Source organism: Ascidia mentula, chromosome 9 (assembly GCF_947561715.1).
Source record: "Ascidia mentula chromosome 9, kaAscMent1.1, whole genome shotgun sequence".
NCBI classification, from domain to species: domain Eukaryota; kingdom Metazoa; phylum Chordata; class Ascidiacea; order Phlebobranchia; family Ascidiidae; genus Ascidia; species Ascidia mentula.
The window spans coordinates 3,207,659-3,270,115 of record NC_138574.1 but is presented as its reverse complement, the minus strand read 5'-3'; the positions used below and the strand labels follow the sequence as shown (position 1 = coordinate 3,270,115).

General features: G+C 37.5%; 8 protein-coding genes and 1 long non-coding RNA gene across 12 annotated transcripts; 6 read left to right on the top strand and 3 right to left on the bottom strand.

The window, feature by feature from the left end:
- Positions 1 to 10,629: 10,629 nt before the first annotated feature.
- On the bottom strand, positions 10,630 to 15,152 carry LOC145913366 (procollagen galactosyltransferase 1-like). The gene is made up of 13 exons (XM_083000992.1): positions 14,798 to 15,152; positions 14,343 to 14,453; positions 14,142 to 14,259; positions 13,586 to 13,720; positions 13,116 to 13,320; positions 12,595 to 12,714; positions 12,385 to 12,473; positions 12,216 to 12,322; positions 11,987 to 12,119; positions 11,806 to 11,933; positions 11,337 to 11,543; positions 11,066 to 11,151; positions 10,630 to 10,856 (listed from the first exon to the last, which is right to left on the bottom strand). Exons 1-13 carry the CDS (start codon positions 15,076 to 15,078, stop codon positions 10,762 to 10,764), a joined length of 1,815 nt encoding a protein of 604 aa, XP_082857118.1. The 5' UTR covers positions 15,079 to 15,152; the 3' UTR covers positions 10,630 to 10,761.
- A 2,164-nt stretch (positions 15,153 to 17,316) lies between these two features.
- LOC145913822 (somatostatin receptor type 2-like) lies at positions 17,317 to 21,171 on the top strand. Its single transcript, XM_083001581.1, has 9 exons — positions 17,317 to 17,432; positions 18,104 to 18,232; positions 18,526 to 18,658; positions 18,819 to 18,947; positions 19,585 to 19,724; positions 19,870 to 20,012; positions 20,072 to 20,200; positions 20,307 to 20,445; positions 20,913 to 21,171. Exons 1-9 carry the CDS (start codon positions 17,356 to 17,358, stop codon positions 21,049 to 21,051), a joined length of 1,158 nt encoding a protein of 385 aa, XP_082857707.1. The 5' UTR covers positions 17,317 to 17,355; the 3' UTR covers positions 21,052 to 21,171.
- Positions 21,172 to 21,499: 328 nt separating this feature from the next.
- Positions 21,500 to 22,613, bottom strand: LOC145914253 (neuronal calcium sensor 1-like). The gene is made up of 5 exons (XM_083002055.1): positions 22,550 to 22,613; positions 21,993 to 22,235; positions 21,846 to 21,934; positions 21,704 to 21,781; positions 21,500 to 21,607 (listed from the first exon to the last, which is right to left on the bottom strand). The coding sequence occupies exons 1-5, from the start codon at positions 22,611 to 22,613 to the stop codon at positions 21,500 to 21,502; spliced, it is 582 nt and encodes a 193-aa protein (XP_082858181.1).
- Positions 22,614 to 24,925: 2,312 nt separating this feature from the next.
- Positions 24,926 to 29,000, bottom strand: LOC145914241 (neuronal calcium sensor 1-like). Its single transcript, XM_083002043.1, has 6 exons — positions 28,889 to 29,000; positions 28,569 to 28,678; positions 28,137 to 28,269; positions 27,911 to 27,999; positions 27,688 to 27,765; positions 24,926 to 27,106 (listed from the first exon to the last, which is right to left on the bottom strand). Exons 1-6 carry the CDS (start codon positions 28,950 to 28,952, stop codon positions 27,008 to 27,010), a joined length of 573 nt encoding a protein of 190 aa, XP_082858169.1. The 5' UTR covers positions 28,953 to 29,000; the 3' UTR covers positions 24,926 to 27,007.
- A 1,485-nt stretch (positions 29,001 to 30,485) lies between these two features.
- Positions 30,486 to 31,880, top strand: LOC145914034 (uncharacterized). 3 transcript variants are annotated; one of them, XM_083001813.1, is made up of 5 exons: positions 30,486 to 30,564; positions 30,639 to 30,720; positions 30,910 to 31,156; positions 31,211 to 31,346; positions 31,403 to 31,877. In XM_083001813.1, the coding sequence occupies exons 3-5, from the start codon at positions 30,944 to 30,946 to the stop codon at positions 31,498 to 31,500; spliced, it is 447 nt and encodes a 148-aa protein (XP_082857939.1). In that variant the 5' UTR covers positions 30,486 to 30,564; positions 30,639 to 30,720; positions 30,910 to 30,943; the 3' UTR covers positions 31,501 to 31,877. The 3 variants fall into 3 exon arrangements, with proteins under 3 accessions (XP_082857939.1, XP_082857937.1, XP_082857938.1); XM_083001811.1 differs by lacking the exon at positions 30,639 to 30,720 and having other exon boundaries at positions 30,491 to 30,564; positions 31,403 to 31,880; XM_083001812.1 differs by having other exon boundaries at positions 30,492 to 30,720; positions 31,403 to 31,876.
- Positions 31,881 to 36,091: 4,211 nt separating this feature from the next.
- On the top strand, positions 36,092 to 36,916 carry LOC145914185 (uncharacterized). Of its 2 annotated transcripts, none has more exons than XM_083001975.1 (3): positions 36,092 to 36,350; positions 36,498 to 36,636; positions 36,693 to 36,916. In XM_083001975.1, the coding sequence occupies exons 1-3, from the start codon at positions 36,231 to 36,233 to the stop codon at positions 36,785 to 36,787; spliced, it is 354 nt and encodes a 117-aa protein (XP_082858101.1). In that variant the 5' UTR covers positions 36,092 to 36,230; the 3' UTR covers positions 36,788 to 36,916. The 2 variants fall into 2 exon arrangements, with proteins under 2 accessions (XP_082858101.1, XP_082858100.1); XM_083001974.1 differs by having other exon boundaries at positions 36,107 to 36,443.
- Positions 36,917 to 41,786: 4,870 nt separating this feature from the next.
- LOC145913839 (zinc metalloproteinase nas-39-like) lies at positions 41,787 to 45,553 on the top strand. The gene is made up of 11 exons (XM_083001599.1): positions 41,787 to 41,852; positions 42,131 to 42,318; positions 42,384 to 42,531; positions 43,415 to 43,480; positions 43,767 to 43,832; positions 43,898 to 44,091; positions 44,172 to 44,319; positions 44,407 to 44,451; positions 44,747 to 44,791; positions 45,033 to 45,217; positions 45,548 to 45,553. Exons 1-11 carry the CDS (start codon positions 41,792 to 41,794, stop codon positions 45,551 to 45,553), a joined length of 1,152 nt encoding a protein of 383 aa, XP_082857725.1. The 5' UTR covers positions 41,787 to 41,791.
- A 1,280-nt stretch (positions 45,554 to 46,833) lies between these two features.
- LOC145914403 (uncharacterized) lies at positions 46,834 to 47,762 on the top strand. The gene is made up of 3 exons (XR_014403379.1): positions 46,834 to 46,960; positions 47,247 to 47,300; positions 47,586 to 47,762. It is a non-coding gene; the product is annotated as an uncharacterized LOC145914403 (long non-coding RNA).
- Positions 47,763 to 48,276: 514 nt separating this feature from the next.
- On the top strand, positions 48,277 to 61,877 carry LOC145913838 (CUB and sushi domain-containing protein 3-like). Its single transcript, XM_083001598.1, has 37 exons — positions 48,277 to 48,427; positions 49,469 to 49,534; positions 49,782 to 49,847; positions 49,913 to 50,106; positions 50,186 to 50,333; positions 50,420 to 50,464; positions 51,503 to 51,568; positions 51,855 to 51,920; positions 51,985 to 52,178; positions 52,258 to 52,405; positions 52,492 to 52,536; positions 52,919 to 52,963; positions 53,397 to 53,462; positions 53,751 to 53,816; positions 53,882 to 54,075; positions 54,155 to 54,302; positions 54,388 to 54,432; positions 54,815 to 54,859; positions 55,292 to 55,357; positions 55,644 to 55,709; positions 55,775 to 55,968; positions 56,048 to 56,195; positions 56,282 to 56,326; positions 56,709 to 56,753; positions 57,186 to 57,251; positions 57,664 to 57,857; positions 57,938 to 58,085; positions 58,174 to 58,218; positions 58,679 to 58,744; positions 59,032 to 59,097; positions 59,407 to 59,445; positions 60,225 to 60,366; positions 60,422 to 60,507; positions 60,577 to 60,666; positions 61,041 to 61,182; positions 61,238 to 61,323; positions 61,657 to 61,877. Coding segments are annotated over exons 1-37 (3,534 nt in total). The 3' UTR covers positions 61,659 to 61,877.
- Positions 61,878 to 62,457: the final 580 nt, after the last annotated feature.

Here is a 62,457-nt window from a genome sequence, read left to right as displayed (position 1 = left end):
GTGGTTGGAAATGTTCTGCGCAGGACTAATGTTGATTTGTGACAACTGGTGGGAATTCGCACCATCAGTCGTCAAGGATATTCGCATATTTCAGAATATTTCAGAAAAACAAAATATAGCAAAGGAAAAAAAAGAGGAGCTGAAACGGGAAATTGGTGGTTTTACGGCCTTTGAGGAGAATTACTTGAAACGCAACTATTATGCACTCATATTGGCTTTTATTCAATGCATAGCGTCTGCAATAATCTTCATGAAATATTACTACATCGAAAGCAATATTGTTTGCGTGCATAATAGTTTCAGGTTTAGCTGCATATCCGAACTGGGACTTTGTCAGCTGAAAATTGTAATCAATGTAGTTGTTTCAATTCTTCGATTGGTTTTATTCATTATTATTTATAATCAATTGAAAAACACGCCACCTGCTGGCATGTTGGACAAGATGCACAAACATTCTGGCGAAGCGTTCAACTGCAAAGTACCAGATCCAGAAGAAAATAGGAATATTTTTCACGATGATGAGGAAAGCAGGCTTGTGATTACTTAACTGCATTAAGCTGGTTCTATATTGCTTCCACACCAACATGTATTGTTTTGAATCAAATACTTTTCATCGTTATTTTATGAAACGTTAGTGTTGTTGTGATCATTTTGCATACTAACACAAACGACAAAAAACTTAAGGCATAAAAACAACTTCATATTACAACTTACTAGGTTGGACAACTTGATTTTGTAGTTGTGCGCCAAAGAATTAAGCCTATGTACAAGAAATAGAAATATTATACAATTATTGGAAGGTGCGTACCCCCTCAGTTGTGGATTTTTGCTCTTTAGTTTGATTAATATACCTTGTGTTATTTCCACTATGAGTACGGTTTGCAGCGGACATAAGTGTTGTTAGGGCCATTCACGTATAGACATCAATCGCCAGGCAGGGGTACTATTCCTCCAAGCTGCTACAGCTCCGCAAGCTGCAAATTCAATTCAATTAAATATTATATCCTGTAGTTAAGTTATCTAACATGACAATCGCAAGTATAGTTTTCAACATATTATGTCTATCAATAAGCACAGTAATAGTTTGTTTCATATTTTTTAACACGTTCGGCGAGTAAGCCAGTTATAACCGAACACAAACGCACATAAAAGTACACTTAGAACTACGCAGGACCACCGATGGGATCTATAGCAAAGGAAAGCACATGAAGATAAAGACGCACACAATTTTGTAGCTTTTAAATCGCTACACCACTTCTGTCACCTACTATGTTTTCCTCATAAACAAGATTACAAAGACAGAGACGTTGCCTATTGTGTTTATGTACAGCGTTGTCTTGATGTGTACATGACAACAGTTTTGCTTGAACAAAGGTTTATATTTCGGCATCATATCATCCTAGCATAAACTTTACCGACTGGAAACTATAATCAATTTTGCCGCTTCAACCTTTCATTTCAGTCCTTTTGTTGCTGAACTATTGTTTCGTTGTTCAAAATAATTGTTGCGCTACATAGGTCTACACATTTTAAGCGTAGCCAACCGCAAGTCATTAGGAACATGTCGTTTTTTCGCATGATAAAAACGCATGGTTCTGACCTTCAACAACACCAACAAAAAGTGAAATTCGGTAAACTATTAAGATTAATTCCAATGCATTTGAATTGGTGCTGGCCTATATGTCTTCAATGGTAACATATATTGACATGAAATAATTTTGAAAATGAATTCAAAATGATCATCGCTATTACATCAAGCGTTTCGTGGTTTAGGAAAAAAAAGAAAAAAAAATGAAAATAAAAAAACGCAAGGCATATCTTCCGCAATGCATGGTAATGAAACTGTAACACGGATTCTGCTGTTGCATTTTGATGTTAGTGACATGTAGCACTTTGATGTTAGTGGCAGGTAGCATTTTGATGTTAGTGGCATGTAGCATTTTGATGTTAGTGACATGAAACATTCTGATGTTTGTGGCATGAAGCATTTTTCAGTTAGTGACATGTAGCATTTTGATGTTAGTCACATGTAGCACTTTGATGTTAGTGACACGTAGCATTTTGATGTTAGTGACATGCAGCATTTTGATGTTAGTGGCATGTAGCATTTTGATGTTAGTGGCATGTAGCACTTTGATGTTAGTGACATGTAGCATTCTGATGTTTGTGGCATAAAGCATTTTTATGTTAGTGACATGTAGCATTTTGATGTTGGTGACATGTAGCATTTTGATGTTAGTGACATGCAGAATTTTGATGTTAGTCACATGTAGCACTTTGATGTTAGTGACATGTAGCATTTTGATGTTAGTGACATGCAGCACTTTCGTGTTAGTGACATGTAGCACTTTAATGTTAGTGACATGTAGCATTTTGATGTTAGTGACATGTAGCATTTTGATGTTAGTGGCATGTAGCATTTTGATGTTAGTCACATGTAACATTTTGATGTTAGTGACATGTAGCATTTTGATGTTAGTGAAATGTAGCATTTTGATGTTAGTGACATGTAGCATTTTGATGTTAGTCACATGTAACATTTTGATGTTAGTGACATGTAGCATTTTGATGTTAGTGACATGTCGCATTTTCTTCAAATGGCGCAACAATTGAAAAAACACGCAAGTGGTGACAATATGTTACAAGCGAATAATACACAGGATAAATATTTTGCGGCTGTGCATCCAAAAGCAAAAGCATCATACGAGTGCATTGCATATCTTTGACAGGTAAAGCGAGGGGAAATAAGAACGCACGATGTACCAAATTTTTTGTATGTATGTGCCTTTCAACCAACGAGTGAACTCTCAAAACGAGGCATGCAGAATTTTCGCCAGCGGATACAATTAACAACTGATCGACACACAATTGTTTGTTGATCTCGTCGCCTCTAGCGTGATGTCATCGTGAAGGCAATAGGAAACAATTCACCAGATAGACCCACAACGAAACGCTGCACAACCATGACATTAAATTGATGGTGAACCGCGTGCGCGATTAGCCTCAGCTATCAAAGCTTAACAATATGTAACGCAAGCTGCAACACATTAATCTCACACCACGACGACACGAAATTGACTTGTTTGTTGCCGCGTAAAACTGTGGAAATACCACCAAACGTCGTAAAAACTTCGTTTCAACCAGATCGTAAGCAGAGCGAAAAAATTTGGTCTAAGGCCTGAAATATTTTTGAATATCCCAGGCACTTACCTCTAGCACATCAAAAATATGTAATGCCAGTAATTACAAAATGACAACGTACGGCGCGCTACTTATATGGTACGATGAAGTATACTTTTAATCAACAAGAGTCCTACCATGGCACGCCACGACCACGGACTCAGGATGCAAGGCACGAAAAAACAGAACTTATCAATAATTAAACTAATAGGTGGTCATAACTTTAAAACATTTTGCCGAAAAAAGTAGCTTGATACGGCGACTGGTTTCTGAGATACAGCTGATCAAAAATGCGTTTAAACAGTTGCGAACGAAATCGTGCGAAAGCGAGAATATTGTTGCGTGACGTTATAGAAGGCACTTTAGTCGTGTGAGTGCTGGCAGCAAGCCTTATGTGTTGGAGTGGAAATCATTGTAAAACTGGTTTGGTATAGTTTTGCATTAAACAGGGTGCACAAGTGCAACAATCGGATCTTGATGTTGATTTGAGTTGCATAAGGATGGCCGCTGTTTCGACCTATTATGTCCTTTTTAGTTGCGTAATAATGAAACAGTTACTGGGACAGGGTGCTCTTGTGGTTAAAGCTTTTGTGTTCGCTAACGTGATGCATGAACTTTTTCAATTAAGCATTGTCGTTTTGTCCACTCACGGCAAAAGATAGAAGTAATTGAATTTTGAGGCTGGCAAAGACCGCCGAGAAAAACCGACCAAATTAGCTGATTATGCAAAACAGTTATTCTGTCATAATACCACTTTTTGTCTGGCAGTAGCGTTGCCTACGAGTTCGCGTCATGAATGATTTATTTAATTCGCCACAATCAACCACTAATGTATTTTTCGCAATATAGTTTGTAACTGGAAATTTTGGAATCATCAAATTAAAGTCAACACAAAGGTGAGGTTAAAGTTATGACATCACACCCAAAATGACGTCATGTAATGAGCCCTGAACTTGTGACATCACAGTGGCATATTTTTGTATGATGTAAAACCCTGTCCTGACCTTTGAGGTAACATAATTTGTGGATTCTCCTATGTTTGAAAGTATTCGATATCTGCAATATAAGGCTCCTTCTCCTATGTAAACAATGCATTTTTTGACACGAGCGCCTTACGTTGCGTCAATTTTGCTACAGAGCAAAAGGTTTACAATTTTTGGTCGTAGAACCGAAATACTTCGGAAATATGTTTATTGCGGATGAACCATTAGTTTTACGCAAAGTTGCCATGACCGTGTTACTTGCAGTTTAAGCGCATTCCTGAACATTTACGACCAAGAAACGCAACAACCATAGGTGGAATATCAATTGTCACAGACACAGCTTTAATAATGACACATAAAGTTCCACGCATTACTTTAATCCGCTCGTTTTGATGATGTCATGGATAAGGTTACAAGATACATAATTAGGACAAATCGCAAGCAATGCAAGCGATGATTCGTGTACTTGTTCAACTTGATTCCGGAAATAACGAATGTATCATTGATAGGGATGTACCGAAAGTTCGGTTTGCCGAATTTATTCGACCGAAACTAAGGTTTTTATAATTATTCGGTTTCGGCCGAATGCCAAATTCGGCCGACAACTTTTTATTGCATGCAACGCTGATACGCAAAGTTCAGTATAGGTTAGAATCATTGTTTAAACTATACGAATTTGTTCGTTTTATTTGTTTTTTGTCACCGAAATGATTAAAATCAACATTAAGCAGCTGGTACAGCAGTCGCGATTATTCTTTAAGTGCCAATAAAAGGCTGTATGGTAGGATTAGTTCCAATCCAGCACATGATTTGTTTAAATTTATTGCGTTTAAAGAGATGGATACCAAAATTAATTTCGGTTTATTCGGCCAAATTTATTCGGCAACTTTTGCCGAATGTTCGGTTTCGGCCGAATAAAAAAATTGCTGTTTCGGTGCAGCTAATTATTGACCCTTTGCTATTAGCTTTATTTGTCATGAATAGCACCAAGCAACATTTCACTATTAATAAAATACATCTTGTTCGACGTTATTTTTCACTTCAGCTTGCGGCTAAAGGTCATAGCGATGCTAAATTCTGACCTCGATTCCGTGAGAATGTAAAACTCTCAATGCGCAAGTCCGCCTAATAGGTTAAAACGTTTTTTTGCCAAGTCACGCTGCCGCAAAAATGTCTCAAAATTTGTCCAGAGTAATGCGACAGGTAATTAATAAATGTCTTTGCAACGCCAAACCGCTTGGTTATTCCCCCTGGATCTGGACATCATCATTATACGAATGAATGTTACGCCTTAGGGTGGCCAACATGTCGATTTACTATAACTGATCGATGGCGTCTGATTTTGTTTTTTCTTTGTAAAATATATTTCTGTATCGCAAGACAACTATACGCAAACTACTTTGCGAAAACTTGTACCACATCGAACGTTCGACAAAAAATTAACTAAGTGACCAGCGTAATGTCATTAAAATCCATTAAGACGGCTCCCGTCGCGATAGAACAGATCGTTTACCTACACAAACACATCAATACTATATGTTAACAATCCATGCGCGACCTCAGCCACCTAAGACCTTATGGCCCGCCAATCGAATTTACAGACTAGAGGTTTGCGAGGGGCACATTTTATGACATGTCACTCGTCACGGTTGATTCAAATTCGAAACCCATCGCCCATTATGTTACAAGGATCTGTTATCCAACTGTCTTGAACGATCAAAAGTCAAAATCTGGCCAAGACGTTGAGGTTTGTTGCCCAAGCTCAATAGCGTTTTGCTTTCGTAGCAAATAGAGACGTGTTCGCCATTGTAATCACTGCAAACTGTGATGTGACTGCAAAGTTCAAAAACTTTAACGTGTCGTTTGCTGGGTCCCATCAAACGGAGGTTGCGGTAAATCAAGTGAATGATTTTAGAAAAGATTCAACCCTGGAACAGGTGATGCCACGGCTAGTGCGATGTCATTAAAATGATGACATCAATCATACTGCCTCAGGGTTAGGACACATTGGACTGTTCGAAAACGCCACGAAGTTTGCGATTTTGCACCTGAAGTGGCAAGGTGATCAAACCTGGACATCACTTTAATGAATACATGTTACACATGACGGGTGGCAAAAAAGGGTAACAAGTGGCCCGATAAAAACATGTCGATCGACGGAAAATCCGACCATTCAACGTAAACAGAACATGTCTAGCGTGATGTCATTAAAATTTTGAATCCATGTTGAGGGCAGCCCGCCGCGATGTACACATTGGTCTTGTGATGGAGATAGCAACTACATACACGAACATGTCAGTGCTCCATGCCCGAAAACAATCCACATGCAATCTGGTCAATGTTGGGGTATTCAGGGTCACCGAAGACCTTGACCCTGAATACACCCAACATTGCAAATCCAACTTATGGGCCGAAGTCAAGCGAGGGACAACAAGAACACACGATGTACCAAGTCTTTGTATGTTTATGCTTTTCAAGAACTCTCAAAACGAAGCATGCTGAATTTTCGCAAGCGGATACAATTAACAACTGATCGACAAACAATTGTTTGTTGATCTCGTTTCGCGCCCGAAAGACGATTGCACCTTGGTGGACACATTGTTTGAACTGCTGGAAATTTGATCAGCTGCAGGCCCTCTGTCTCCGGTGTAAACGCCACGCAATCTACTTGTATTGCTTGGATTTTTTACTCATTAACATTACGTTGTACAAAATTTACGCACACACTCGGACTATTAATCAGATTGTAGTTTTTAAATTTTGCAATTACGCAAGTAATTTTAATTTAGTTACAACGTCGTGCGGTGTATAGTTGCATTTTAAATAAATTGATCATGCATAACAAGAATTGAAATATATCGCTAACTAATCAACGCATCACACCGTAGGCGTTGTTTTATTATAACGTCGTTTGTGAAAATGAATCTTTGAGTCAAATGCTGTACAGTGTGACCGAAACTTAAACTATTTGCGGAGTCGAAACCAAACAGACCCTATAAATTCCATCTGCTAGGTGTCGCCCTCTCACCGTTCACGCATCACTTGCAAACCTACCAGGCCTTAAATCGTGAGTGGTGCAAAGAATGTGAAGAGAGATAACAGCAATAACAAAAGTTGTACAGAAAAATTGGGATGCCGAATGCGATTAAAATTCCGTTAATCTTGTTTTCCTCGGCATCGAAGGGACTTTCCATGCGTGTGAGGCAGATTTGTCAGAATTTTTCTGAACTTGTTTAGAACCAGCTTTAAACCAGCACTGCAAATTTACAAATTATCAAAAAGCAATGTTGGAAATTTTGACCCTGCGGCACGTTTGAACTGCCACGCACATATGCTGCTGTTCACATGCGAAAAGATAATCACTATGAGGCGCAAATGAGCGATGACTAAATAAAAAAAAACATGCAACCCTGAAACCACTTGAAAAAGTAAAATAATTTTTGCCGTTACGACATTCTGGTTTGAATTTGACAGCTGGTGTGACCCAAGTAGGCATAAGAAACTTAAAAGATAAACTTCACTGACAGGAAACTATAACTTTGCCGCTTCAACCTTAAATTATATTCCTTTTGATGGTGAATCAATTGTTCATTGTTCAAAATAATGGTTGCGCTACAAACACATTTGAGCGATGCGATCTGCAAGTCATCAGGAAGATGTCGTTTTTTCGCATGATAAAAATTAGTGATGCACCGAAACAGCTATTTTTATATTCGGCCGAAACCGAATATTCGGCAAAAGTTGCCGAATTAATTCGGCCGAATAAACCGAAACTAATTTCGGTGTCCATCTCTTTAAACGCAATAAATTTAAACAAAACATATACTGGATTGGATCTTATGCTATCATACAGCCTTTTTTGGTGCTTGAAGAATAACCTCGTCTTCTGTACCAACTGCTTAAAGTTGATTTTTATCATTTCTGCGAAAATAAACAAATGAAACGAACACATTCGTACAGTTTAAACAATGATTTTGACCTTTTCTAAACTTTGCGTATCAGCGTTATATGCAGTAGAAAAGTTTCGGTTTCGGCCGAATTTTGCAGAAATATTCGGCCGAAACCGAATAATTGCGAAAACCTTAGTTTCGGCCGAATAAATTCGGCAAACCGAACTTTCGGTGCATCCCTAATAAAAATGCATGGTTCTGACCTTCAACATCATCAACAAAACGTGAAATTCGGAAACCTGAAGATTAATTCCAATGCATTTGAATTGGTGGTGTGGCCTACATGTCTTCAATTGTGACATATATTGACATGATAATTTAATTTTGCAAAATGAATTTGAAATGACATATGATCGCTTTTGTTTGCAAATAAAACAAACCAGACAAGAGGGACCTCCTTTGAAAACGCAAGGTATCTTCCGCAATCAAGTTATATTATTGTATCATGGATTCTGCTGTAGCATTTCAGAATGCAGTTCAATATATGATCTAACATTAAGATTACAACCAGTTTGTCGACATATAATGTTGGACCACAGTATTGGTTTGTGATTGCAGATACTTCCCTTTTCATTGCATGGATTGTTTTCTCACCACACATACAGCGCGTAGGCCAGCTTCCCAATACAAACGAACGGAGGACTACACTTAGAACTGCGTTGGGCCGCATATGGAAGCATTAGGAAGGAAAGAAAATAGAAGAACAACCATTCATTATATGCGCAACTCACATTGGCACTTAGGCCAAACCCACACAGCAGACATACACGATGGCGTTAGCGCAGGCCTTCGTTTGGGGTGATTTGCTTTCATTGTACCAGCTTAAGCCATACTGGGAGACAGCTCGAGCCTTCTGCACACTAGTAATGACTGTCACTGATCTTTTACTGCTGTATGCTTTGCCCGCTATGCCAGTTAGGTGCACAGGAGTTGGAAAGACCAATGTAACTCTCCATCAGGCAGCATATGTGAACGAACTGTGCACATATCAGTCGTTTCCGCTCGCTCGGCATTTCTGGTGGTTCAGTGTTCTTTTTGTATGCTTCATATACCTGACCAACAATGCATGGGAGTTTATACCAGCGGTATCACGCCGAGTCAAAAGCTTCAGAAAGGCAGCCGACGTGGTCGAGGACACAAACATGACGAGCGGATTTCTCAAGCATTTGGTTATGAGCACAAATAAAACGGAAACTCCGGAGGAAGAAAAGAACATGAAAATCAAGGCCCGCAAAATTTGGGCCCTTTTAGATCGCCACACCATTGACAGCGACTATGTTGTCCTCACCTACAAAATTAGAAATGCATTGTCGTTGGCCGTTGTGTTCACGTATAGCGTCGTCCTGATGTGTTTGCTGGCCCTCCATGGCAACGGATTTGCTTGCACGGCGGGGAATTCCAGCTTTACTTGTGTCTATTCATCACATGACGTCATCATGTTTGTTGCCGGAATGCATCTTTTCGCTGCAATGACGCAGATTTTTATTATTGGTTGGGTAATCTACGTCATAAAAGAGACAGAAGATATGACGTTTTTGAAGAGGTTGTCACGGGGTTTCGGCGAGAGCACGCTCCCCGAACATTTTGATGACGTCATACGTGAAATCGACGCTGCGAGAAAGAATGAGTACGAGGAATTAAGGAGGCTGTGCAGCGTGGCCGATATTCAATGGGGGATAATGGCAAAAGACTACGATTTCTTCTATTTCTTCAAGGCAGTAATAGGAGCTGATTTAAGTGCGGCTGTTGATGAAGCTGCGGTTGTCATGGAAGAAAGCGGAGAAGACTTGGGGGATTTTCAAAGCTATCTTGTCAACCTCAACCAACGTGAGTTTCCCAAAAATGAAATGAAACTCAAGAAACGGATCAGAAGTTTCTTTATGTGGAAACGTCCTGGACAGGAGACGCCGGACGCCGAGAGACAGCTGTTGGGAAAATACAATACACTGGATTAAAGTATTGCGGTCGAAAACTAACGACAAGAAAGTCTGATGCAAGCGATTCTGTAACAATATATTTTATTATTGTAGTTCGTAATATACCTTGTATGTGTTTGGAAATACTCCTGTCTATACAGACGATGTTAAATGTGTAAAAAACTTCCTAAATATGCTGATTTTGTGGTGTATGTTGTCAGACCTAGGAAAATTTTGAGCGCTGTAACTTCCCAATATTTTTTCATAATCCAAAAAAACCATGCCATGAAAACAAGTGACCAAAGCTTGGGCGGAGGCCATAGAAGACAATAATAACTGTAGCATACTCATTTGGGTGCAAAACGCTCTTTAAATAAACTAACATAGCGAGTACTTTTCAGCAGACGTTTCTAACAAGACTGTGAAATTTGTCTGCTAAACACTTCCAGCATACTAGCGTTGACTTTCTTATTCAAAACTGTATAAATCTCTTTAGGATCTCGCACACTGTAACAACATTAGAACGGATGTGTGCAGAAAGCGTCGGACGTGGGTTTAATAACAGTCTTCTTTCTAAAAGACAAAACAGGATTTCACCGGGTAGCTGCATTTTATTATAAATTGTATATAAAAGCGGAATAGAAAGCACAGCAGCTGTATCAGTGCTGGTTGGACGAATTCAGACTTAATACTGCACGGTAATGGTTAATTGTGCAAAATGAACAAATCATGTTAAAGCTCCTGCTTCTGGTTTGGATTGTAAACGACACTACCAACTTCTTCCCATATGGATGATGTTTCAGTGTCACTGAAATAATTCTCTTGGCCTGCAAACCATTTACACATGTTACTAAGACAACCTGATAAATCACTTTCAAAAATAACTTAAAATGGTTCACAAACTTTTAAATAAATGTTGATGATTGTTTTCGGAAAATCCTTCATTCAAAAAAGTTACAAAATCAAGCAAAAGGTTTTCTCCAAATTCGTGCCAAGCACCACTAATAATGTTTTGAATAGAAAATCTGACACAAACCTGTGTAATGGGTAGGAAAAGCAAGCAACGGCTCAACAGAAAAAGCTTTCACATTTCGCACCGGGAAATTTTCCATGTAGGATTGTCTGCACCAACATAAATTTACAATGGTTGCTTCACGTAACAAGTGTATTTGCACCACAAATTTAACTACCTTAAAGTATTAAACACTTTCACAAAATAGAGTATCATTTTTTCGTAATAGATATTACATATGGCTTCGTATAAAATGTAATGTTTGTTTAGTTACTGCAAAAAGCAATGTACTTACATGGGGTGTTTGTTAAACATTATTGGCAGATATTCATCAACTGGTACCATCTTTGGAAGTGGGTCACCAGCTAACAGTTTTTTAGCACCACTTTGTGACAAAATGTAACCTAATGTCCAATATGAGTAATCAGCCTCCACCAAAATATTAGTACCTTGGACGGACGTTTCGGGCACCTTGGTTTGCATGCGCTTGCGACCAACATAACTGTAACACAAAGTTTAAAAAACTTGTTTTTGAACCAGGTGTACATCTTTGTGTGCAAGAAGACCAAAATAATTTCGCAAAGCTTAATATGTGTTTTGTTTATTTGGTGAGCGCTTTGTAGATATGAAGATGAAAGTTTTACCAGACAAAACACAACAAAAGCCCACACATGTTATATTTTCAAAATTTAAGTTGAGTTTTTTCATTTGAATTTCACTTTAGAAGCCTAAAATTCTACTTTGCAAAAATTCTTCTATCTTACATTAAATCCCATTCAAGTTTGATTGCTTCTATCTCCTCCATAACATGTTTCAGTCTCCTGACAAACGCAGTTTCAAAGCGAATATCGTCTTCGAGAACGAGGACTTGCTTGAAATCATTTTTTACCACCTGGAAACTCAAGTGTCAAAGGCTGCTGGGGGAATTACCATTAGTAAAAGTACCTCTGTCCATATGAAGTAGTGAGATAGAAAACATCCTATTTCACCACGGGTTAAAGTACGATCGCGGTATGGATCAACGAAACCTGGAAGCATGTCAATCTTCATTTCTTTCAAGTAAGTTGTGTTTAATGTTCTGTTAAAAAGGAATAAGTTGAAAACACCTCGTTTTAAATTGAAATTTGCAAATTTGCACAAAATCATGACACATGCACATGAAAATAAGTTTTACTTGCTGTCAATGGCTTTAAAATGGTTAAAAGAAATTCCTTGATAATCCAGGACAGTTTTCATGCGATAAAATCGATCATGCCTTCTAACCAAGTTGATCATATAAATCTACAAACAAAAGATTGTGGTAAAGCAAAAATTTCATGAAAACCCTTGCAAAAATCCATTACCTCATCGAACCCAAGCTTACTTTGTTGAACTATCGGTTTTAGAAGATCCAGTGGTTTGATTTCAATTCCAATACCAACAGGTGGCTCAGCTGAAAACAAGTGAATAACATAAGCCTTGGAACAACTTGCCACCAATACAAAAAAGTGTGGGCTTAGGATCAGAAACATGGGATTTTCTAATCATTGGAGTAATTTATATATTATACTTACTCATAACTTCCATTAGCAAGCGAATAAATACTTCAATATCTTCAATGAGTGTTTGGTGAGGTTGCAATGGTATCGGCATGTATCCATACACATACCTGTTATCAACATGCATCGCTACTCCTGCAACATAAATTCAATTAACAAGAATTACTTTTCAGGACAAAGAAAACGTTTTTTGAAGATGCAAAAGATTATTTGAAAAATGAATCATTGGTACAAAAGCTTGTTTAATATTTTCAAACTTTAATTTCAGGACAAAATGTAATTTAATGTGGGACTTTACATCAGGTATTGTCATGAGTTTGGAAAGGTGTCTATACACACATAACTACTGGGTGTAACTGGTAATTTGTGCAACCATCAAGCGGGACATTCATGCTCTGCGTCATGCTGAAAAATACCTACAGTAGAGTGGCTGTAATGCTAAAGTAGCAGGGAGAAAGCAATTGGAAACTGGGTGTAAATAAAAGGTTGTCAATTTGGCCAAGTTTCATCAAAGTGATAACAAACAAAGGTTTTACCAGCTGCTTTGCAGTTGTATGAGAAGACAATGATGTCATCCAATTCAAGCTTGTATCCTTTCAAAAGTGGCCAAAATTGCACTTTTTCAGACTTTTTTTTAGTGAGGTCGAATAGAAAAGTGGAATGAATCATCGGCACTTCAAACACACCAACCTTTTCTCTATTTTTAATAGGGAAATAATCTTCAGTGCGTTTATAATATCCCTGAACAACAAAAGACATAATATGTAAAATAGCATCAGTAATGTATAGGACATAGTTTTGTCAATTTTACAAGTCATGCAACATGTCCAAACGGGAAAATACATTCAAAAAAATATGTTCTCTATTGGAAATTCATGAAGCAAAAAATTTTTTCTTTAGAGAACTGTTCATGATTACGGCAATACATATGGGATTATAAGACCACCATTATTATAGCTATCTTATATTTCAGATCAACATTTGCAAGAAACTTTACAGTAATTACATTTTCATCCTGTCCACACCAGTAGTTTGAATAGCTTCCCAGAGTGTTGAGCATTGGAGCGACCAAAACACGATCTGTTGCAATCAGATGCCATATTGTGTGTGGATTCATGATTATGTTATCAGCATCGGTAAACTGGAATAAGACAAAATTATGTCACTTCAAAGAGAATCAAACTAACAAAAAAAAATTGTTTTCATTTCTACAATGTGTGTTCAAATCACTACTGTTTATAAAAAAAGCCAATACTTGGCTTACGTCAAAGTGAACATTTAGGAAAAAGACCATGCATAGTTGTTTTACTACAGTGAAAGCTAATAACATTAGGATTTTATATTTACACAAAATATATAACTTATTTTTTTAGTTCAGAAAATGTCGAGGCTGGTGTAAACCCTCAATAAAAACATGCAAGTATGGGCTGGACAATAAGTTACTATTGTTCAGACATAGTTTATAGACCACAATTTATCTACCATTGACATGACATAAAACATCACAATATATGTATATATATATATACATTTTCAAGAAAAGTTATTTGTATATATGTTACCAATAGATAATCTGCCCATGATTGACTTGCTTTATTTAGTGCTTCTTGTCTCAGCATTAACATTCGCGTGTGACGTTCCTTTGTCCAATCAAGGTTACTTTTTTGACTGTCGTAAAACCTGAGCACATAAATATGTTTCACTTTTTTTCGTATGAATGCAACGCCCAGATAACAATAGTGCAATGTGATTTAAATATTTACCATGTGCTGTCCACTTCTTCAAGTTGTACGTCGTGATAATCATCACTTATAGAATTCACCCATTTGTCCAACATTTGAGCAGACTCATCACTGTTGTGATCAGTCACTATCCTGTACATAAACATACACATTAAATGATAGATTTGAAATTGTAATGTAGAAAATGGGTGAAAAACATAGTTAACAAATATGCAAACCATATTGGAAAGAAGGTCATGCACTGAGGATTATCGTCCGCACAGGTTTAAAAAAAATTATTGGCACTAAAATAAACTTATACATTTACATACACAAGCATTTGTTAATACGCACAACAAATTGCTTAAAATATGCAATCTAGAATGCTGCAACAGTCAATGTTAAATGCACACAAACTGCAAGCAATAAAGTACACAACATCATAACTGCTAAAGAAACATTTACCCAGACCTAAACATAATAATGAATGCACTCACCACAAAGTAATTCGTTTCTTAGGGTAATTTAAATCTTCAAATGCTCGCAGAAAGTATGGCAAAGTATGTTGTTTATTTCGAACAAACAGGGCAACAAAAACAGTGGGTGCCAACGTGGAATTTTCAACTACGTAATTTTCATCGATTGGAATAAAAAGCTGCTTTTCAAACTCCAGTGACTTCTCGTGAAAACTGCTTTGGTCAGCACAGAAAGCAACCGCCAGGCAAAAACCAACCAAATACCACAGCAATTCGTTAAAACTGACAGATGTACAACGCATCCTACGTCACAGTGCTGCAACCCTGCAACTACTTTACAATCCTGCACACAAGACGGTGACCACCTACTGCAAACGTGGAACCAAACAACTAAAAATGCCTCAAAATTCTTAAAACCACAACATGACCTTTAACCCTGCTACAATCCGATGACTGGTAAGTATAAAAACAGTTTCCAGCAAGGTTCAGCACTATGTGACACAAAACCTCATCACAATTTCAGTAACGGCATGGCCCCACGTAAGCTCTTATTTTATAGTTTTAAATAAGGTTATACCATATTCTAAACAACATTATAGACGGTGAAGTCAACGTTATTATTAGTGGGAATATACGGCTCGCTTCTTGCAGAGACTCGATTTGCCCTGCGGCTTGGAAAAGGTCTACCCCAGGTTCCTATCCACAGATAATACATCGATGAATCGGTTAAATTGAACTACTCACATTAAGTTTCATTGGGCTTCCATTTTTCAAATTTCCCTTAACAGTTAGGACAGATCAGATGTTCCTCATGAAGCAAAAAAAAATATCTCCGCCGATAACAACGCTGTTTCTTTTCGGTTTAGAACAATATGGATGATGCTTTTGTGCACGAAATTTTATGTCAATGCAACATTACAAAATTCTGTAGGCCAGGCATAAATGGGTTTAAATATTTTTAACTGAACATATAGATAAATTTAGTTGTTACTCTCTCCGCTTTTGAAAGTGTTAAAAGGTAAAATGTAGGCTACTTGAGGAAATCTGTGGGCAAAAATGCTCAACATTCGTTTTTTGGGAAAAGTTTTTGAAGCCTTTTGAACGTTAAATCCTTGACGTTTGAAATTGCCCTGATGAATTTGGCATATTCGGTTTTATGAACGCCATTGGGGTGTGAATGCGCAGGTCGTTGGTAAAGTCAACAGCTACTTGGCTATTTCAAAAGGCCGCCTGCCGCTTCCTTATAAAGTCTGCATTGACGTCTTTGCTTCGTTGTTCCGGAAATGTAACAGCATAGTTGCCGCTTTTTCTCACAGATTCGCGGCAAAGTTTTCGCGTCTCACGCTGCCCGAATTCGAAGTATTCTGCATGATTCATGATGCAACAAGGAACTTAGATACATAGCTGTATAATACCAACATATGATTTTAAATCGGACTGGATTGGCGGTTTTAATACGTTGTCAAAATGGCAATAGATGAGTTTTTATGTGTAGCCTACAAACGGCACAGACAGGACACATTTAAGTTATATTAAATAAAAACGAATGTGGAGGTCTTTTCCTGATTAAATGAGTGTTTTGATGGCACATGTTATTAAAATGCACCTTATAGCATATTCAACGTACAAGAAAGACCAGTTTGCATTGCGGTCATGATAAATAACGCCGCCTACGTCAAACCGAAAATAGTTGAAGTGTGGATGACAGGAAAACAAATACACAGATTCATAATGAACGAGCAAATGTACGTAGCGGTGGAGGTGATAAATTAGTGCATTTCAGAGCGCTTTGCCAAAGACACTCAACCTCCGTAAAGGGAAGGTATATCATACACAGAAAACGTTTACTACAATTTTTTACGCTTTAGCGCCACATCAATGTACGAAGAGCACATCTATATTAAGAAAGAGGCTATTCGAACATATTCATATGTTGCATTAATTCGAGAAGGAAATACATGTTTTTCAATGTAATACTATTGTCCGTTACGGAGGTGGTCAGTATGATTCCACACTTCATTCTATGGTCGTCATACAAACCGCGCATATGTGGGAGTCGTACACAATAGCTATATACACCCACAACAAAACAAGTTTTGCTAAATGTGGCTATGTATGTATTTCATACCTGTAGTGTTAGTGCTGAGGTGAAAGCTCTGATTAGGTTATATAAGCTGTTTCACAGGATAAGTTTTTTTTTTGGAGGGATTATATGTAGCGTAGTTTAAAATAAGCGGCCTGTTTGTGGTTTGCATTGAAATTGACAAAGTCTTTTTGAAATTTGGGGGATATGGTTATGACTATACAAGGTTAGATCAAAATGCAACAGTAGAAGATGTTTTCGGCGAAATTCATCCGAAATCACTTTCACTCGTAGAATATAAAGTCCAGACTAAATTAGACACCACTATTGCCTCATTGGGTGAATAGGTGCAGTACGTTGCTACGTAAAACACTTTTAACTATGAGTCAGACTTCGGCGCCTTGCATAAGAAACAGCGAATCCTTGTATCAGAAACGATTCACAGTGTTGTTGTCTCATTTGTTGACTGTTACTTAAAGAAATAGGAGTAGACAGTATGGCTGCGACCACCGACTCCAGTACGATGCTTCTCACCACTACTGCCTCTATGATGGAGTTTAACACCACTAAGTTGTGAGTATACTGTTTGTAAAAATATGATTCGTCTAAACAGTGTTCGAGGATTTTGAGCGATATTCAGGCTTGATAATATTAGGTGAACTGGACAATATGCGCTGTGCACCCAAATACATGAATGGTTTTCATTACAGTTTTCCCTCTCTACAAATCAGGAAATTCACTAAAGGCCTGTATAAAATTGGAAACCTAAACCATTTCGACGATTCGAGGTCCACGTATGGGCCTAAAAATTTGGTGATAGTCAAATCCGCTATGTTAAGAAAAGTATTCCCATTTTGTTCTGATAGTTCTCATAAATGGTAAAAAAAATTCAACTAATTCCTAATTTTTGCATGTCATGGCAACTCACCACGAGTATTGATACATTGTCGGCATTGACGCACAGAAGGTCTGGTTCCTGGTTCATTAGTTCGATGTTATCATGGCATTCGTGATTATTCCTGTCACAACATGTGTACGCGGAAGTAATAACTATGGACACAGGGCAACTGAGTAGTTTCGCTTGGCAAGCTTCCGCCACTCAATGTGTCCGAACTCTGTCAGATTTTTGCTTGGCCGCTCGAGAAACTGCGCAGTAAATTTTTACCGTTGCAACATAATGCATATTCGTTGGAAACGCTTTTACATATCAAACAAATATCAATGCCTATCAATTTTCATTCCAGTGTGTATACCCCACCCTTTGACACAACAGGAATTGTTCTAACTTGCGTCATACTTTTTCCACTTGCCGTCTTCGGAATAGCTGCGAATATAGTCACGATTATTGTCATTATGACGTCACCAAAGCTGAAGTGAGTATACTGTGTTTAGTTGACACACTGTGTTTAGGCTACATGCAATCTTATTTACACATGTGATAATGTACAAAAATTCCGTTATCTACCTAGTGGTAATTTATGGGAAAAGTAATGCAAACGTTATATAGTTAAGCAATGTGGAGCCAATAATATGAATTTGTGTATAAGCTGCAGACAGATGGCCACTGTTTCGACCTAAAAGGTCTCATCAGTGCAACTGGTTATATACGTTATATAGTTGTTGAACTTATGCTGGTATTAAGGGAACCATGTTGTCGTTATAACAGGTTGTCAGTGTTCAACCATTTCATTGTAAGTCTGTGCGTTTCGGATCTAACTTCGTCACTCATCAGCCCACTGTTCGCATACAGACGAACCTGGGGATTCGATTTCTGGGCTGCGTCTGACTTTTTGTGTCGGGTAAGTGCAACCATACCAAAAAATCTAAGTTTGAATGAATTCCAATGGAAAAAAGAAAATTGAATGAATCACGTTTGTAACAGAGAAATGCATTACAAAAATACACTGTCTGTGTTGGCGTACTGACTAAATTCATGGACGTTTTAAAATAACATTGCAGCTTGCATGGGGTCTTGACATATGGACATCGTACGTCACTTCCACCCACATTCTTCTCTTTGCAATGTTACGTTTTGTCTCGGTCCAATGGCCACACAGTTTTAGCTCCATAAAAGCTGTTCATGCCAAGGTTAGTAAAACTTTGCCATGGTTGTTATCGTGAATGTAAAACGTAATTGTATTTCAAGATCGAAATGAGTGCCTTTATGTGTAAGTTAAGGAAACATACAGAATTTATGGATTCGCATTTACAAAGTGCATATGTCAAAAGCGAATTTTTTGACACATTTAATTTTCTGACAAGGTTTCCTTTTTACAAAACACGTTGGACACGAATCAATCGTAAATAGGAAATTTCTACGGTAAAGGTTTGGTAAAAGAGATTGGGCATTTGCAAGGGGTTCACATTCAAATACTTGAGCGATTGTCCGCCATTCGCCTGCCCTTACCGATCATAGCATGGCGCCATACACGATTCATGCGTATGTTTTGGTCGAAACCACGCCAAACGACCCTGTTTCGGATAATGTAAGACATTTACTTGTCCAATACGCATGAATTGAAAATGCCATTTTGCCAATACAAGTTCGATATTTATAGTTTAAACAAGCATGATTATGAAAAGAGCATGGACCCTCCTCCCCCGTTTCTTGACATACACATACGTGAAACCTTACAAAATAGCATAATGTAAAGAAATGAAGCTGTTATATTTAAAATCCGTACATTACCTTGGTATTATATTCAGAAAATGTTTTTACTGCCAGATTGTCATTGCTGTTGTTTGGTTCTGCGCACTTTGCGTAGGATTTATCCCGTTCGTGTATTGGTTTGGAGCAACAAAACGGGACAGAAGTGTTAGTTCACCGACTTCAAAGTGGCCGTCTTGCACTTTAAACCACCCATGGTGAGATTTTTGGAAGCTTTTAACTTGTGTTGTACTGTTTTGCTTGGTTGGTATTCCTTGCATGATTTCCACTGTAAAAAAGTATATAGGTTTTGACTTTTTGCGTACAACGTTATTTTCTCAACAATTTGCGTAAACTCTGCAGGATTCCACAATTTAAACTGTACACGTACATCGGTTACTCGATCATGTTTTACCTTCCCATCTGTTTGGTGATTATACTTTCCGTGATGATCGCAGTCAAGGTCTACGGAATGCGCCAATCCAGAAAAGCAGCTATAACGCAAGGTATGTTGCTACATGCAATACCTGTGGGTTTGAGATTGCAACCAAATTGTTTATTTTAGCGAAGCGGACATCTGCTTCCCAGGATAAAATGACTCTAGAAACCAAACGAAGAAGAAAAGAAAATCAGATTATGCTTCAACTGTCGTTAATTGTTGGATCATTTCTTTTTGGCTACATTCCCCAAACCGGTAAGTTCTAGAGCAGAGGCGTCCAACCTTTTTACCTGATGGGCCAGATGCGATTTGGGAACAATTTAACGGACAACTTGACAGTAAATTTATGTTTTCTGTACAGTTTTCCATTTCTACACCTTGAACAACCCAGCCATCACTGACGCAGAAAAAAGAAAGGACTGGATCCTTGGTTCAATTGTTTACATGACCTTACGCATCAGCGAATGCCTCAACCCAGTGTTTTACAACTTGGCTTCCAGGTGCAGTAACCCAATACAAGTTATAATGAATACAAGCACTTGTTCACCTCGTAGAAGTTACACATTTTGGTATCAGTAAATATCGGATAAGTGAACCAACCTTAAACTACGCCTTTTCAATAAAAGCCCAATTTTGACACTATAGTTAACGTCATGCACTGATGATGTCACATATATATCTCCAACTTCGTATGTTTTGCACATGTACTTACCATTAAACTTTCTTGTCCAGCGTGCTTGTTATTCTTGCTAAGTATACCTCCAGTACCGCCGGTTTCCTGAACTATAATCAATGGTTATCGTTCAATGCAATAACTCCTATTTTTAAACTAATTGTTTGGCAACAATGCATTTTCGCACTGGATCTTTCAAGCAATGAAAGACGAACAATCCTTGAGCACAAAAATTAGTTGTGGTTGTAACATTGTACGCAGCTTTTCATTGAGACTTACTTATTGTTATTGCAGCAAAATGCGAAAGGAAACGAAAAAGACACTGAAGACTATTTGTAACAAGCTGAAGTGCTGGAAACGGACTGGAGATGTTAGCTTTGCTACTAGTGGAACGGGACTGTCTAGTTCTGCTGCTAATCACTTGCAGTTATAACAGCGTTGTAAAGATTTTTTCATTTAAAAAAAATACTTTTGGAAGTAACGAAATAACGTTTTGTTGTGCTTTTTTGGTGTGGCGTCTATTGGTTGTATGTACTTGTTTTGTACAAATCTTTGATCCTGAAAATTGGAACTGTTATTTTCCAGATAGAGTTTTTGCATCTTTAGAAAGTGAGAGCAATAACGGTTTCAGACCGACCTGTCACTGCAGGAGCTACACAATGAAAGGCAGAAAACCAATAATATGCAATAAACTTTAATATTTGAAAAAAAACAAAGCAATAATATACACGTATTGTACATTTAATCACTTGAAACAAGACCACTGCTTTGTCCAAATAAGTGAGAAAATTTTATGGCGAATTTCAATAGCGACAGTCAGAGCGGTTTAAGTTGCAGTTTTAGCATAATGCAAGCTGACTAAGGATACAGTTTCAGAAGAATTAGCCTTTCAACTGAACAGTGTCGTACAGGTTTAGCGCCTTGGTGATGTCCTTGTCATTATTGCAACCTCGTTTGAATGCTTCCAAGCTGATGCTTCCGTAATCATCCTGTTTTTTACAAATAAAAATGTGTAATTTTAAGAATAACAAAACCTTGGCAGAGTAGCATTTATCTACCATAAACAAGCTATTCGAATAACTTACAGTTTCTATGAGATCAAAAACCTTTTCAGTTCGTTTCGCTGACGTGTCTTCATCGTCTGGCAAAGGCACGTGATCAGCCTGAAACGTCACAAAGCATTTGTAACAAATGCCTTTACGTCAAGGAAGCAAGGGCCAAACTTACTATCATAGTAAACACAGAGTCATCGATCATACGCAGTTTGTCCTTGTTAATACTACCTGTATGATCAACGTCCCGCAGGTGAAATGCCCCTGTTGATAATACGTATGTTAATATTGGTTTAAAGGAAAAATGTCGTATTGTACACACATCTTTGCTTTTCCTCTACAGTGCCCCGTGACATGATGCTCATAAACTTAAGAAAGTTCTCGAAATTTAAGGTTGCGTTTTCTTCCAGGTTGAATGAATTAAAAACGTAGCGGGAAAAATTTTCGGCCATGCCATTCGGGAAAAACGACTCGCACACTTTTCTATAATCATTGATGGTCATGTAGCCACTGGGACAGTCGGACATGAATCCCTTGTACCATTGTGCTACTTCGGTTTCTGTATCTGTAAAATATAAACAGGAAATTGTGCATTGAAATATGTTATGAGTCGTCTACAGACTGTTAACAGTTAAATAACTTGTTATCATTTGCTGTTTGATATAGCGACTCAACAGCACCACCATGCGACAAGTTTTTTTTTGTACGCGTTTTGCTATATGTGCTGTTATTCTGTTGGCGTGTTTTGAGCACTCGAATTAAACTAAACCACAAAACTTTAATCACAAAGCAGCATTCACAAACAGTGGCTACAGAAGTAAAAAGTGAATCACAAACGTAACAAAGATAAGAGTAACAAGAAATAAAGGCCATACTCACATTTGGTTTCAGAACTGAGACGCTCTAGTTCCGATTGTGGCAATTTACTTTCTTGTGAACCCATGCTGCAAATTCCTATTCTAACTTTCAGGTTGAAACTTAAAAAATCACAAAGTTTTAGATTAACTTTTTAACGCCACAGAAAATCCTTCCTATTTTTTGGTTCTCAAATGCTGATAGGATTTTTTTACTTGCCGTACGACTGGAAGTGCTCACCCTTTTAACTAGTTGTTAAAATTTGACTGCGAAACGACGCTACCGTTCTCGAAGCTTCTAACAAAACACTGAAGTGGAAAACAGACGTTTTTAAACACAAACAAATAAAAGCGGGCGAAACGGAAGCCCGAGGAAACCAACAGTAATAAAATACATCCCGACACGCAATACACAGAAGCGCATATGAAAACGTTATGTGTTGTTTTCTGTTGAGCTCCCGTTGGTGCTACAGAAAAAAAACAGAATGAAGCCTGCAAAGTATTTTATATCATAGTGTTATGCATCGTCTATATCTTACTGCAATAACCTGAATTAAAAAGTTGTAAAATGCGATAACGACACACATAGGGCAATGTCAACATATTGAATATAAACCAATAATGCTAACAAAGGGTGAAAGGGTTCATGCTAGACGTAGCTAATAATTCAATAGGTATGTTTAAATCAATAATTTAAATGATTTATGTGCGGCGCCACTCCAATTTCACGCCCTAATTGAAGTCAAATTTGCACAATGCATTGCTGCCTTTTTTTTATAATTTTTGTTTGAATCCGACATATGTTCCTGCGGTGTGGCGACAACCGATTTGATTTCGAAGTTGTGACTTGCATAGCAGCACATTACATGTTGTGGTTGCTTTGCACCAAGCATTGTCAATTCGGTTGTCGCCACATCACCACCTAGTGATATAACTTATTGCGGTTTATAGGATTTTTGTGACGCTCATATTTTGAAGAGTGAAATAATGTATGTTATAAAGTCGATCAAAATCAACATCTTCCAAGTTGCGTAAAAGATTGTACACAGCAATGTACATAAACGCCCAGTATATATACTTGATTAGCGCGGGAGGAAATAATACTCTCTTTTGTAGCTTGAACCAAACGCAACAGAAATGTATATTGTCATAACTTTCACATGTCTTTTGTTGTTGTTTACCGTGCTTATGTTTCCACTACCGATGCCTATAGAGCGATACATCTAAATTCCCCCAAAATACCAGGTTATCCCGTTCCGCATGGTGCTTAGTATCTTGATTAACAGCACCACCAGCTACATGTATTGAAATAACTAATCAATTGATCCCAATGTTATGAATACCAAATGTCATGTTTATACTTAGTTAGTTGCCGGCGGTGGTGCGCAGACAATAACAAATGGTAAAAAAAGTTACTCAGTCGGATCTTACGTCACACATGTCTTGGTGCGGAAGTTACCTCCCTTGCTCTGTTACACATAATTCGGTAAACGGAAGGGGTTTTTGAATTGGGCCATGCGTGGAGATCTAGAAAAGTTTAGCCAACACCGTTCAACCCAACCAATTTTTTTATTCAAAAAAAAATTTTGTTGACTTCCTTTATACGTAATTGTTGATTGGTAAAGTCCCGTAGACCCCCTCGATATGTCAATGTGGATCATTAGGGGTGCATGAGCCCCCGGTGGTAAAACCCTGTGTAGGGAATTTTTCATATTCTATACAAGCATCAAGCGTGATAATTGTTACTAGCACCGTATTAAGGTAGAAGCTCAACAAGACAAACACACGGGTGTGAAATGCAGACATGATGTACGTCACAAATTTAAGCCCATCTGAACGTACACAGCACGAGGGGGAATTGTCCGGGGCATAAATTATGCACGAGCCACATCACACTAATGTCGCGTAGGGACAAATATGGGGACAACATAATTCGGACAAATCCATGCATATTTCAGCACATCCATGGTAAAATATTTTTTCAACGTTCAAACGCATTTTTGAAGGGAAATTATCATTTATGATAATTCGAATAATTGTTTTTTTTAGGTTTCTGATTCAAAGTACTAAGATCAAAGTTTTTGCTCACGAGTTGTTTATTGTTGGCAATTACGGAACTTCACGTGCGTTTTGGTTGTTATAACAATTATTTTCTACGGCTTTATACAGACGCAGCTTTTCAACTACTGTACAGTAGCTGTCGTGGATAATGGAATTATTGATTCCCGGGATTAAGTAAACGAATCCTTTCCACGCACCGAGGCTGAAAAAACTCCAGTTCTTAACGTAAAAGTTAACAGCCATCTGCACTGATCATAGAACAATGTAAACTTACCATAAAAAATCAAATCATGTTCTACGCAAAACGGCATACTAAACTTAATCTTTCATTCTAATCGGGTATAAGTTTATTAAACGCATTTATTTTTACAATTAATCGTCAGTATAAAATGTTACATATTCGAGTCGAGCGACCACAAACGAACACACAGTATTATTTGGAATTAAGGAACAGCACACCGCGAACATTCAGGAAAAACAAGCTTTTTTAGAGACGCCGAACGTCTCGCGTAGAGAAATGTACACAAAGAAACTGAACCAAAAACAGGTGCTGTGCGAATATGTGAACACAAGAGTCAAGACTGGGGCCAATAGTACGTGCTCGAAACGACAAGATTGTGGAACAGGGTAGATATGAAAATTCGTACTAACTTCAACACTGCTATGTGCTGTTGACGAGGGATCTGCATTTGATAATCAAAGTGCCGTACAAAAATATGTGCGTTTTTTAATGTTGGCTATGCAGTATAGGCTTCTCGGGCGAAAAATTATCGAAAAAGCCTGAAGGAGCAAATTCTATTTACGGAAGCCTAACAAAATAAACAGACAAGGATAACGATGCCGTTGCACGTCATACCACGTCACCAAAACGGCAAAGCCAAAATGACTTAAAGTACTTTCTAATCCTTATCTCCATTACTTGGTCTGGGATAAGCGCGTTTAATGTTTTATTCGGGGGCTTGGCTTAATAAAGAATTCTTGGCCATTGTTGTTTCGGCCATTTGGGCCTTAGCCTGTCACCATGTATAAATAAACACGCAAAACCAATATTTTATGTGTCCAAGATTGATTGTATTTTTCTCAGCATGACAGATCGTTCAGGTTTACCACGCGCGGCTTTGTGACGTCATAATGGCGGAAGCGTGTCAATCATGTTCGTGTGACGCTTTCCAGATGCACTAGTCTAAGTCTATAGCATTTCCGTCTAAACCGCATTTGTGTGGAAACATTCAGCTAATATCGTTTGTAACTTACAGTCCTGCATTATATGATCGTGTCATAAGCTTCTGTCATTTCAAATGAGGCCATAACTGTGGCTCAATTTCCCAGTCCAGAAGCTTAACCACATACAGAATGTTAACAAAGAGCATGCATTGCAATCAACCAGCACGCCTATACACAACACTGCTCAGGACCTATTCTTGTCATTGAAATAAACAATATTGGGCTTCAGAGAATGTTAGAGGTCGAAACGCGGTTTAGGGATCAACTATTGACAAAGGTTGGCATGCGGACTGACACATGTTCCAACAACATCCGAACATCCGCACATCATGTAGACAACAAGCCAGCCATTCAGTGTGACTTTTGCGCACAAGATGTATGCATACTGCGTGGCAACCCATGATATGTACTTATACTGACAGCGTGCCTAGTCTGGTGTATCCTACACGTTGTTAACGATTAACTGAAGAAAGGTTACCGAGGTACTGATGAATTAGGCGTGGCTGTTCAACCAGGGTGCTTAATATCTTTAATGTTTGTTGGAAATCAAAGGTTGGCGCAAAATGTGTGGCGGGAAAATGGCCACCCCTCCATTGTGCTACCAAGTTTAACTCTACATAGCATTGATATTAATACTAGCAAGTAAACTAATTGAATCAAGATTGTGCAAATTAAAATTAGAATTAGTGACACTGGGAAAATGAAGTGATTGAAACAAACTCAATTAAAAGATGACAATCTCATGATAAATCAACAAAAAAATCACTAATTAACTCTCATTTATGTAAGCAAGAAAATAACATAAGTTCATGACATCTAGGGTGCAGTCAAGTTCTGATACTTTTGAAGTTCTTTTTACCAAAAAAGTCCACACGGCGACAGCATGTTTTCGCATGTACAACATATGTATCGTTATTGTTGAGCATAGTAAGTGTTGGCAATCAAAATTCGCAGAAAATATATTGACAATGTATGCGGAGAAATAAGTTACAGCTTTACCACAGAGAATTCAGAGTTTCTGACTTTTTAACAAACAAAAATATATACCTGTGGGGTTTGGCATTGAAACATACACTCGAAAAATACTGACCTCAACAAACTATATGCACACATGAATGGAAATGTAGGTCTGTTACATAACCTCTTCATACAGACCAACTCAGGTGCAAAATGTAGATGAATTCGAGTTTTGACCGGTTTACACCAGTCCATCATAGATTGACAACGCCTGGACAATTGAGGGGTCACTTTTCGCTCCGACAAGAAATTCTTCCCTGGTCAAGCGTCCATCGTGGTTCTACAAATTAGGCCACAAAATTAAACCTAGATTTCGTCAAAAACAAAGCTTGCAACTTTGTTTCAGGTTTCCTACACTCCCGTCCTCTAATTTTCCATATATATATTCACATATATATGTATATATATATTTATACACCAAAACACCCATCGATTTACATGTATGTATTGCCAACCTCAGCTATAAATATGCACATGTGTACACAAAATTCACTGTAAGAGTTTAATCCAAAATACATTGGCAATCATTAATGCCAATACATTGCTTAGTCATGCAAACTTTACATTGCAATAAAGGGTATGAGAGCTGCCATAATTCCCTTGTGATTTGATGTGACAGCAGCATCAACTGATGAGCTCATAACTTAACAAGCTCATCTTGTTATTTAGTGCCACTTTAATAGAGTGTTAAACTTGCATCTTTAATATGGCAACCACAAAGGTATATATTGCCCTGTTCGTCATGTTTTTCGATATGGTCTTTGCATAAATGGTGCATATCTTACTTTAGCAACATTTTGCTTATACATTCGTTAACAACATGCAAAACTTTAAAGTTGAATTTATATCATGTGTATTTACCTTGTCCATCCTTTGGAAAATCTTTTCCACTCTCTTTTGTGGTGTGTTTTCTTCTTCCGGAAGATTTACAGCATCACCCTAAACAACATGTTAATTGTTAACTTTACACGTACCAGTAAAATGGCCCTTGATACATACACCAATACATCACATTCAAAACCAAGTCAAAAATTTAAACATATTTTGGCATTTTTTAAAATATTTAATAGGCAAATAAACTTACCACCATTGAAAAAATAGCTTCCACAATGTTCAGCATTTCTGCCTTAGTTATGAATCCATCATTGTCCAAATCATAAAGCTGAAAGGCCCCTGCAAAGAAATAACAAATTCTTTTTGTGGACTTGTTTGTGTGAAACTAACAAGAAAGGAACCACAGACCCAAACTGATTTGGTGTTCTACACTCTTAGGTAAACAGGAAATCCTCAGTGCCAAAAAAGCCACTTACAGTTTAATTTTTCATCCAGAGAGCCTCTTGAAGTAACACTGAGTGCCATTATAAATTCTTCAAACTCCACTGTCCCATCATTGTTATCATCAAATGTTGTGAACACAAACTTGGCAAAGTTTGCTGAATTCCCCTGCAAAAAATACAAAACTTGTAAATACAGACACACGTCAATTTGAAACCATGACTTTTGTTTAACTTTATTGTTGGAAATTGAAGTTACTTGTTTATATTAAAAATATTATGTACAATCACCAAACGACATGAAATAAGTGAGCACATCTGCCTCCAGTTGCATGTAATATTGGTATATATTTTTTTGCATATATATCAATATCACCACAAACTTTTTACTGGATGCGAGAATGTTGGTATAAGTATAAATATTGTTTACGAACTGCATTACGCTAAAACCTCGTCTTGTTTACAAACCTGTGGAAAAAATTGCCGATATATTCCTTGAAACTCATCAAATGTTAATTTTCCTGTTGGACAGTCATGAAGGAATCCCTTGTGCCATTGTTGGAGTTCACTTTCAGTAACTGCAACAATAACAACATACTAAGTTGAGTATGGTTATGTAATACTGGGTTTAACATTCCAGGACAATCTGCAGAGATTGGCATAAATATTTCCAGATAACCACCTGAAGTTGGATTTACTTTTAATTTTGGAATAAAAAATTAAACCACAAAAAATGCATAATGTTTAATTGATACAATTTAAGCATATACATAGTTTTCTCTTCTTACATTTAGTTTCTTTTTTAAGCTTTTCCAGGACTTCAGGCCTTAGCTTGCTTTTTCTATTTCCCATCTTTATGCAACTTAGTTTAAATATATAGAGCTCCTGTAACACACAGAACTACCTAATTACCCAAAAAACAAAAGTTAAAGAAAGACTAATCAATGCGTTATGTTGTCAAACATCAACGGGCACAATGTATTTGCTTGTTGTCTCTTGTCTGTCTTCACCCTTCACTCTTGCCTCAATTAGAATAGTTGGGCCTTGCTCTCTGTATATATACAGCAAAGATTTAGTGAATTACTCATTGTACTTTAAATCGTGTACACTGTTAGCAAGACCCAACTGTTCTACGCAATCTTTGACCAACAGAAGCGTATGTTTGTCAGTGTCGTCACAATGGTGATTTTAATATTTCTTTTTTAACCCATTCTCACCTCGTTTCAGGTTTTTTAATTCAATTATTTTTTAGCAAAAATTACTCATAAATTCAAAAAAGCAAACACATAGTTAATTCGGGATATTCGTGCCAGATGTACCACGTGTATCCAGCCAGTTACAGCCCTTGGCCATAAAAATTAAACCTGAGCTGACTAAAGCCTAAAGCGAATCAATTTACTGGAGTTACCTTAACTTTTTAAAACTTTATTGCACGTGCGACACTTACATCAGGATTTTGTAGGAGCCCATTGTCCACCAAGAAAAGGAGATCTGATTGTGCATTGGCCTTTCAGCCTTACACCCACACCTACGGGCTTTAGATAAAAAAACAACCTCATTGACACGACCCTAACATTTTCCCGACAAGCAGTTGGTGTGTCCAAGAAGAATTAAACATTGGTCTAACAAGCCCATTGATATGGAAGTGGCTGATCCAGCTTGGTTGCAATGGCTTGCGTACGATGCCGTTGGTCGGATACTCATGATTTACGGCATTATCTGAAACGTAAGAGAAATGACCAGTAGGTTATTTATTTAAATTTTCGAAACATTCGCATCGCGCTGTGAAAAATATTTAGATTGTCGCGTGGACTAGTCTTCAAAAATGGGAGTTCACTGTAGGCGTAGTGTCCCCCTTATCTTGTTGCGGGAAGTATAGAGCTACTCCTTCCGCTTTTAAAACCGATAGAAGTAAAAAAATGGTAAGGAGAGGGAGAGGTAGGGACAGAGAGAGGAGGGAAAGAACAAACGGGAGAGAAGGAGGAGATAAAGATTCTATTTATTGGCCCACAGATATTTGACTCGAACCTTTTTAAAGTGCATTTAAATCGTTTAGAAAGTTTCTGACAGCAAAGCAATTAGCTATTAATCATGAAAGAAAAAAGAATAAACTGGCCGTACACTGATAATATCTTTACACCCTCGTGCTTGTTCGCGATACAAGCAGGTTAATTTTGCTTAATGTTTTTTTGGAAGGTAATTGGTAACAAAACAAATAAACGCAATCGACCAACACAGCCGTACATTTTGTTTTGTCACAACCTGTGCTTTCGGACGCACGGATCCACCAATCATGGTTCAAAGAAACAACGACGGTTGTAATTTGATGCCGATAGTTTGGAATCTCGGACGAGATGATTGTACTCACCGTTCAGACTCGTTTGCCCTTCACAAGGTGTATGTGCGTTGAAGATGTCAAGCAGCTTGGGTCACTTCTATCCGGCATTGGAAAATTGAACTGCTTGTAAGGTTTAGCATAAGTATTGTTATCGCCAAAGTTTTGCGTCTTGAACGCAACCAAATAACTCCCGCTTTTAGGCTTGATTACTCGCGTGTCTGCGCTTATAGTACCCATTTCAAAGCGAACGTTTTTTGTTGCTGCGTTAAGGCCCTACTGTCGGTAAGTGTGGCTTATTCTGTCAATTGTGTATTTTATATATTTATGTAGTTTTTTGCAGAAAACCTTACGTTTACAAACTTGACCACATCAATACAATAAATAAGTGGGGAAGTGCGTATGAGTAGAGAGACAACACACCACAGCTTTAAATTAAAAGGCTGCGGTTACAAGTATTGTTTTGCATTGCAGAGTCTGTCACAAACATTTTGTTTTCGGCAAAAACATGTGGAAATTGGCTGCCTTAATGTTGGTCGGTTGTTTGGTAAAATTCTCCAATGGAGTGGCCAGCTGGGATGCCATGCTAAGCCATCATTGTTATGCATTAACAAAAGATGACTTTCAGGCATGTATACTATTTGATATACAGGGAATCACATGGGCTAAATATCCAGCAGAACAAGTCCCACCTGCACCAATGTTAGAAGACTCTGTCGCGGTAACCGACAGGTGGATTTTGTGGATGTTCTTGTTAATAACACTGAATTTTTAGATTAGGGAATTGTTTGAAACACCAAACTCCATCAAGGGCTACCAAGAAACATACGAACGTGTTGAACCAGGCAGCGATGAATTAATCTACAAATCACCGACAAAGTATCTTGCAATGAGATTGCAATCTGGTTTTGGTAATTGGAGTTTGTTTGTGGCAAATATTTCGATTCAAAATCCAATCCTTGCAAAGGTGTCATAGTGATTGGTAAACCAGGAGTTTCTGGTGGATTATGTATGAAAGGAGCGAGTACGATTGAAGAATATTTCATCAGTATAGGATTTTTTTAAAGTCAAACAAGATGTTACTTTAAACAATTATGTGTTTTCAAAAATTCTTTCTCTGATTGGCACTCTTTTGCAAAAGACTGACTTGCCTTTTTTCTTCGACCGCCTTGCGCTTGTTTTTTTGTATCGCATTGTGTTTATTTACACCTGACGAAGCGAAGGAAAATCGCGAAAGCTTGTGTACCATTTACAATACAAAAGTCAGTCTTTTGCAAAAGAGTGCCAATCAGAGAAAGAATTTATCACATATAGACTGATACGGCAAGTTTAATAAATTTGGTGTTTTCAAAAGGTTTTGCTCGAACTGTCACATATATTATCAAACAAAATATAGATTGCAGTGTGTCCGCGTGTGAATGTTTTGATTGCAAAAAAAGTGGCCGAAACAGCAAGGCAACAGCAAATAACTTTTCAAATTCTTTTGTCTCTAAGCAACACGAACAGCGTCACCGTTGGCAAGAAGGACAGTGTATATGCCTGAAATTTGACCGCCTCAGTATTAAGGATCAGTACAAAATAAACGCCTCTCAACGAAACTTGATAACTCTAATACCGCGAGTTTGAAAGAGGAAACAATGCACACATGGCCATGTTACTCGTAAAACAAACTTTTCTTCAACCGACAAATCATGTTTGTTTTTGCGATAAAAGGCACCTACGTGTATAAACAATATACAAAGAAATAAAATGGCATGGGATCCGATAAAACCATAAAGCTTATCGAGTCAGGCGCTCATGTAAAGGTGATTTCCTCACGTAGAATCACCGTCTGTCGTAGGGTCGCAGCCAGTCGCACTGAGAGGTGATGGGTTGCGGCAGGTTGCATGTGACGAAAGGTGGCCACCTGGCCGTGCTGGCCAAAGCAAAACCCATCGAAACACAAACGCTGAAACTCGCCGCGATCTAAAACCCTTTTAGAAAGTTAGTGTGTCGACAGTAATTAAATATAGACACAACAACAACCACTATATTAGGGCCATTGTTGACTCTCAGAATCTCCCGACAGAGGTTTGATATACTAAACTATTCGTTCTTCCGGTGAAAAAACAACAAATCTACACCTTTTTTGTTTGAAAAGTTTGTATTTCTGATGTTTCGTATGTACCAACGACTAAGCTTCTTCAGAAAATAAAACAAACAAAGTAGGGAACTCAAAGGTAAAGAAATTACGCGACGAAATAGTACAAATTGGCGCAACAGCTAAAACACAGCGGGGTCTAAATCAGTACGAAAGCACCAATCACAGGTCAATCGGCCAAACATGGGAAACAAGAGTCAAGAACAGAGCAAATTTATTCGGTTCCTTGATGTGCACGTTGCCTTTGGTTCTTTAATGCGGGACGCCATGTGTAACTGTGTTTCAACTCAAAAGGTTTCACCAGTGCAACTTGATGTGACTGTGTATGTTATTGTACCGTCACTGCTTATGACTAAGAAGTTAGCGAAACTCAAAACCCTTCAAGCATTAATTAGATTACATTGACGAAAAAGCAATCGAGTTGGAATTTTGTAAATAAAGCAACAAAAACTGTAGTTACTCTGGCTCTTTCTAAATTGTGACATGCGCGTTTGGTCCCCCAAATCATCATTTAGGACAAACATCAAAGACCGTAATTGGACACCATGTATTTGAAATAAAAGATGCGCTTGCGAACAGAGACCGTTCACAACTTCTTTGTCTAAAGCGTCTGCTGGTTGGTGACGTCACATAGCTCGTGCGACTCCTAAGTGCAATTCTATTTCTGAAAAGTCGGTTTGCTTCATGCACGGTTCGACTTGGATGACCTAATGGTTATTGATGACGTAATGAAACAATATTTGTTTGTTTGGAGGTCATTCGTGAAAGTTGATTGTCTTGCAGAACGCGAAATGTACATGATGTTTGAAAAACCAAACGTCATTGAAGGAAATCCGATATTCAGACAACGAATTCCTGCAAAGATATTGCAGTGGTTGGTTGTCAAGGTCGCGGAACTTCCACTGACATTTGCATGAAAAAGCAATTATTGTTGAATTTATGGATTCAATGGGATTGTAAAATCCATAACACGTGACAGCTAAGCAACACAAAATAGTAGTTGTTGTCGGTTGTAAACATAAGATGTTGCATGGCAGTATTGGATCTGAGTGTTTGAAATGCCGATGTCAGCAAAGCATTTGCAGCAAGACAAATGCCTGCCAATGCTTGCATGGCCTTGTCCTGATGCAAACTTTCCAGACTCAAACCAAAAAAAGAAGTCTTAGACCCTCGGTAAAACATGTTCTTTGTTACACTTGCCGCGCCTTAATTTAAGGATGGCGAAGCATTGGCCACTAAAAAAGAAGGGGAGAATACACGGGCAAGCATTTATAACATATCCGCCCATGGAATATAGGTTGTGGTACACGTATATTCATTTTCATGCGGTGCTTTATATGACACCACTTTGCAGCGGTACGAAAAATATAAACAATCACTCCATCCCACATTAACTCCACTCCCAGTTATTGACAAATATGCACAAATACCCCCAAATTGAATTGCTAAATTAGCCTTATCTTCTTCTTCATTTCAACTACACCACGCAAAATTTTTGATATCAGCAAAGCGTTTTCAACAAGACGAGTTCCCGGTCATACACAAATAGAAGGTATTATAATATGTAAGATATAAGACGTTATTTGGTGAACCAGATGTCATTGAAGCGAAACAAACATACGACCGTGCCGTCCCAGAGAGCGCATGGGTGGCTAAAGCTTTCTGTTGTCGTCAAGATGGGCTTCAATGGAATGCCAGGCTTGTGGCAGTAAAAGATAGTGGTGGCTGTGGATGTGGTAGGAATGCACACGTAGTCCTCCTCTGACAAGACTGCATATATCACCCTGACGTACAATTTTTTACCTTTATGTTATAACTTCAAATTCAAATATGTTCCGGAAAAGCAATAATTAGGTGTATTGGAATATGATGATGGTTATGCAGAAAGGTTTAAGCTGATTAAAGCCTATGCGAATTTACTGCATTTAGCTTAACTTTTTGAAAGTGTACTTTATTACACGTGTGACACTTGGATTAGGATTTTATATATGTTCGTAGCATTTTCAACTAAGGAAAGTAGCACTGACTGAGCATTCGCTTTTCGGCCTTACACCTACTGGCTGCTTGTGGTAAACACATATTTCATGCAAGTGACTTTACTTTTTAGGAGTAAGAAAACAGAAACAAAATAACAACCTCATCGACACGAGCCTAACATTTTTTGTTGGTGTGTCCAAGAAGAATTAAAACATAGATCTAACAAGCCCACAATTTTTTGCGGAAGTGGCTGATCCAACTTGGTTGCAATGCACAGTAAAGGACACACGGTTGTGGCAGAGAGGATTAATCCGAGTTACAACTTTGCCAAACATCTTTTTTCGGGGAATTACCACTATTTCCCACTATTTCCCACTCAAGTGGTAAACTAAAATATAATTCTGAATCTCGTAACTACAATAATTTTTCCTGTGCCCTCGAACTCTATAATGTTAAAAGTGATGGTTAACAACTACAAAAAAAAGCTCCAAAATAGGACGTAATAAAACTAGTGTCACTATTCATTTCTGTCTGAGACTTATATTTAAATGGCAGTTTAGAAAGTGAGTAATAATGGACATGCCATGTGTTCAGTTCTTGGGAGAAGTTTCATAACTTCTGCTCATGATCTGATAGAATTACAAATTTTCCATTCCGTTGGGTGTTTATAATTTACGACATTTACTGAAAGGTAAAAGAAATGACCAGTATTCATTGAAATGTTCGACACTTTCGCGTCACGCTATTGCAAATATTTAGTTGGTCCCGCGTGACGCAGTCTTTAAAACAGGGAGTTCACAGAAGGCGGACTGTCCCCCTTATCTTGTTGCGAGTGGTATGGAAAAGTATAGGAAGTACATTTATTTCCCAAAACAGAAAAGAGATTCTTCTGATGTAAGCCTACTCCTTCCGCTGTTAAAACAGATATAGGAAAAAAATGGTAAAGAGAGGAAGAGGAAGAGGCAGAGAGAGGAGGGAAAGTACAAACAGGAGAAAAGGAAGAGTTAAACATTCTATTTATAGGCCCACAGATTTTGACTCGAACCTTTGTTTTTGACTCGAAAGTGCATATAAATAGTCTAGAAAGTTTCTGACGGTAAAGCAATTAGCTATTAACCATTACAGGTAATAAAATGGTCGTGAGTTTACTTATACCATAAGTTTTAAACGTCCAAATTAAATATACTCTTCCGGCGCTCAGATAAAGATTTACATGAGTAGATAAGTGTAAATTAAAGAGAGTGAAAATAATAAACTGGCCGTACACTGATAATAGCTTTACACCCACGGGCTTGTTTCCGATACACGCAGGTTAATTTTGCTTAATGTTTTTGGGGGGGTAATTGATAGAAAAACAAATAAACGCAATCGACCAACACAGCCGTACATTTAGTTTTGTCACAACCTGTGCTTTCGGACGCTCGGATCCACCAATCATGGTTCGAGGAAAACAACGACGATTGTAATTTGATGCCGATAGTTCGAAATCTAGGACGAGATGATTGTAGTCGCCGTTCAGACTCGTTCGCCCTTCACGAAGGTGTATATACGTTGACGATGTCAAGCAGCTTGGGTCACTTCTATCCGGCATTGGAAAATTGAACTGCTTGTAAGGTTTAGCAAAAGTATTGTTTTGCATTGCAGAGTTTATTACAAACATTTCGTTTCGGGCGAAAACATGTGGAAGTTGGCTGCCTTAGTGTTGGTCGGCTGTTTGGTAAAATTCTCCAATGGAATGAGCGCCTGGGATGCCATGCTAGAAGAACATTGTTCACCAGTAGGAGACGGTGGCTATCAGGCATGTATACTGTTTGATACGAAAGGAAACACATGGGGTAAATATCCAAATGATCAAGCCCCACCTGCACCAGTGTTAATTGACTATCACGCGGTAACCGACAGGTGGATTTTAAGGATGTTCCTATTAGTAACACTGTATTTTCAGATGACGGAATTGTTTAACAAACCAGACTCCATCGAGGGTTACCAAGAAATATACGATCGTGTTGAACCAGGAAGCGATGAGTTGATATACAAATCACCGTCTAATAAGTATCTCGCATTGAGATTGGAATCTGGTTTTGGTAATTGGAGTTTGTTTGTGTCAAATAGTTCGATTTAAAATCTAATCCTTGCAAAGGTGTCATAGTGATTGGTAAACCAGGAGTTTCTGGTGGACTATGTATGAAAGGAGCGGATGTTGTTGGAGATTTCTTGAGCAGTATCGGATTTTAAAGTCAAACAAGATGTTATAAACAATTATGTTGAACTTCTATAGTATGCTGTGTGTTTTCAAAAGGTTTTGCTCGAACTGTCACATATATTATCAAAAACAAAATATAGATTGCAGTTTTCGCGTGTGAATGGTTTGATTGCAATGAAAATTGGCCAAAACAGCAAGGCAACAGCAAATAACTTTTCAAATTCTTTTGTCTCTAACCAACGGCACGAGACAGCTTGACAACGAAGCAACACAAACAGCGTCACCGTTGGGAAGAAGGACAGTGTCTATGCCTGAAATTTGACCGCCTCATTATTAAGGATCAGCACAAAATAAACGCCTCTCAACGAAACATGATAACTCTAATACCGCGAGTTTGAAAGAGGAAACAATGTACACATGGTCTTCTTACTCGTAAAACAAACACTTTTCTTTAACCTACGAGTCGCCGCGAGTTAAAGCCTTTTTAGATGGTTGGTGTGTCTTACTGGGTTCTTTCGTGCGGGACGCCAAATTTTTTCAAGGATATTTTGAGCGCCACATCAATCGGAATGGTTGGAAACAGACCATGACATCCGAATATACTTGACACTCATGCGGAAGTAATTTACAACAAGAACAAATTCACCAGAATTTTTTATACTGAAGTCCATCCTTGATACTCGAGTTAACAGCAGTACATTCAAACATAATCGACAAGATTTGTGAACCTAATAAAATTAAAATGCCAATATACGGTCCGCAATTGACACAGTTGTATGTTCTATAAGTGACCAACCAATCTCGGTCGCGTGTGCTGTTGCTCTACATTTTGTAAGCTGTGTGATCGAAAGTGGGCGGGTGCTTGTATACCACCCTAATGTGTGGGCTGGGGTCTGTTTAGATCAGTGATTTCTATTTCTGTGGTTGAATTAAAAAATATTGACATAGTTCCTTTGGCTGCTAGACTTGCACCAAACTAAACGTTGTTGTGTATAGCCATTGCATGAAATGTTACTGCGTTGTCTCATTATGGTGGTGGAGATCCCCTACGTATATGCGAAGGTTGCCAGGCAAGTTGTGCGCTTGCGCACTAGTGTACCTCGGCCACAATATATCCTGTGAAACCGCTGACCTCCCGTAGCTCATTCGGTAGAGCGTTAGGCCTGGTTAGTCCAGGATCGTGAGTTCAAACCTCACCGGGAGCTTGATTTTTCAAATCTCGATAACCACACTTTATTTCGTCTATATTACGTACGAATGAGATAAACATAGGATAAAGTTTGACTGTGATACTTTTGAAATCACTAAACAGTAATCGCAATCATTTTAATTGATGTAAGGCAGTATATTAAATGACCAAACCTAAAGATTCTGTCGCCAGCACCCCCAGGTGCAAGCACTCTTGGTTAAGTACCACTGGTGTGAATGGATACTCAAGCAAGATAGGCCAATCAGAGTCATGTGGGCAATATATGCTCTTTGTGGCAACTTTTAAACTTTACGAGTAAAATACAGACACCCAACGGATCCTTTTTATATTTTTAGCTGCTCACAGATTTCGACCTATAAGGTCTCACCAGTGTAGCTTGATGTGACTGTGTATGATTTTGCACTGTCACTGCTTATACGGCTAAAAAGGTAGCGAAACTCAACACCCTTTAAGTAATCGAGTTGGAATTTTGTAAATAAAGCAACAAAAAACTATAGTTACTCTGGCTTTTTCTAAATTGTGATATGCGCGTTTGGTCCCCCGAATCATCATTTAGACAAACATCAAAGACTGGAATTGGACACCATGTGTTTGAAATTAAAGATGCGCTTGCGAACAGAGACCGTTCACAACTTCTTTGTCCAAAGCGTTTGCTGGTTGGTGACGTCACATAGCTCGTGCGACTCCAAAGTGCAATTCTATTTTTGCTGAGGAGTCGGTTTGCTTCATGCGCGGTTCGACTGGAATGACCTAATGGTTATTGATGACGTAATGAAAAAATATTTGTTTGTTTGGAGATCATTTGTGCAAGTTGATTGTCTTGCAGAACGCGAGATGTACATGACGTTTGAAAAACCAAACGTCATTGTAGGGAATCCTATGTACAGGCATGATTTGGTCTGCCACTCCTCCTAAAACTTTTTCGCCATGTAGTAGGTCAATTATTTGGGTAATATGTATTCGGTTCGCTTTGCACAATGCCAGCTTTGCAAGAAAACTTAAAACGAATTCCTGCAAAGATATTGTCGTGGTTGTTTTTCACGGTTTCGGAATTTCCAGTGACTATTGAATGAAAAAGCAATTATTGTGGAATTTATGGATTCTAAAAGATTATAAAATCCATAACACGTGACAGCTAAGCAACACAAAAATGGTCATTCTGTTTGGTTACAACTCCTGTTCGCTTTGCTGACTTTTGCTGACTCCTGCGGAAAGGCCATTATTCGTCGATCCAAGCTATAATGTCGACGTTTTTTGCAAGACAAATGCAAGCTCATGCCTACATGGCCTTGTTCTGATGCAAAGGTTCAAGACTCAAACCAAAAAAAGAAGTCTTTGACCCTCGATAAAGTTTGTACTTTGTTACACTTGCCGCGCCTTAATTTTAGGATGGCGAAGCGTTGCCCACTAAAGAAGAAGGGACTGGCAAAGCATTTATAACATATCAGCCCATGGAATATAGGTTGTGGTACACGTATATTGATTTTCCTGCGAGGCTTTATATGACAAAAAAATATAAACAATCACTCCATCCCACATTAACTTCACTCCTAGTTTCAGAAAAATATGCACAAATATCCCCAAATTGTTTTGTTAAATTAGCTTGATCATCTTTTTCATTTTTACTTCACCACGCAAAATGTTTGCATTTTGATATCAGCAAAGCATTTTCATCAAGACCAGTTTCTGGTTATACTAAAACAGAAGGTGGTGTAGAAAATTTTCGTGCGCTAAGCTTCACAATTTGATTTGTAGAAAATATCAACTGGTTGAAAACGGTAAATTTACTTCTCTAAAAATGCCACAATAAAGGTCAATGCTGACTTTAAAACATATGAAATCAATTCAAATGCAGAGAAATAAAGGGAACCTTCATCTGTCTTAAAAAGGGGTTTAAAATATGCGCTTGCATATGATCAGCACATTAAAAGAACATTCGAACGTTAGGAATTTTGCCAAAATGTTGTTTTGGGTCAGTCAAAACACAAAAACAATGATGTATCCAATCATAGCAATACATATTGCTTAATACTGCTCTTCTGGCAAACTTTATTGTATTTACGTTTCTCGACGTTTATGTGCCTCAAATCGTCCACTGTGGTAGACTTAGATACCTCCTCCTGATGAAGGCTGTTGCATAATAGCCGAAACGTCGAGAAACGTAAATACAATAAAGTTTGCCAGAAGAGCAGTATTAAGCAATAAATATGCCTGGCAGCATCAGTAACAATTTATAGCAATACATATATTTTCCTGCAAACTATTTTGTGAGATGAGAAGGTTAAAAGCTACCAATGCTTTCGTTTATTAAATATCAGGACTTCAGGTCGTGAGAAGATTGCAATTTATAATTTCTGTCAGTGACGTGAATTTGGATGATGGAATTTTCCAGTCCAATACGTGAGAGTTCTTCGTGTTGTAACTTTTGCTTGAGACGTGATTTCCAGTCATTTCCCTCCGTTGGCCAGGTCACTACGATTTGCGACATTTACTGCAATCCATGGAATAAATTGCTAGGATTCATTCTAAATTAATCTGATTAATTAGTATGCCTGGCAACAAAAATAGCAGTATATTCATTCTAAATGTTTAAACATTTAAGTTTCCTCAAATACTTCATATAGGAATATATTGCTTGCTTGTGCACTGCTTTTATAAAGGACTGACTATGAAACCACTTTATTAGCACGAGCTTTCGCGAGATTGATCTCGCTTCTTCAGGTGCCGCAAATAACGTGTCAAATAAAATGATATAGGGAGTACAACATTCACAGTAATTTTTCCAAACAAGACAGTATAGCTTCTAATTCATATGTCAAGCGGAAGGCGATACAGATAGACAAAGAGAGTCAGAAAAGAGAGAGAGAGAGAGACAGAGAGAGAGACAGAGAACCCAGCAGCCAATTTTGACTCGAACCTAAAAAGAGCTTCCCTCGTTGTGATCAGCTTTTATGTTTAATTTAGTCACTTTTTAGCAGGGTCTGCTTCAATTTTTGCGTTATATCTAGACGACTCCTTAGTTTGTCCATTAAACATTCATCGGATTTTCCATTGATGTGCGATTTGTTCCACCTAAATGTTTTTGGTATTGTGTCCAAGTGTTATGCCAAAGAAATTGAACCAAATACAACAAACAAACAAAACTTTTATGGATTTTAATTTTAACATTATTAATGTGTGCAAAAAGAATCATTATATTACATAATTTTGAATGTATGGAAAGCTATAGAAAAGGTTACCTTTGTGCTTAAAAACTTGCGCGGTGCCAATAAGCATTTCGATTTTCATTAACACCATTTGATGCTTAATTAGACATTTAAGCAAAATTCACATTTTTATTGTTAATTCTAATGGAAATGCCAGTGTTAAATCTGACTGAAAAACTCAGACGAAATCGTCAAATATGATTTTCGTTGTGGCTTCGCCGGGAAATTTTGGAAATTGATCATCGCACGTTTTCTGATTGTTTGGAAACATCCAAACCACGAGTTTCGTAACCGGAATACTGTTGATTAATTAACCCAGTCACGTTGTTGGTTGCGTCAGTGCATGATTTGCAACGTGATCTCATGCCTGCAGCAAACGTTTTTGGAAATAGTTTCGGCCGGCGAGACTTTTGACAGTGTCACGTGTGTTTGCAAAAAGCTTTTCGCGACGCTGGATCTTATTCAGAGATGACACAGTAAAAACTATGAGTAACGACATTCGAAAAATTCTTAGGTATGAAAATAGTTGAGTACAGCGGTAATTTATTTTAAGGTAACAAAGGTTTCGTGCTCTTGGAACTGATCCTTTATTATTTTGTTATTTCTTTGAAGCAATACAGATGGGTTTTAGTTGTATTCATTTTGTTGTGGCAGTGGGAAGTTGTTTTGTCTTGTCAGAAGGTAAGTTTTTTGTGACGCATTGTTGTTGCACTCAGCACGGGTAATCACGAGTTTTCTTGTTACATAATATGATCTACAACGGGGTAGAGATTCAGGACAACCATTTCTGCCATGTTGACAAAATGTATTCTTTAATTTCGATTGGAAAACTGCCGGATCCAAAAAATCCAACCGGATAATTTGCAAACGGGAACACAACTATTATATTCCAAATCTTATGCGTTGGGACTCAAGCTTGCAATTTTTTTTACAAACAAACAGTTATCATTCATTTGCAGCCATACAATGTGGAGTTGCGAACCGTACACTTTCTATTGGAGGAAGGTACGTGCTAACATCACCGGGTTGGCCGGAAAAATATCGTAACAGAGAAAACTGTGAGTGGTTTTTCGAGGCACCTGAGGGTCACGTGATCCGTTTTGTCGTCGAATTGTTTAACATTGAGAACAGATGGGATTTTTTTTATGTAAGTATTGATAATATTTGTGTCAATGTAAGACAGCATCTGTATCAAATTGTTGAAAATTATAGGTGTTCGACCACCATGGTGAAAACCGAACATTTACTGGAGTTTTGAGAAGTGGTTACAATTTTACTTCAGGAAGCAGATCTGTACAAGCTCGATTTACATCTGATTCAACCGTGACCCTGCCCGGGTTTTCAATCGTATACGAAGCAAGTAGGTGATTTTGTATTCGTCAGCCCAAATTTATCCCACATCAAATTATTCAATTCAAATGTAAATTTGTTTTGTTATTTTTTTTGTCAAAAAATTACAAGTCGAAGTAATTTCGAAACACAGCACAAAAATCCTAATTTGCAAACCAATAAACTTGCCTGCAAAAGATTGTATCAGTTAATATCACACAAGAGGAACAAGAGTCTTTTTTACACAAGGAAATCAGCACCAGCAAGTGTAATGCAAACATTGAAATATTTTTTAGTAATTTAAAGCTCTTCTGGCAAAAAGAAAAACTTGTTTGTTCGACGTTTCGGTTGTTATTCAAGAAACCTTCATCACCATTAACCACCGTTCAACCAGGGGGCATGTCGTGCAGACCGTTTATCAAATTGCGATAAACGGGTGGAATTGATAAACGGTCTGCAAGACATGTCCCCTGGTTGAACGTGATGGTCTTGCGCACCTCGAGGCGCTATGCTTTAGACCTCGGTATCGTCCTGTTGGCGCGCATTTTCTATTAATTGGTGTCCCCCCCCCCCCCTCTCCCCACTTCTTAGCTTGTGTTGTTTCTTTCGCCTTCTTTGCCTTTTTTTGCTCTTTTTTTGCTTTATGCGCGCGTGACTATTTATCGCCGTGTGGGCGTTTTTACTTCATTATCCTGATGAAGGTCTGTTAAATAACAACCGAAACGTCGAACAAACAAGTTTTTCTTTTGCCAGAACAGCTTTTAATTACTAAATAGTATGCCTGGCAGCGTTAGCAACAAACTATTCAAATATTTTATACGAAACATAATGATATGCGCTTTCACAAATCGATAAAAAATTCGAATCATGTGAACCAAAAAAATTTACATTCTAATTTATGTTTTTTTTTCAAGTATCCACAACAACACCTGTGGAAACAACGACAAATGCAGGTTTACATCATTTCGGAACCACAACAGGTATAGAAATGTGAACTTGGCGATTCCATTCAGTATATTACATCGGTGTAAGGATCCACAGAGTTTACATAATTGTTCAGGTGGTCCGCGAACACAAAGTATTTGAGAAATCTGATATGAGGTTATACCTTAAAATTCGATTATAATTTTTGCTCCCAAATTGCAAATCAAGTTTCAGTCACATATCTTGATTTACAAACAAACCCTAATTGCATATAATAACATTCCTTCAATTGCGAATCCACGTTTTGCGCAATGATCATTGACACTTATTTTGTGTTAAAAGTTTCTGCTACACCAGTCGTGGAAACAACGAACAATGAAGGTTTTGAAAATGTTGAGCATACAACAGGTAGAAATGTGGACTTAATGCCATTGTAATACCTGGGAGCAGGATTTATTCACGCTATAATGTAGGCATACCACCGCGATGCGGCGCGACAAACCGCATTGCCAGAGTGGGCGTGAAGCAGAATTTGACGTCACCGGGTTGGCCTGGGAGATATCGTAACCGGGAAAACTGTCTGTGGTTGTTTGAAGCACCTGGAGGTCACGTGATCCGTTTCGTGGTCAACTCATTTACAACCGAACGGCTCTTTGACTACATATCAGTAAGTGGTCTTTCCAGTGCAATGCACCGTAAACGATTTGCTAATATATTAAGGTAAGCATTTTCTAAATTGTGATACAGGTGACGGGTGCGAGAGGTCCGATGAATCGTATTAGTGGCACCAGGCAAACTGGTTTTACGTTTGAGTCGTCAAACAGAACGATTCAACTTCGTTTCACTTCGGATGGAAGTGTTACTAGTTTCGGGTTCTCCATGAGTTATGAAGCAAGTACGTATGTAAAAGTAACATTTTTACAAAAAAAATTCATAGAATGTTGATATTTGACAATTCACAACTCATGCGTATTGGTTGCAGTTTTAGCGAGAGAACTGGATAACGGTACAACACCACGATCTCCAAGTAAGGCAATAACAGTGATTTGCATTTAAGAGATCAAGTATTTGTAGCAAAAATTTCTAAGGCTACAAAATGACTGACTACAAAGTTTTATGTATTTTTTATTATACCAGTTTCATACTTTGTTAATGTTACAATGGTGCCTCTGCAAGAGAAAGTCTTTCACAAAAGCTATTGATTGCTATATTCGTCATGTTTTATCCTATACGTTTGTAAGCAATAAGAATCCGGCATATAGGTGGCCTCCGTAGGAAGAAAGTCCTGTTTTTTTTGGAAAGTTATATCTTTGTTGTTGTAGTCACAGCGGTAATTGAAGTTGAAACGACGCCCCAGCCACTGGATGGTAAGTAATAGTAAAATGGCAATGATGAAGAACTTTGTAACAATAACAAGAAATCACTTGGAAGTTCTAAACTCTGGCAGTTTTAACACTTTGACACAATCATCTATTTATTAGTTTAAAATATCTAATAGGCGGTCTCAGTGGCAAAGTATTTTTATACAAAGTGCACAGGGTTGTATTATATTATTCTTGGAAAAGTTTATCAAATATTTTCAGACAATATCCATTGACTTGTTTTCAGATGGTTGCGGATCTTCATATCGTCAAGCGATCGTCGACGTTTCCCAAACACTTACGTCACCGGGTTGGCCTGGTAACTATGGAAACAACGAACTCTGTGATTGGAATTTTGTGGCACCTCCAGATCACGTGATCAAGTTTGTGATAGAGTCGTTTTACGTCCACGTGTGGGGTGACTACCTTCGGGTGAGTTTCTTTCCGTGTTATTCGCGTTAGATTGATGTTCTTTAAAAAGTAGAATTGCGACCCTCGCAAAAAAACTATAAAAACAGTTATTACAAATGTTTTTTTCTGAAATATTTAACTGATTAACAAATAATTATATAATCTTATGAAAACGATTAATTATGTAATCTTAAGATCATATAATCACAATAAAATCATCAATAAAATAATCATCTCACTGAAGCTTATCGTTTTGCTACTCTTTGTGAGTCATTCTGGATATCGATTTAACAACTAATTTCCAAAAAAAAAGAACTTGTGATGGTTTTTGTCAAACTATTATTCGCACAGGGATAACAACACTGAATGATACATGATATCGTTTCTGAAAGGAATGTTTTTCGTGGGTTGCAGTACAGTAAAGATTAAAAATAACTGCTTTACTTGTGTCCATACTATTCCATTAGTTAAGTCATATTATGAAACAGCTTATTCTTGGGTTTTTTGAAAATTCTGCTCGCTTTTGTCAAATGCAACATATATGATTCTAATTTAATAAATATGTATTTTGGGTATGTTTTGTCAGGTGTACGATAACGGAACCCGCATACGATCGTTTTCTGGTTACCTTCAACCCGGTTCAAGCCTGACTTCACGAACTAACCTCGTCCAAGCAAGGTTTCGTTCCAATAGAGCTGGAACAGCACAAGGTTTTAATATTACCTACACAGCAAGTATGTATACACGATAATTAAGGATAAGTTTAGGTTGTTCATTTTTAGCTGAAATGCGATACATGTTTGGCATAGAAGGTCCAAGTACTTGTGTGGCAATACTACTTCCAGAAAAATTTATTAAATGATTTATATTGGTTTTCCTGGATCAGATAACAAATTATAATATATTCGGTACTGAAATAAAATTTCTCCTCAATTTAAAATAAATCAAAACAAAGGATCTTTTAGATACGATCGATATGATTTTGATCAATTTAAATGCAAGTTATCTCTTGCAGTTCTGAACAACATCACGACAACACCAACAGGATTATGTGAGTAATTTTTAATATGTTCAACTAAACAACCTTGTCTCTTACAGATCTTTACATTTCGAGTTGGTAATTACCTTCTTTCAACTTCAGTTTGTTGAGTTGATTTTCCTCTTTTATAGCACGTTGCGGGCCACAGCAAAGAACAGCAAGTATTGGCGTCACAAACTTGTTGACGTCACCCGGTTGGCCTGGTGACTATGAAAATAATGAGAATTGCGAGTGGTTTATCAGAGCATCTCCAGGCTACAAGATTTTGTTTTTGATCAATTCCTTCGACACGGAGGGAAGATACGACAGATTATCGGCAAGTTTCATTGTATTAAAACTGTATAAAAAGTAACACTAATCTTGTTTTGGAATGGATCGTCTGATCATAATCACAAATCCTTTTTAAGATTTCACACAGGTGGATCTGGGTAGAAGTGTTTGGTGTTAAGTGCATTTGCTACAGTAAAGGAAAACAACATATATATTTACAAACAAAAACAGGCCGATTGCATTGTGTGTTAGAGAATTAAGCTCTGTTGAATTTTACAATTATTTGTTAATTATGACCTTACAGGTGTTCGATGGTCAGAACAATACAATAGGAGTTTTCGATGGAATTCTTGTAAGAGGATCCAACCTGACTTCGCCTTCAAACTTCGTACGGGGAACCTTCACAAGCGACTTCTACGTCACCAGGCCTGGCTTCTCTATCAATTACACAGCGGGTAGTGTTACCAGATTGCATAGAGCAGTTAGTGAAACTTAGATGAAGAATAATCGTGTCACGTTGTATAAACTACTTAATACGGAAAGCACTTTTAAGCAAATGTTTAATATGGATGAACTAAATGTACTAAGACTTCAACATGCACCTGTTTTTGATATTGATCATAACTCGCTATTGGTGAAAATGGAATTAAAGTTTTATTAAAATTTAGTCCAGCTGTTTGTCAATGCAAATTTATTTAGGTTATGTATATCTATACAAACAATAAATGGTCTTCTTTACAGTTAGAGGTGTTCAAACAACTACATCAGCGGTAACTACGGCTCCATCACGAAATAGTAAGTTATCCTAAGCTTAAATAATGTTTGTTTCCAAGCAATTGCAACAAATGTTCATGAAGACACAAGATTCCCATAAAAACTGGATCAAAACCAAGCATTCTAGCTAGCAATTATCGGCGGGTCCTAAACAATACCTCCAGTTTAGTGGTAGTCAACTGATAAGAACCTACGTCAGTTTGATTAGCGATTTTGCCTGTTTATAAACGCGCATAACATGTTTTTAGCCAAAACATTAATCGTTGTTTATCAAAGTGATTCTGACTATCCGAACTTGGTTTTCAGATTCTTGCGATCAACTGGTATACAGAGCTGAAGTAGGAAACACTTCAGTTATCACGTCACCAGGTTGGCCTGGTAACTACGAAAACAATGTGTACTGTACGTGGTATGTGTTTGCTCCTTTTCGTGAACAAATCCTTTTTGTGGTGGACTCGTTTAACACCGAAGCAAACGTTGATATCCTCCAGGTAATACTTCCGCTAAACTTTTTCTCGGTGTAACTTAGCCAATGTCCTTGTATGGTTATCTAAGTTTTTAAAATTACAACGATTAAAAGTAAAATATATTGCGTCGTAATGTCGTTTCTTGCAACAAAACACACAATTTTGTCAGGTGGCTAAATACTTGCAACCTCCTCTGTCTATCAGTGGAATCAAAGATCGTGGTTACAATTTTACCGTGCGATCCGGGTTTGCAATAATAACATTTGCTTCCAATTCGAGAATTACAGCTCCCGGATTTTCCATTAACTTTACTGCAGGTAAGTTCTTGTTGGAGTCGATTGCCGTGGTATTGATCGCGCGTACTTACAGTGAAGAAGAATATTTATCTAAAACACCAAACATATGTTACTAGTTGTTTCCACGAAAGAAGAGACAACAAGAGTCGCTTTTTATATACGAAAAGCTTCAGATTTTACAACATGACATACTGTAATGCAAATATTCAAATAATCATTACGAAATAAACCGGTATGACTAAGTTTTTCATAAATCGTCAAAAAATTGAAATATGTGCACGAGACAGAATTTACGTTGCAATTTTTGTTTTTATTCAAGTATCCACAGCAACACACGTGGATACAACAACAAATCCAAGTTTGCAACATTTTGAAACCACAACAGGTATATAATTGTGAACTTGGCGAATAAATTCATATACTACATTGGTATAGGGACTTGACAGGGTTTACATAATTGTTCAGGTGGTCCGCGAACCCAATGAAGATGAGAAACCTGATATGGGGGTTATACCCTAAAATAGATTTACGAAATTTTTATTGAAATTCCAAGTCAAGTTGAGTCACTTACATTGAATGAAAGACATTCCCTAATGGCATCTAATAACATTCCCTTAATTGCGAATCCACGTTTTACGCAAAGGTCCTTTACAATTAATTTTTGTTAAAGTTTCTACCACACGAGGCATGGAAAAAACGAACAATGAAGGTTTAGAAAATGTTGAACAAACAACACTTGGACTTAAATCCTATGCAATACCTGGGAGCAGTATTTATTTACGCTGTAATGTAGGTAATCTACCGCGATGCGGCGCGACAAACCGCACTGCCAGAATTGGCGTGAAGCAGAATTTGACGTCACCGGGATGGCCTGGTAACTACGAAAACAATGTGCACTGTGTGTGGCATGTGTTTGCTCCTTTTCGTCAACAAATCCTTTTTGTGGTTAACTCGTTTAACACCGAAGCAAACGTTGACATCCTCCAGGTAACACTTCCACAAAACGTATTCTCGATGTAACTCAGCCAATGTCCTTGTTTGGTTATCTAAGTTTAAAAATTACAACGATTACAAGTAAAATATATTGCGTCGTAATGTCGTTTCTTGCGACAAAACACACAATTTTGTCAGGTGGCTGAATATTTGCAACCTCATCTGTCTATCAGTGGAATTAAAGATCGTGCTTACAATTTTATCGTGCGATCCGGGTTTGCAATAATAACATTTGCTTCCAATTCGAGAATTACAGCTCCCGGATTTTCCATCAACTTTACTGTGGGTAAGTTCAAATTGCTGTCAGTTGCTGCAGCTTTGTTGTGATTACTTACAGTTAACAAGAATATTCATTTAGTGCACAACATTATGTTATTAGTTGTTTGCACGCACGAGTAAAGAATTCACGTTCTAATTTTTGTTTTTATTCAAGTATCCACAACATCACCCGTGGAAACAACGACAAATCCAGGTTTACAACATTTCGAAACCACAACAGGTATATAATTGTAAACTAGGCGATTCCATTCAATATATTTTATCGGTGTAGGGACTCCAAAGAGCTTTAAAATGATATGAATTCATACCTCAAAATTCGATTACAAACTTTTTCGCCGAAATTACAAATCAAGTTTCAGTCACATATCTTGATATACAAACAAGTCCTAATTACATAAGTTAGATTTTTCTAATTACTCATCTACTTTTTACACAATAATCATTGGCAAATATATTTGTGTTAAAAGTTTCTGCTACACCAGTCGTGGAAACAACGAACAATGAAGGTTTCGAAAAAGTTGAAACTACAACAGGTAGATATGTGGACTTAATTCCATTGCAATACCTGGGAGCAGGATTTATTTACGCTATAATGCAGGCATACCACCACGATGCGGCGCGACAAACCGCATTGCCAGAGTGGGCGTGAAGCAGAATTTGACGTCACCGGGTTGGCCTGGGAGATATGGTAACAGGGAAAACTGTCTGTGGTTGTTTGAAGCACCTGAAGGTCACGTGATTCGTTTCGTGGTCAACTCATTTGCAACCGAACTAGGCTTTGACTTCTTATCAGTAAGTGGTCTTTCCAGTGCAACGCTCCAAATACGAGTTGCTTATATATTAATGCAACCATTTCTTTATTGTGATACAGGTGACGGGAGCAAGAGGCCCGGTTTACCGTAATAGTGGCACCAGGCAAACTGGTTTTACTTTTGAGTCGGCAAACAGAACGATTCAACTTCGTTTCACTTCGGATGGAAGTGTTACTTTATCAGGTTTCTCCATCAGTTATGAAGCAAGTACGTATGTAAAAGTAACTTTTTTTTGAAAAATTCTAAAGTATGTTGATAATTGTCAAATCACAAGTCATGCATATTGGTTGCAGTTTTAGCAAGAGAACTGGATAACGGTACAACACCACGAACTCCAAGTAAGGCAATAACAGTGAATAGATTTTAAGAGATCAAGTGTTTGTAGTAAAAATTCTCAGGCTACAAAATGACTGACTACAAACATTCACGTCAAATAACTTGGACCAGTTTCGCACTTGGTAAATGTCACAATGGTACCTCTGCAAAAGAAAACCTTTCACAAAATATATTGCTTGCAACGCTATTAACCAATAAACACTTATTTGTGGTTGGACAGTAATAATATTTATTTTGTCCAAACCACCAAACAATGACAACAGTCGTAATGATTCAAGCTATACGTTTGCAAGCAAGAGTCAGGCAAATCGGTAAACTTAGTAAAAACAAAAGTCCTGTTTGTATTCAATGAGATATTTTTTGTTGTATTCACAACGAAAATTGAAGTTGAAACGACGCCCCAACCCCTGGATGGCACGTAATAGTAACATGGCACTGATCAAGAACTTTGTGACAATAACAGGACATTACTTGGAAGTTCTAAACTCTGGCAGTTTTGACACTGTGACACAATGATCGATTTATTTGCTTGAAATACCTAATGGGCGGTCTCAGTGGCATCACCGTGTTTTCGGAATTGTAGAGCATTATATCAACGTGATTCAAGACACATAAGCAAATATCTACTAATCAAATATATGTGTATAGTGATGAATGTAAGTAATTTGGTCGAAAAAAGATGCGATCTTGGCCATGTGTACATCAGCTAAGCATTTTGATGCGTTTTAACTTTACTGCGGTTAAGTTTTTTATTGGAGTCGATTGTTGTAGTATTGATCGCGCGTACTTACAGTTACCAGCAAGAATGCTTATCTAGAGTATAAACATAAAGTAATTAGTTGTTTCCACGAAAGAGGAGACGACAAGAGTCGTTTTTTTCGCACGAAGAGCTCTAGATTTTACAACACTACATAATGTAATGCAAATATTCAAACATTCATTACGAAACAAACTGATATGCCTAAGTTTCTTAAATCATCATAAAATTGTAGTATTTGCACTAGATAGATTTTACGTTCTAATTTATGTTTTTGTTTAAGTATCTACAACAACACCTGTGGAAACAACGACAAATGCAGGTTTACATCATTTCGGAACCACAACAGGTATAGAAATGTGAACTTGGCGATTCCATTCAGTGTATTACATCGGTGTAAGGATCCACAGAGTTTACATAATTATTCAGGTGGTCCGCGAACACAAAGTAGTTGAGAAATCTGATATGAGGTTATACCTTAAAATTCGATTATAATTTTTGCTCCCAAATTGCAAATCAAGTTTCAGTCACATATCTTGATTTACAAACAAACCCTAATTGCATATAATAACATTCCTTCAATTGCGAATCCACGTTTTGCGCAATGATCATTAACACTTATTTTGTGTTAAAAGTTTCTGCTACACGAGTCGTGGAAACAACGAACAATGAAGGTTTTGAAAATGTTGAGCATACAACAGGTAGAAATGTGGACTTAATGCCATTGTATACCTGGGAGCAGGATTTATTCACGCTATAATGCAGGCATACCACTGCGATGCGGCGCGACAAACCGCACAGCCAGAGTTGGCGTGAAGCAGAATTTGACGTCACCGGGTTGGCCTGGGAGATATGGTAACAGGGAAAACTGTCTGTGGTTGTTTGAAGCACCTAGAGGTCACGTGATTCGTTTCGTGGTCAACTCATTCACAACCGAACTAGGCTTTGACTTCTTATCAGTAAGTGGTCTTTCCAGTGCAACGCTCCAAATACGAGTTGCTTATATATTAATGCAACCATTTCTTTATTGTGATACAGGTGACGGGAGCAAGAGGCCCGGTTTACCGTAATAGTGGCACCAGGCAAACTGGTTTTACTTTTGAGTCGGCAAACAGAACGATTCAACTTCGTTTCAATTCGGATGGAAGTGTTACTTTATCAGGTTTCTCCATCAGTTATGAAGCAAGTACGTGTGTAAAAGTAACTTTTTTTTGAAAAATTCTAAAGTATGTTGATAATTGTCAAATCACAAGTCATGCATGTTGGTTGCAGTTTTAGCAAGAGAACTGGATAACGGTACAACACCTCGATCTCCAAGTAAGGCAATAATAGTGATTTGAATTTAAGTGATCAAGTATTTGTAGCGAAAATTTCTCTGGCTACAAAATTACTGACTACAAACTTGTATGTCTCTTTACTTATACCAGTTTCATACTTTGTAAATGTTACAATGGGGCCTCTGGAAAAGAAAGTCTTTCACAAAACCTATTAATTGCAACGGCATTACCCAGCAAATATTAAAGTGCGTATTTGTGGTTGGACAGAAATAATATCTATTTTGTCCAAACACCATAAAAAGTCTGATACAATAGCGGTAATGATTTAACCTATAGATTTTTTAGTAGGAATCCGGCATATTGGCAAACTCTGCAAAACTAAAGTCCTGTTTGTATTTGTTGAGTTATATTTTTTGTTGTAGTCACAGCGGAAATTGAAGTTGAAACGACGCCCCAACTACTGGATGGTAAGTAATAGTAACTTGGCACTGATAAAGAAATTTATCTTGGAGGTTCTAAACTCCGGCAGTTATGACACTGTAACATAATCATCTATTTATTAGCTTAAAATATCTAATAGGTGGTCTCAGTGCCACCATCGTGTGTTCGTATAGCATTATTAGAGTGATTCCAGACACTTAAGTAAGTATCTACTACTTAAATATATGTGTAGCCTATATTAATGAATGTTATTAGTTGTTTCCAAGCAAGAGTAGACGACAAGAGTGGCTTTTTACACACGTAAAGCTTCAGATTTTACAACATGACATATTGTAATACAAATATTCAAATAATCTTTACGAAATCATCTGATATGCTTAAGTTTTTTACAAAACGTTTAAAAATTGAAATATGTACACGAGATAAATTAGACGTTGTGATTTATGTTTTTCTTTTAAGTATTCACAACAACACACGTGGAAACATCGACAAATCCAGGTTTACAACATTTCGAAACCACAACAGGTATAGAAATGTGAACTTGACGATTCCAATTCAGTGTATTACAGTGGTGTGGGGACTCGACAGGGTTTACATAATTGTTCAGGTGGTCCGCGAACACAAAGTATTTGAGAAATCTGATATGAGGTTATACCTTAAAATTCGATTATAAATTTTGCTCCAAAATTGCAAATCAAGTTTCAGTCACATATCTTGATTTACAAACAAACCCTAGTTGCATATGATAACATTCCTTCAATTGCGAATCCACGTTTTGCGCAATGATCATTGACACTTATTTTGTGTTAAAAGTTTCTGCTACACGAGCTGTGGAAACAACGAACAACGAAGGTTTAGAAAATGTTGAAACTACAACAGGTAGATACGTGGACATAATGCCATTGTAATACCTGAGAGCAGGATTTATTCACGCTTTTATGTAGGCATACCACCACGATGCGGCGCGACAAACCGCACAGCCAGAGTTGGCGTGAAGCAGAATTTGACGTCACCGGGTTGGCCTGGGAGATATCTTAACCGGGAAAACTGTCTGTGGTTGTTTGAAGCACCGAGAGGTCACGTGATCCGTTTCGTGGTCAACTCATTCACAACCGAACTAGGCTTTGACTTCTTATCAGTAAGTGGTCTTTCCAGTGCAACGCTCCAAATACGAGTTGCTTATATATTAATGCAACCATTTCTTTATTGTGATACAGGTGACGGGAGCAAGAGGCCCGGTTTACCGTAACAGTGGCACCAGGCAAACTGGTTTTACTTTTGATTCGTCAAAAAGAACGATTCAACTTCAATTTACTTCGGATAGAAGTTATACTAGATCAGGTTTCTCCATCAGTTATGAAGCAAGTACGTGTGTATAAGTAACATTTTTTAAAAATTTCTAAAGTATGTTGATAATTGTCAAATCACAAGTCTTGCATGTTGGTTGCAGTTTTAGCAGGAGAACTGGATAACGGTACAACACCTCGATCTCCAAGTAAGGCATTAACAGTGATTTGAATTTAAGTGATCAAGTAATTGTAGCGAAAATTTCTCTGGCTACAAAATTACTGACTACAAACTTGTATGTCTCTTTACTTATACCAGTTTCATACTTTGTAAATGTTACAATGGTGCCTCTGGAAAAGAAAGTCTTTCACAAAACCTATTAATTGCAACGGCATTACCCAGCAAATATTAAAGTGCGTATTTGTGGTGGGACAGAAATAATATCTATTTTGTCCAAACACCATAAAAAGTCTGATACAATAGCGGTAATGATTTAACCTATAGATTTTTTAGTAGGAATCCGGCATATTGGCAAACTCTGCAAAACTAAAGTCCTGTTTATATTTGTTGAGATATATTTCTTGTTGTAGTCACAGCGGAAATTGAAGTTGAAACGACGCCCCAACCACTGGATGGTAAGTAATAGTAACTTGGCACTGATAAAGAAATTTATCTTGGAGGTTCTAAACTCCGGCAGTTATAACACTGTAACATCATCATCTATTTATTAGTTTAAAATATCTAATAGGTGGTCTCAGTGCCACCACCCTGTGTTCGTATAGCATTATTAGAGTGATTCCAGACACTTAAGTAAATATCTACCACTTAAATATATGTGTAGCCTATATTAATGAATGTTATTAGTTGTTTCCAAGCAAGAGTAGACGACAAGAGTCGCTTTTTACACACGTAAAGCTTCAGATTTTACAACATGACATATTGTAATACAAATATTCAAATAATCTTTACGAAATCATCTGATATGCTTAAGTTTTTTACAAAACGTTTAAAAATTGAAATATGTACACGAGATAAATTAGACGTTGTGATTTATGTTTTTCTTTAAGTATTCACAACAACACACGTGGAAACATCGACAAATCCAGGTTTACAACATTTCGAAACCACAACAGGTATAGAAATGTGAACTTGGCGATTCCATTCAGTATATTACATCGGTGTAAGGATCCACAGAGTTTACATAATTATTCAGGTGGTCCGCGAACACAAAGTAGTTGAGAAATCTGATATGAGGTTATACCTTAAAATTCGATTATAATTTTTGCTCCCAAATTGCAAATCAAGTTTCAGTCACATATCTTGATTTACAAACAAACCCTAATTGCATATAATAACATTCCTTCAATTGCGAATCCACGTTTTGCGCAATGATCATTAACACTTATTTTGTGTTAAAAGTTTCTGCTACACGAGTCGTGGAAACAACGAACAATGAAGGTTTTGAAAATGTTGAGCATACAACAGGTAGAAATGTGGACTTAATGCCATTGTAATACCTGGGAGCAGGATTTATTCACGCTATAATGCAGGCATACCACTGCGATGCGGCGCGACAAACCGCACAGCCAGAGTTGGCGTGAAGCAGAATTTGACGTCACCGGGTTGGCCTGGGAGATATGGTAACAGGGAAAACTGTCTGTGGTTGTTTGAAGCACCTGAAGGTCACGTGATTCGTTTCGTGGTCAACTCATTTGCAACCGAACTAGGCTTTGACTTCTTATCAGTAAGTGGTCTTTCCAGTGCAAAGCTCCAAATACGAGTTGCTTATATATTAATGCAACCATTTCTTTATTGTGATACAGGTGACGGGAGCAAGAGGTCCGTTGAATCGTAACAGTGGCACCAGGCAAACTGGTTTTAGTTTTGAGTCGGCAAACAGAACGATTCAACTTAAATTTACTTCGGATGGAAGTGTTACTTTATCAGGTTTCTCCATCAGTTATGAAGCAAGTACGTATGTAAAAGTAACTTTTTTTTAAAAAATTCCAAAGTATGTTGATAATTGTCAAATCACAAGTCATGCATGTTGGTTGCAGTTTTAGCAGGAGAACTGGATAACGGTACAACACCACGATCTCCAAGTAAGGCAATAATAGTGATTTAAATTTAAGTGATCAAGTAATTGTAGCGAAAATTTCTCTGGCTACAAAATTACTGACTACAAACTTGTATGTCTCTTTACTTATACCAGTTTCATACTTTGTAAATGTTACAATGGTGCCTCTGGAAAAGAAAGTCTTTCACAAAACCTATTAATTGCAACGGCATTACCCAGCAAATATTAAAGTGCGTATTTGTGGTTGGACAGAAATAATATCTATTTTGTCCAAACACCATAAAAAGTCTGATACAATAGCGGTAATGATTTAACCTATAGATTTTTTAGTAGGAATCCGGCATATTGGCAAACTCTGCAAAAATAAAGTCCTGTTTGTATTTGTTGAGTTATATTTTTTGTTGTAGTCACAGCGGAAATTGAAGTTGAAACGACGCCCCAACTACTGGATGGTAAGTAATAGTAACTTGGCAGTGATAAAGAAATTTATCTTGGAGGTTCTAAACTCCGGCAGTTATGACACTGTAACATAATCATCTATTTATTAGTTTAAAATATCTAATAGGTGGTCTCAGTGCCACCACCCTGTGTTCGTATAGCATTATTAGAGTAATTCCAGACACTTAAGTAAATATCTACTACTTAAATATATGTGTAGCCTATATTAATGAATGTTATTAGTTGTTTCCAAGCAAGAGTAGACGACAAGAGTCGCTTTTTACACACCTAAAGCTTCAGATTTTACAACATGACATATTGTAATACAAATATTCAAATAATCTTTACGAAATCATCTGATATGCTTAAGTTTTTTACAAAACGTTTAAAAATTGAAATATGTACACGAGATAAATTAGACGTTGTGATTTATGTTTTTCTTTAAGTATTCACAACAACACACGTGGAAACATCGACAAATCCAGGTTTACAACATTTCGAAACCACAACAGGTATAGAAATGTGAACTTGACGATTCCAATTCAGTGTATTACATTGGTGTAGGGACTCGACAGGGTTTACAAAATTATTCAGGTGGTCCGCGAACACAAAGTAGTTGAGAAACCTGATATGAGGTTATACCACAAAATTATATTTTTTTCTCCCAAATTGCAAATCAAGTTTCAGTCACATATCTTGACTTACAAACAAGCCCTAATTGCATATAATAACATTCCCTTAATTTCTCATCTTAATTTTATCCAATTGTCTTTGCCACTTATTTTGTGTAAAAATTTCTGCCACACGAACCGTGGAAACAACGAACCATGAAAGATTAGAAAATGTTTAAACTACAATAGGTAGATATGTGGACATAATGCCATTGTAATACCAGAGAACAGTTTTTTGTACGCTATAATGCAGGCATACCACCGCGATGCGGCGCGACAAACCGCATTGCCAGAGTGGGCGTGAAGCAGAATTTGACGTCACCGGGTTGGCCTGGGAGATATCTTAACCGGGAAAACTGTCTGTGGTGTTTTGAAGCACCTGAAGGTCACGTGATCCGTTTCGTGGTCAACTCATTTGCAACCGAACCGAACTTTGACTACATATATGTAAGTGGTCTTTCCAATGCACTGCGCCGTCAACGATTTGCTGATATGTTGATGTAAACATTTTGTGTATCTTGATACAGGTGACGGGTGCAAGAGGCCGGTTGAATTCTATTGGTGGCACCAAGCAACCTGGTTTTACTTTTGATTCGTCAAACAAAACGATTAAACTACGTTTCACTTCGGATGGAAGTGTTACTTTATCAGGTTTCTCCATCAGTTATGAAGCAAGTACGTATATGTAAAAGTAACTTTTCAAAACAAAATGTCAAAGAATGTTGATATTTGTCAAATCACAAGTCATGCATATTGGTTTCAGTTTCAGCAAGAGAACTGGATAACGATACAACACCACAATCTCCAAGTAAGACAATAACACCGAATTGATTTTAAGAGATCAAGTATTTGTAGTAAAAATTTATAAGGCTACAGAATGACTGACTACAAACTTTCATACACGTCCTTTAAACTTGAACCAGTTTAGCACTTTGTAAGTGTCACAATGGTGCCTCTGGCTCCACCGTGTGTTCGGAAATGTAGAGCATTATCAGCGTGATTCTAGAAACATAAGCAAATATCTACTAATCAAATATATGTGTAGATTGATGAATGTAAGTAATTGGGTTGAAAAAACATGCGCTCTTGGCCATGTATACGTCAACTACGCACAAAAAGCTTCAGATTTTACAACACTACATATTGTAATGCACATATTCAAACATTCATTACGAAACAAACTGATATGCCTAAGTTTCTTAAATCATCATAAAATTGTAGTATGTGCACTAGATAGATTTTACGTTCTAATTTATGTTTTGTTTAAGTATCCACAACAACACACTTGGATACAACAACAAATCCAGGTTTACAGCATTTCGAAACCACAACAGGTATAGAAATTTGAAGTTTGCCAATCTATTCAACATATTATATTAATGTAGGGACCTCACATCGTTTACAAAATTGTTCAGTTGGTCCGCGAACTCAAAGAAGTGGAGAAACCTGATATGAGGTCATACCTCAAAATTCGATTACTAACTTTTTCTCCAAAAGTACATATGCAGTTTCAGTCACATATGTTGATTTACTAACATGTCCTAATTACATATGTTAGATTTTTCTGATAGCCTATCTACTCTTACACAATAATCATTGGTGAATATATTTGTGTTAAAAGTTTCTGCTACACCAGTCGTGGAAACAACGAACAGTAGAGCTTTGGAAAATGTTGAAACTACAACAGGTAGATAAGTGGACTTAATGCCTTTGTAATACCTGGGAGCAGGATTTATTAACGCTATATAGGCATGCGGCGCGACAACAGTCTTTTTGCGTAACCAGTTTCGTACTTTGTAAATGTTGCCTCTGCAAAAGAAAACGTTAAACTAAAGATGTTTTTACAACGCCATTATCCAGCAAACGTTAAAATACTCATTTGTGGCAGTATTAATCTATATTTCGTCCAAAGTACCAAAAATTACGCAGATCGGTAAACTTCGTAAAATGAGTCGTGTTTGTATTTGTTGAGTTATATTTTTTGTTGTTTTCACAGCGGAAATTGAAGTTGAAACGACGCCACAACCACTGGATGGTAAGTGAAAGTAACTTGGCACTGATGAAAAACTTTATCTTGGATGTTCTAAACTCCGACAGCTATGAAACTGTAACATAATGATCGACTTATTAGCTTAAAATGTCTAATGGGCGGTCTCAAGGGCACCGCCGTGTGTTTGGCAAAGTATTATTAGCGTTGATTCAAGACACATAAGAAAATATTCATCACGAAATCAGAAGTTGTCCCAAGCTTAAATTATGTTTGTTTCTATAGACACAAAATCCCGACAAAAACTGGATCAAAAACCAGTATTCTAGCTAGCTATTACCTGCGTGCCTTAAACAATATCCCTAAACAATATTTTGTTGTAGTCAATTATATTAAGAATGTACGTCAGTTTGATTAGATTTTCTTTAAACACCAACCACAACAATGCCAGTAGCACCATTTATTGGTAAGACATGACTCAACACAATACAGATTCCAAAACTTTTGGTACGCTCATGCTTGGCAATTTCAGCTTTTCTATTTCGTATTATACGCCATGTATTTTGCACAAGACTCTTATTTCATATCGTAATATTCAAAAACAAAATGGCAACTGTATAAAAAAACTTTATTTTATTGGCATAATATCGGAGAAGATGTTAACTCATGATATCATTATGTTTGTTTTCAAACATTTCCATTGAACTTCTTTGAGACCACTCGTGGCATTGGTAGAATGAATTTCCACTATAATTGTACGCCGATAACAAGCATGTCTATACAATGCAGTAGAAAGTCTCACAAACTTCGTTTTGTTTCTGTTCCAGAATGTATTGAAGGTATTGGCACGTCGTACACGGGAATGAGGGACGTGACATCATCAGGGATTACGTGTCAGCGATGGGACGTTAACTCTCCTCATCAACCGAATTTCATTCCAAGTGATGGTGGCAACCATAACTTCTGCCGGTAAGTTCTCTAAAGGGAAGATTTTCACACTATTTCATGCACTTTCTGTTCGCAGAAATCCTGATGGAGATATTACAGGAACTTGGTGTTACACAACTGATCCAACAATACGGTGGCAATACTGCAACATAACCAAGTGCTGTAAGTTAGGAAAAAAAACTTTATGATATAGTTTATATATTGAAGCCCAAAATATTTCGTTCATTTTAGTTCCAGTAGGAGGAGAGACAACAGGAACAAGTTCTGTTTCGACTACAAATGTATCACCAACCACAACAATGTCAGTAGCACCATTTATTGGTAAGACATGACTCAACACAATAAAGATTCTGAAACTTTTGCCACGCTCATGCTTAGAGGCAGACTTCTTGCTTCAGCTTTTCTATTTTGTATTATACGCCATGTATTTTGCACAAGACTTTTAGTTCATATCGTAATATTCAAAAACAAAATGGCAACATGTATAAAAAAAACTTTAATTTATTGGCATAATATCGGAGAAGATGTTAACTCATGATATCATTATGTTTGTTTCCAAATATTTCCATTGAACTTCTTTGAGACCATTCGTGGCATTGCTGGAATGAATTTCCACTATAATTGTACGCCGATAACAAGCATGTCTATACAATGCAGTAGAAAGTCTCACAAACTTCGTTTTGTTTCTGTTCCAGAATGTATTGAAGGTATTGGCACGTCGTACACGGGAATGTGGAACGTGACATCATCAGGGATTACGTGTCAGCGATGGGACGTTAACTCTCCTCATCAACCGAATTTCATTCCAAGTGATGGTGGTAACCATAACTTCTGCCGGTGAGTTCTCTAAAGGAAAGATTTTCACACTATTTCATGCACTTCCTGTTCGCAGAAATCCTGATGGAGATATTGCAGGACCTTGGTGTTACACAACTAACCCAACAACAAGGTGGCAATATTGCATCATCCCAGAGTGCTGTAAGTTTAAAAAACAACTTAGTGAAATTTTACTCCTTACAAACTGATAGAAACGTTTTGTTGCTGACAAGTATAATCAATGATTAAGCTCAGCATTTAAACTTCCAAGTGGGAATACCATAGCATCTAAAGTCTCATTATTATTTTTTTTTTTAAACATATGAATTGGCAACACCGCTCCATTTTGTTATTTCCTGACTGTAAAAATAAACTTGACAAGCCGATATTGTTAATGTTAAGAAAACGAACGATATTTTTCGAAATAATGATGTTTTGGTGTAAGGAATACACTATGTGCAGCATCAACATTTTAACATTGCAAACTATGTATAGGATCACTCGGGACCATATGATGAACCTGGATGGCAAAGGACATATGTACTTGGATGTGAAATTGTGTGTCTTTCTTTTATTGCAACGTATCTATTTCTTCACCAGCATGACTTTGACGCTTTAATTAACTCCAGTGTTCCAAAGTTATACGACACCCTACTATTGTATAACCAAGCATGGCATAACCTAACTACACATTATAATACACTTACATTCTAGCATATGATGTGAGTGTATTTTGGTTGTATGACCAACTGCAGCGCCTGAATATTTTGCTAATCAGGGCGTCATATCGGTAATGCTCATATATGTAGAACCATTTAAACCAAGCAAAACAAAAAATTAAGATCACGAGATGGCTTGAGGAGAATTTTACCACCATCCGATTGGTCACGGAGATATCGTAACAGTGTTTGTTAGAAGCACCTAAAGGTCACGTGATCCATTTCGTGATCAACATATTTAACACCGAACGAAATTATGATTTTTTCCAGGCGTAAGTTTTTCTTTCCGGAGCAAATTTGAAATTCAATGCAATTCAATTCAGCAAAACGCGATAAAGAAGGAATGTAATTTGATATTGCCGATGTAAGGACAAATACCTAACCTTGAGTTATTATTTAACATATTTTAAAGAGCTATCCAAACAACCTAGCGAAAATGACCTCATTAATCGGCAATGACAAGCACATAAAATTAGCGGCTTACATAAAGAAGCCAACGGGGTAAAACCTACTATAAAGTTTGTTTGAAAATTAAAACCATCATAGTTAACAAATCAGGTGTATTAGCGTTGAACAG

Bases quoted from the DNA above. Each gene is read 5' to 3' on its own strand.
- LOC145913822 (XM_083001581.1), top strand. From the start codon at position 17,356: ATGGCTGCGACCACCGACTCCAGTACGATGCTTCTCACCACTACTGCC. The intron at 17,433-18,103 runs GTGAGTATACTG...TTTTCATTCCAG, and splicing joins GAGTTTAACACCACTAAGTT to TGTGTATACCCCACCCTTTG. The intron at 18,233-18,525 runs GTGAGTATACTG...TCGTTATAACAG, and splicing joins ATGACGTCACCAAAGCTGAA to GTTGTCAGTGTTCAACCATT.
- LOC145914034 (XM_083001811.1), top strand. From the start codon at position 30,500: ATGTGCGTTGAAGATGTCAAGCAGCTTGGGTCACTTCTATCCGGCATT. The intron at 30,565-30,909 runs GTAAGGTTTAGC...TTTGCATTGCAG, and splicing joins ATTGGAAAATTGAACTGCTT to AGTCTGTCACAAACATTTTG. The intron at 31,347-31,402 runs GTAATTGGAGTT...ATCCTTGCAAAG, and splicing joins GAGATTGCAATCTGGTTTTG to GTGTCATAGTGATTGGTAAA.
- LOC145913839 (XM_083001599.1), top strand. From the start codon at position 41,792: ATGGGTTTTAGTTGTATTCATTTTGTTGTGGCAGTGGGAAGTTGTTTT. The intron at 42,532-43,414 runs GTAGGTGATTTT...TTTTTTTTCAAG, and splicing joins TTCAATCGTATACGAAGCAA to TATCCACAACAACACCTGTG. The intron at 44,320-44,406 runs GTACGTATGTAA...TATTGGTTGCAG, and splicing joins CTCCATGAGTTATGAAGCAA to TTTTAGCGAGAGAACTGGAT.
- LOC145913366 (XM_083000992.1), bottom strand. From the start codon at position 15,078: ATGCGTTGTACATCTGTCAGTTTTAACGAATTGCTGTGGTATTTGGTT. The intron at 13,721-14,141 runs GTAACATATATA...GTCTTATTCCAG, and splicing joins CATGGGCAGATTATCTATTG to TTTACCGATGCTGATAACAT. The intron at 12,715-13,115 runs GTAAAACCTTTG...TTTATGTTGCAG, and splicing joins ATACAACTGCAAAGCAGCTG to GAGTAGCGATGCATGTTGAT.
- LOC145913838 (XM_083001598.1), top strand. From the start codon at position 48,277: ATGACTAAGTTTTTCATAAATCGTCAAAAAATTGAAATATGTGCACGA. The intron at 49,535-49,781 runs GTATATAATTGT...TTGTGTTAAAAG, and splicing joins ACATTTCGAAACCACAACAG to TTTCTGCTACACCAGTCGTG. The intron at 58,745-59,031 runs GTATAGAAATTT...TTGTGTTAAAAG, and splicing joins GCATTTCGAAACCACAACAG to TTTCTGCTACACCAGTCGTG.
- LOC145914241 (XM_083002043.1), bottom strand. From the start codon at position 28,952: ATGGGAAATAGAAAAAGCAAGCTAAGGCCTGAAGTCCTGGAAAAGCTT. The intron at 28,679-28,888 runs GTAAGAAGAGAA...TTATTGTTGCAG, and splicing joins GCTTAAAAAAGAAACTAAAT to TTACTGAAAGTGAACTCCAA. The intron at 27,766-27,910 runs GTAAGTTTATTT...CATGTTGTTTAG, and splicing joins AAGCTATTTTTTCAATGGTG to GGTGATGCTGTAAATCTTCC.
- LOC145914185 (XM_083001974.1), top strand. From the start codon at position 36,231: ATGTGGAAGTTGGCTGCCTTAGTGTTGGTCGGCTGTTTGGTAAAATTC. The intron at 36,444-36,497 runs GTAACCGACAGG...CTGTATTTTCAG, and splicing joins TGTTAATTGACTATCACGCG to ATGACGGAATTGTTTAACAA. The intron at 36,637-36,692 runs GTAATTGGAGTT...ATCCTTGCAAAG, and splicing joins GAGATTGGAATCTGGTTTTG to GTGTCATAGTGATTGGTAAA.
- LOC145914253 (XM_083002055.1), bottom strand. From the start codon at position 22,613: ATGGGTTCACAAGAAAGTAAATTGCCACAATCGGAACTAGAGCGTCTC. The intron at 22,236-22,549 runs GTGAGTATGGCC...TATATTTTACAG, and splicing joins TCTCAGTTCTGAAACCAAAT to ATACAGAAACCGAAGTAGCA. The intron at 21,935-21,992 runs GTGTGTACAATA...TATTATCAACAG, and splicing joins TGTAGAGGAAAAGCAAAGAT to GGGCATTTCACCTGCGGGAC.